This window comes from Panthera leo, chromosome E2, assembly GCF_018350215.1.
Source record: "Panthera leo isolate Ple1 chromosome E2, P.leo_Ple1_pat1.1, whole genome shotgun sequence".
Classification (NCBI taxonomy): Eukaryota; Metazoa; Chordata; class Mammalia; order Carnivora; family Felidae; genus Panthera; species Panthera leo.
In genome coordinates, this window is record NC_056693.1 from 2103751 (window position 1) to 2174060 (window position 70310).

The following is a 70310-nucleotide window of genomic DNA, read 5'->3' on the forward strand; positions in this document are numbered from 1 at the left end:
GTGGACGTGGTGGCTTTGAGTCTGGGAACGCGTTAACATTCTCAGGACTGGACGAGACACAGCCAATGTTTATATAGAGCATCAGACAGACACTGAATATTGCTGTAGGAAACTTAATGACAAGAGCAAATCAATGGTCCTTTGGATATTTTAAATGTGAGGGATGCACAGAAATACATCTGTCCGATAGCACATGAACTGCCCACGCCTGTGGTTCACAGTCTCAACACTGGGTCTCTCTACATCCCTTCCCAGATGTCACATCTCTGCAAGCTGGGTCACCCGTGGCGGCTGTTAAAAACTTCCAGTCAGCACCACGTGAAAGACAGCATGGAACAAGGAACAACAGTGCAATATTGTTCTGATACCCAGGTTGGAGAAGTTGTACAGTGCGCAACCTGCACACACATGCCATTATTAAGTAATTGTCATTGTTTAAGATTGAAGGAAAATCACCCTAAGGACAGGGATGCCTCCAATACCTTGAGTCTTCCTGAGTCTTGACCTTGTCAAGATCTTCCAGTGACCTTGTCCTGTAAACGACTTCAGCCTCTCGTTCCGAGCTCCCCTCCCTACGACATGATCCCAATTCCTCATGCACAGCCTAGGGCCCTATCCCTCCAAACCTCCACTCCCTTGTCTTGAAAGAGTCCACCCTTGCTTCCAAACAGCTCCCTGCCTTCTCCGTGCTCTTGTTCACGCGGCTGAAGGTGGCTGTGCAGACCCCTTCCTCGCCGCTGTGGGTTGAATGATGTCCATCCCCCGAAAGAGAGATGATGAAATCCTAACTCCCAGCCCCTGTGAAGGTGACCTTCTTTAGAAGTAGGGTCTTTGCAGATTATCAAATTAAGTCAAGAGCGTTGGAGTGAACTTCAAGCCCTAATGATGCCCTTAAAAAGGGGGGAATTTGTATGCAGACACCACACAGGGAGAAGCTTATATGCAGATGAAGTGGGGGTCCCGGGGTGCACCTATAAGCCAAGAAAAGCCCAAGAGGGCCAGCAACCCCCAGAAGCTACGGGTGACCCCGCCCTCGGACTGCCGCCCTCCCTGATGAACAGCCTGCCCTCTGTGCAGCCTTCGTGCCATCCTCGCTCTGGACAGGTGATCATGTTTCACTACTCACTGGAAAGAAGCAACCAGAAGGTGATAGACGCAAGCACCCGGCGAGGCTTCCACCCGCGTGCAGCCCCCTGCCTGCCCACCGCTCAGAGCTGTCCACACAACCCCCTCTCCTCCTATACCGAATTCCCACCCCTTCTCCCCAGCCCTCGGACCCAGCGCTGGAAATCCTGTACCGGCTCCCTCCACGGCATCACTCGCCCCAGCAAACAACGTGCCTCGCAGCTTTGTGTTTAGGTTCTAGGTTGAATTTGCCTCCCACCCCCAGATCCCTAGGCTGCAGACCTCACCCCCAGCACCTCCCAATGGGACCTTATTTGGAAGCAGGGTCACTGCAGGTGTGATCAGTTAAGATGAGGTCACCCTGGAGTAGGGCGGGCCCCTAATCCTACGTCACTGGTGTCCTTACAAAAAGGGGAAATCTGGAGGCAGACACACACACAGGGAGAAGCACCAGATCTCCCACCCAGCAACTGCAGAGGAAGCTCAGCCCTGGCGACACCGTGGTCTGGGACTCTGGCCTCCCCAACTGTGGTGATGGGGTTCTTGAACAAACGGCCAAGAAAGAATTCTTGAGACATCTTTGGTGCAAAAACGTGATTTTATTAAAGCGCAGGGACAGGCCCTGTGGGCAGGAAGAGCTGCACTGGGGTTCTGACGGGTGACTGATTATATACTATGAAGGTGGTGGGGGTTAGGGATAGTGTCAGTCTCTAAGGAATTTGGAAGCAAGGCTTTCGGGACCTTGAGGGGCTAGCTGCTGTTAAGACAAGGTTGCTTTGAGTCTTTAATGAAACAAAAGCATTAAGGAAGCAAGGCAGCCGTGAGTTCCTCGAGGAAAGTCACACTGCGTGTTTCAGGTGTCTAGCAGAGGGCTGCGAGCTGGAAGGAGATTTAATTTATGCTACATTTCTGTTGCCCCCCTGAACAACTTTGACCCTTAGATCTTTAAGATGTTGAAGGCAGAAGGTCTCATCTTCTGTAGCTTTTTCCTGCTGAGTAGGGGCGTAAAGATGTCCCTACCCGTGGGTCAGTTGAGAATTTAACAGGAGTTAGGAAAGGCTAAGGCAGCTGCATCTAGAGTTGATAACATGTGGGAGTTTTCCCGAACAGAAAGTGTCATCTGTCGGCTGGAAGCTGGGGCAGTGAAGGAGTATCGTCACCAGGTGGACGGAGATGCAAAATGTAATTAAAGAAACAAAAAGAAGCCCAAATCGGAGTCCTTTGATAGTTGACAAAGATCTTTCTTTAGTCCAGGGATTTAAGGAATTATTAAAGGAAAGAGAGGGATAGTGCAAAGAGTATTTGGAAGTTAGAAACTCAGAAATACCTTTGTGGTAATCTGGAATGTGTACACAGCATTCTGCTTCTGTGAGAGCATGAATTCCGCCCTGTGCAGCACTTAAAGCATCTAGTGCCATTTTATTTTATACAACTGTCTAATGCATTTGGGTTATTTTACTGTTTAATAACACAGTGTTATTTTGAGAGTCATTTAAGGCTTTGTTTGCATAATAGGTGGTGTTAACCATCATACAGACTCGTTTTGTTTAGTAAATAATCCGAGGCATTTTTATAGAAAGAAGACAAATGTAGGTTAACGGTTAGAGCAAAATTATAAAAAAATTTAATGTTTATTTATTTTTGAGGAAGACAGAGAGAGAGAGAGAGAGAGAGAGAGAGAGAGAGAGAGAGACTGTGAGTGGGGGAGGGGCAGAGAGAGAGAGAGAGACAGACAGACAGAATCTGAAGCAGGCTCCAGGCTCTCAGCTGTCAGCACAGAGCCCGACGTGGGGCTCGAACTCATGAACCGTGAGATCATGACCCGAGCCAAAGTTGGGCATTCAACTGACTGAGCCACCCAGGAGCCCCTAGCGCAAAATTATAAGCCAAGTGTCTGAGTCTTGAGCTCAGCCAGTGAGAAGACTTCTAGATGTCAGGCTTGAAGCATTCTCAGATGGAGTGGGGACCGGCAGTGGGAATTAGATGGGTTTTTCTGGTTTGTAACTCAAATGTCTGTGGTGATCCTTTTGAACGGCCCGTAGAGCAACAGGCACAAAGACTGTCTCTACAGGAGTTTTATGACGTTTACCTCCAGTTGTCTAGTTTGGGCAAACACCAAATATTTCTGGTTAAATATCAGAACTAAAACTTAACATCCAGGGGCGCCTGGGTGGCTTGGTCGGTTAAGCGTCCAACTTCGGCTCTGGTCATGATCTCACGGGCCGTGAGTTCGAGCCCCGCGTCGGGCTCTGTGCTGACAGCTCAGAGCCTGGAGCCTGTTTCAGATTCTGTGTCTCCCTCTCTCTCTGCCCCTCCCCCGCTCATGCTCTGTCTCTCTCTGTCTCAAAAATAAATAAACGTTTAAAAAATTAAAAAAAAACCTTAACATCCATAAAGGTGCATTATTGAAACAAAATTTTTTTCCAATAACCCTCATTTCTAGAGATACCTGAATCAAGACTAATGCATTTGTAGAACAAGTCCAGTTTTAACAAACTCGGCCCAATTATTTACATAAGCTCAGCAAGAATAGTGATTGATCATATAGATCTTTTAAATTTTGGGGCACCTGGGTGGCTCGGTCGGTTAAGCGTCCGACTTTGGCTCAGGTCATGATCTCGCGGTCCGTGAGTTCGAGCCCCGCGTCGGGCCCTGTGCTGACAGCTCAGAGCCTGGAGCCTGTTTCAGATTCTGTGTCTCCCTCTCTCTCTCTGACCCTCCCCCGTTCATGCTCTGTCTCTCTCTGTCTCAAAAATAAAAATAAACATTAAAAAAAAATTAAAAAAAACCTTAACATCCATAAAGGTGCATTATTGAAACAAAATTTTTTTCCAATAACCCTCATTTCCAGAGATACCTGAATCAAGACTAATGCATTTGTAGAACAAGTCCAGTTTTAACAAACTCGGCCCAATTATTTACATAAGCTCAGCAAGAATAGTGATTGAGCATATAGGTCTTTTAAATTTTGGGCACCTGGGTGGCTCAGTTGGTTAAGCGTCTGACTTCAGCTCAGGTCATGAACTCACAGTTTGTGAATTCAAGTCTTGGACGGGCTCTGTGCTGACAGCTCAGAGCCTGGAGCCTGTTTCAGATTCTGTGTCTCCCTCTCTCTCTGCCCCTCCCCTGTTCATGCTCTGTCTCTCTCTGTCTCAAAAATAAATAAATGTTTAAAAAAAATAAAAAAAAAACCTTAACATCCATAAAGGTGCATTATTGAAACAAAATTTTTTTCCAATAACCCTCATTTCCAGAGATACCTGAATCAAGACTAATGCATTTGTAGAAGAAGTCCAGGTTTAACAAACTCGGCCCAATTATTTACATAAGCTCAGCAAGAATAGTGATTGATCATATAGATCTTTTAAATTTTGCTTTCCTGGAACTTTTTATAAGGAGTCTAGATTAAACGTTTAGTAGCCTCTCCAGGCCAGAAGCCAAGCCAAGTACTTACCATCAGACATGCCTGCAATATCTATAGATATGGGGAAATGCCTCTTCACGAGGTCCCCAAGATATCCTGAGGTCCCTGCACCTGCCAGGAAAGAACATTCTTTACTCACCTGGTAAGACTGCTGGGAACTCTGTAAGCAAGGTATCCGGGCAACACTTCCAATGGGCTTTATGGCTCCATGTTTCATAAAGCCAACCTTAGTTCCTCAGAGCTGTGAGGTCATATCTGAGTCTATGCATGGCTCTCAAGTAGGACATTTGAGTCAAAACTTTGATAAATTATCCGGTATTTCTAATGATGTCCTGTTACCAGATGAGCAGATTCTTGCTGGATGCATGCAGACAACTGTAACTGCCATGAAAGAAAGAATACTCACTGAGTTTTTGAATTTCAGAGAGCTCAAATGGGAGAAAAGTTAAATGCTTCTGTGTGTTCACCAGTGAATACTCTATCACATTTCTGTATGCCATAGATGTCTTGAGAGAAAGTTTCCTTAATCTGGGAGAGCAAGCATTAGAGACCCAACAATATTTCCAACAAGAGTCACAAAACTATAATCTTCCTCCGTTTATTTAGCCCCATGTTACTAATTCTTGTTCAGTTTGAACGCAGCTTTTTGGTTCTGGAGATTTTTACACATTTGTTTTATGATCTTGAAGATGTCAAATGCCTGTTTGTCCTAAAAGTCATTTTTGTAAATCTCTTTGAAGATGAAACATGTTTTGTGAGAGCATCAGAACAGTAACTATAAATGACAAAAGGCTCAAAAATGGACATGGTAACAGTCTGATAGGAGAGTTCATTATGATGCAATTCGCAAGGAAATTCGGTCATTTCTGTGACACATGACACTTTGATAATCAGAATATCAAGTGAGGACCTTATACCAAACACACGAAATTTTAGGAATTTTATATACATACCCTCTTCCCCACCAGACCCAGAGCAGCGAGGGGCGGGAACATATCACACCCCTCTTCACTCTAACAAAACTGCCCTCCGGAAAACATGTCTGTTTCAGTGTATTCCTTGCCTCCAGGAGCCTGTGGGGAAGGAATTTTCCTAGGGAAAGGGACCTAAAAACTGCATTTCCTGGGCGGATAGGATAGGACCCCAACCCGGTTAGAGCGACTTCTTGGCTTTCCCCACGCTCCACCTGGCTGCCCCCCCCCCCCCCCCCCCCCCCCCCCCCCCCCCCCCCCCCCCCGCCAATCTTCTTGTCCCGTATTGTTTTAGGGAAAGGCTTTGTTTGAGCAGATTTGATCCTTCTGTGAGGAAACAGTGCCCCCAAGTGATCAGTCTTCCGAGGGGACAGAGGAACACGATTAGATTCACCATGGTTTACACTTGCCCTGTTTCCTTTTTTATCTTTTTGGGAATAAGACGTTTTGGTGCTTTCTCCAATTATGCTTAGAGCTAACATGGATCTCTGCACACCACTATTCTAACCCACTTTCCCTGGAGGCCCCTGCAAATGCTGGGTTTCACGTGTGGGCCTGGCCAGCCTCCAGCCCCTGTGATTGAATCACATGCTAATCCAGGTGTTTCTGTCCAGGTGTCCTGTCCTTATGGCTGACACCTGCAATCCGCCCCTTATGTGTGTGCCTGCCTGTGAGGTCAAACTCCCCCCCTCTCCAGGAAGGACACCAGTCATATTGCATTAGGACCCACCCTAGTGACCTCATTTTTACTTAATTACCTCTGTAATGACCCTGTCTCCAAATAAGGTCTTCTGAGATATTGAGGGTTTGGACTCCCACGCAACTTTCTTTTCTTGGGAGTGAGGGGCACAATTCAGCCCCAAACAGGTAAATAAAGCTTTCTAAAGAAAACGGCTTTAAAAAATATGTAGGGGCACCTGGGTGGCTCAGTCGGTTAAGCCTCCGACTTCGGCCCAGGTCATGATCTCACGGTCCGTGAGTTCGAGCCCCGCATCAGGCTCTGCGCTGACAGCTCAGAGCCTGGAGCCTGCTTCAGATTCTGTGTCTCCCTCTCTCTCTCCCTCTCCCCTGCTCATGCTCTCTGTCTCTCAAAAATAAACATTAAAAAATTATTAAAAAAAAAAAAAGAACATAGCATCGACTTCTGCTACGGCCAAGATGCAGTAACAGGGAGCAGATTTTCTCTGTCTAAAACAACCATAAAAGGGGCAAAAACTTAGTTTTTAAGCCATTGGAGCTCAGGCCATGAAGGATGGTGATTCCTGGCACGTGGGAAGAGAATAAGGTAAGCCCTACGATTGCCCCAATTTACTGTCTTAGGAGAGTTTCCAGGTCATGGTCCAGGGCGACAAATCCTGGTAGAGCCCTGTAAACACCCTGAGTTAAAGAGATTGAGCTGGGGGTGCCTGGGGGGCTCAGTCGGTTAAGCATCCGACTCTTGGTTTCATCTCAGGTCGTGATCTCATGGTTCATGAGTTCGAGTCCCATGTTGGGCTCTACACTGCCGGTGTGAAGCCTGCTTGGGATTCTCTCTCTCTGCCTCTCTCTCTCTCTCAACGTAATTAAATAAGCTAAACAGAGAGAGAGAGAGAGAGAGAAATGGAACTGAGTTTCCAGGAAGACCAATGTGGCCAGAGTTTATGGGAAAGAACACTCGATAGGCCGCACAAAGAAGTTGGAAAACCCACAGAGGGTCCCACTTGAGCACTTAGTGGAACAATGACCTGCGATGAGGGCAAGAACCACCAAAAGGATTAGAATGAGTGGTGCCCAGCACTCACACTGGGCAGGGACACATATTATCATAAATGCAGACTCTTCCAGCTTTAAAAGAAGAAAAAACACAACAGTAACTCCCAACTTCTCTCAGGAAATGTTCTTAGTATGGCCCACAAGAAACTGAATCCCTACATCTTCAGCCTCATCTCTTGGCCCTGCCTCTGTCTCAGTCAGCTATGCCACTAAACTGTTGTGTAACAAATAGCCCCCCATTCAGTGGCTTGCTCCTGGATTACTCCTATTGAAGCCCTGAGCCACCATATAAGAATTTCTACTATTCTGTGTCCACCATGCTGTGAGAAGGCCAAGCTAGCCACAGGGGGTGTCTGGTCAGCCCAAAAGACACCACATGGAGAAAAACCCAGGCCCCAGATGGATGTTCCCAAGTGACTCATCCCCAGCAACTGTTCGAGCCACCCCTGGTCCCTTTGTGGAGCAGAAATGAAGCCCTCCCTGCTGTGCCCTGCCTACTTTCTATACCACAAAATAATGAAATGAGCCTAATAAAATGTTGTTCCTCATGATATACATCAGTAGAAAGGTTCTTTTGTATTTGAATAATTCCTGCTTGTTTCTACCCCCCCCCCCCCCGCAGAGAGGATTAAAAAAAATCTTTTTAGTGATTAAGAGAATATGCTGCAGACTTATGAGCTCTCAACATGGTTTATAAAGAATATGTGAGAGGTATTTTTTTTAACATTCAAATATAAAACTAAACCAGAAAAAAAAAAAAAAGCCCACCCTTCATGACTCAAAACCACAATCCTTTATTCTCAAGCTCACAGATCGATGGATTAGGTGGGAAACCCTGCTCCACGAGTCCCCTGCTTTAAAGGACCCTGGGCATGTTCTTACTATGGCAAGGCCAGAAGCTTCCAGAAGGATAAGGGAAAACACAAAATGCCTCTTGAAGTCTACATATAAAATGAAAATTTCAAGCGTGAAGAAAGAGTGTGTGATGGTGTAATAGCAGCCTGGGGGGGCGGGGGGCGGTGTCCATGAAATAATGTGGTGTCTCACAATCCATGGCATGTCAATTTTGGTGAAATCCATTAGTGTTCCCACCCTACGTTCACCCATTTCTTTGCATTCCCAGGTCAGTAAGTTCTGAATGCTAACAGAGTTCCTACATAGGAAGCACTTCACAATCCTGGCTGGCCAGTGCGTGGCTGTACGCGCTCGCGGTTATCATCACTTGCACAGTCGGTAGGTTGTCGACTTCTTTGCTTTGTAGGGGAATTAGATCAAACTCCCGAGAGAAAGAATAGCTTTCCATGACTTCGTGGTGAGCTGTGGGTGGTCAGCGCCAGCTTCCGCCCTCGCTATGCTGTTCGGCCTGCATTAAGTGACTTAACCTCTCTGATCCTCAGTTGGTTTTTGTTCCCCTAAGCCCGAGGACTGTGCCCCTCCCCTGAGGAGGCGGAGTCCCGCCCCCATATCTCTGGCTCCGCCCCCCACCCTGAGTCCCGGCCCCGTCGGGCGGAGCTCGGTCTGAGCACCGACCCCGCACCGATCCCTGAGCATCGACCCCGCAGGCGTCCCCGGGACTGGTTCTTCCAGGACGCCGGCGCAGCGGCGCGGTGCCTTCTGGGAGTTGTAGTTCGCGGGAAACGGCGCGCGGGATGTAGCTGTGCCGGTGCGCAAGCGCAGTCCGCTCGGGCCTGGCGCTCTGGCCCACCCGCGGAGGTCGCCGTGGTCACCTGTGAGGCCTGCTCGTCCGCTCCCCCGTGGGACCTGGGGTTACTGGGGTCCGCCTCGGCCGGGTAGGGTCGGAGACTGAGGAGAACCTGACCCGAACCCACCGAGCTCGCGGGGAGCCTCCGAGGCCTTCGAAGGCGGTGCCGGGAGTCGAGGACACTGGTGCGTGGTTTGCGTGAGCGCGAGTGGGTGTGCGCGCGGGTGTCCGTGTCGCTCTGTCGCTGTGTGTTCGTGACTCCAGCGCTGTGTGTATGCGAATCCCGCCCCGCCTGTGCACTTGCCTTTGCACGTGTGTCGCTACTGAACTTTGTGCCAATGCAGGTGTGTGGCCTTGTGCGTGTCCCTGTGCGTGTGAGTCCCGCCCCGCATGTCCCTGCGTTTGCCCGTGCGCGACTCCACAAGTCTGTGCGCGTGCAGCTGTGCGTGACTCTCCGTGTGAGTCCGCCCCTCATGAAACGTGTTTGTACCTGTGTGCCTAGGCAGGTGTGAGCCGTGCGTGTGAGTCCGGCCCTTGTGTGTTTGCATGTGGGTGACTACATCAGTTTGTGCCCTTGTGAGTATGTAACTGTGCGTGTGACTCCGCAGGTGAGTACGTCCCCCATGTCACCGTGTGTTTGCACGTGACTGAGCCTGCCGGCTGTGCCTGTGCAGGGGCCGCAGCGCGCATAATTGACTGTGTGTCTGCATCTGGAGACCTGTGCCCATGGGTAACTTTAGGCACACGTGGAATGTGTTCTCCTAGGTGCGAAGTGTGTGATTCTACGTGTGTCTCGGTGTGCAGCTGAATGCAGCGTTTCGATGGGTGTGTCTGCCATCCCGGAGCTGGCCATTCTGTGTGCCTGAACATGACTGTGCGTGTGGAGGTCTGTGCAGGTGTCACGGGATGTGTTTAGGAGACACTGGGCAAGCTTGGGGTCACTGCATTTCTGCACGTGGGGGAGACCCAGCACACATGACTTTGGGCACGTGTGATGCTCTGCCCACTTATGACATGCACTTATGACTGTGCATGTGTCTGTGGTGACACACGCCTCGGCCCCAGAATCTTCCTTCATGGTTCCCATTTCTTTCTCTCACAGGTGTGGTCTGGACCCACTGATGCATGGTGGCCAGAGCAGGGGCCACAACTTGAGTGACACACACAGGATCTGATGCTCAGAAGACCACAAGGTGGGTACCACGGCCCTGTGTGGAGGCCTGTCTGGGCCTGACAGCCGCCTGTGGAGACGGTTCTGAAACTGGGCCAGGCCTAGCCCGGCTCCCACCAGCCAAGTTCTCACCGCTGCACACAGACCCTGCTTCATGTGACCCTCAACACTGCCATCCGTAATCCCACCTGCCGGCTGCCTCAGTTGTTTTCCACCCCTCCCCCACTGCCCTGCCCCTCTGCTTTTCCTCTGTCGCCCCAGCCATGGTCTTGCTCGGGACCCTCGCCCCTGCTGCTCTCACAGCCCAGATCACTCACTCCTTCACTTCTGGATCTATTCTCTCTTCTCCACGAGGCCTGGCCTCAGGGGATGAAGGTTCCAGGCAAATGGAACAGCCATTCAGACTCAGCTCCTGAGTCAGGAGCATGCCTGGAATGTTTGAGGAGCAGCGGGGAGGCCTATATTGGAGAGTATGAGCCCAGGGCAGGCAAGGGTGTCGGAGAGGATAAGCCCCGTAGCCAGGTGGCCCAGGCGTGGGCTCTAGCTTTGCCAGTTCTGGGAGCTTTACTGAGGAGCAGGTGAGCTAGTTCGTGGCAAGAGCTTAAAGAAGGCTTGGGGCGCCTGGGTGGCTCAGTCGGTTGGGCGGCCGACTTCGGCTCAGGTCACGATCTCACGGTCCGTGAGTTCGAGCCCTGCGTCGGGCTCTGGGCTGATGGCTCAGGGCCTGGAGCCTGCTTCCAATTCTGTGTCTCCCTCTCTCTCTGCCCCTCCCCCGTTCATGCTCTGTCTCTCTCTGTCTCAAAAATAAATAAACGTTAAAAAAAAAAAAATTTAAAGAAGGCTGGGCATCCGGCTCTGTGCTCAGCGGAGGCTGGTTGTTACTGCTGTAACAGTACTCCCGAGTTGGTGTCAGAGGGGCCAAGACCAGCACCTCTCAGACGTTCCCATGCCCACGAATCACCTGGGGCTCCCATAAAAAGCAGATTTTGAGTCGCTAGGCCTGCAGAGGGGCCTAAGCTCTGAGTCTGTCACCGGCATTGCCGCTGGGCCCCAGGGCCAGGGTGTAGCAATGAACCTTTGCCACGTGTTCATAATCCCTAAAACGTAGATAGCTGTGTTTGCCTGTTTTTCAGCCTAAATAACATCCTACCTGATACAGCCTGTGCATCTTAACTGTTTGCCAACACTGTATTTGAGGTTCTGAGCGTTGGGCAGCTGGCGGTCACTCATGTTTATGCCGTGCGATACTCCGCTGTATGAATATACCCCTGTTCGTTCCCTTGTTAATGGACAGTTGGACTGTTTTCTAGCATTTGGCTGTTACACACAATCTTGGACGGGCTTCCTGGTACACATGTGCACGTTTCTCTTGCTTACGTTCCAGAAAATGTAATTACTGGGGGACCGGGGACATGTGTCTCCAGCTTTCCTAGAAAATGCCAGTGGTTTTTCCAGTGCACGCTCCTACCGGCAGTATATTATGCATAGAGCTTGGGAGCTAGCTGTTCCTTTGTGTACGATTTTTCTCCAGAAAAGAAAAAACCCTCAGCTCAGAGACCCATGACAAAGTACTGCAGACTGGGTGTCTTCAACAGAAATTTATTTCCTCATAGTTCTGGAGGCTGGGAGTCTAGGATTAGGGCATCAGCCTGGCCTGGGTGCTGGTGAGAACCGTCTTCCTGGCTTGCAGATAATCTCCTCCTCACTCTGTCCCCACATGGTGGAGAGAGGGGGCTCTGGTCTCTTCCTCTTATGAGGACACCAATCCCATGGTGGAGGCGGGCATTTAACCTCATTATCTCCCAAAGGCCCAACCTCCAGACATTATCACGTTAGTTAGGGCTCTGATCTATGAATTTGGAGGGGACATGATTTGGTCCAGAGCACCAAGTTGCAAGGCTATGTTTAAGAGCTGTCAGATTCATGTTTTTGCAAAGATCTTTTACAATTGTTTGCAGGGGCGCCTGGGTGGCTCAGGGGGTTAAGCCTCGGACTCTTGATTTCAGTTCAGGTCATGATCTCACAGTTCGTGAGTTCAAGCCCCAGGTCAGGCTCTGTGCTGACCATTTGGAGCCTGCTTGGGATTCTCTCTTTCTCTCTCTGCCCCTCCTGCTTGCGCTCTCTCTCAAAATAAATAAACTTAAAAAAAAATTTTTTTTTTAATACAATTGCTTTCAATTACGTCTGTGATCTTCAGTCAGGGGACACTTGGAAATGCCCAGAGACATTTCTGGTGGTCACACCTTGGGGCAGTGCTACTGGCATCCAGTGGGTAGAGGCCAGGGATGCTGCTAAGTACCCTCCAGTGCATAGGACAGCCCCCCAACAAACCATCAGCAGTGTGGAGGCTGAGACCCTGCACTAAGCCTTGTCCAACCCACCTGGTTGGTTTTTCTCCTCTTTTCCTTCAGATCCTGGGACAAAGACGTGAAAACAAGGCAGTGGCTCAGAAAGCAGCGATGGAAGGACTCTTGACCGTGGCCACCCCTCAGGGCCCCGAGGTGGGGGAAACCCGGGAACAAGAGGGTCGGTTCAGGGACCGGCAGGAGAACCAGAAAAGCTGTTTGAAGCAAGAGGCCACGGCCCCCGGGGAAGAGCCCGCCAAGGACGGTGTGCAGGAGCGGGACGAGCTCGGCGGGTTGCCGGGAACCGGCCGGAGCCCTCCCCTGCCCCAAGCCGGCGGCCGGCCCCGGAGGCGGGGCGCGCCCAGGAAGAACCCGAAGCAGAAGAGGGCGGGCTCCGGCGAGGAGGAGCGAGGAGGGGGCGGCCCCCGGAAGCCGTGGACGTGCGGGGACTGCGGCAAGGCCTTCAGCTACTGCTCGGCCTTCACCCTGCACCAGAGAACCCACACCGGCGAGAGGCCGTTCGCGTGCGCCGATTGCGGCAAGGCCTTCAGCCAGAGCGTCCACCTGACGCTCCACCGGCGCACGCACACGGGCGAGCGGCCGTACGCGTGCCCCGAGTGCGGCAAGGCCTTCAGCCAGGGCTCCTACCTGGCGTCGCACTGGCGCACGCACACGGGCGAGCGGCCGCACCGCTGCGCCGACTGCGGCAAGGCCTTCGCGCGCCCCACGCACCTGGCGCAGCACCGGCGCGTCCACACGGGCGAGCGGCCGTACGCGTGCGGCCAGTGCGCCAAGGCCTTCCGCAACCGCTCGTCCCTGCTGGAGCACCAGCGCGTGCACACGGGCGAGAAGCCGTACGCGTGCGCGCGCTGCCAGAAGGCCTTCCGCTTCTCCTCGGCGCTCATCCGCCACCGGCGCACGCACACGGCCGAGCGGCCGTACGCCTGCGGCCAGTGCGCCAAGGCCTTCACGCAGCTCGCGCACCTGGCGCAGCACCGGCGCGTGCACACGGGCGAGAAGCCGTACGCGTGCCCCGAGTGCGGCGCGCCCTTCAGCCAGAGCGCCTCGCTGGCCGAGCACCGGCGCATCCACACGGGCGAGAAGCCGTACGCGTGCGCGCAGTGCGGCAAGGCCTTCACGCAGGTGTCGCACCTGGCGCAGCACCGGCGCGTGCACACGGGTGAGCGGCCGTACGCGTGCGCCGACTGCGGCCGCGCCTTCGGCAACCGCTCGCACCTGGCGCAGCACCGCCTGGTGCATACGGGCGCGCGGCCCTACCGGTGCCCGGAGTGCGGGGCGGCCTTCGGCCACGTGTCGTCCCTCATCGAGCACCAGAAGATCCACACGGGCGAGAAGCCCTACCGCTGCGGGGACTGCGGCAAGGCCTTCAGCCAGGGCTCGTCGCTGACGCTGCACCGGCGCACGCACACGGGCGAGCGGCCCTACGCGTGCCCCGAGTGCGGCAAGGCTTTCAGCAACCGCTCCTACCTCATCCAGCACCACATCGTGCACACGGGCGAGAAGCCCTACGAGTGCGGCGGCTGCGGCAAGGCCTTCAGCTTCTCCTCCGCGCTCATTCGGCACCAGCGGACGCACGCCGACGGGAGGCCCTGCCCGCGCGTCCGCTGCGGCCACACCGCCACCCCGCTGCCGCACCTGACGGGGCCCCCGGGCTCCCCCCGGGAGGAGGAGCCAGGCAGCGGCAGCGACCCCACACAGAGTGCCACAGACCGGCAGAAGGACGAGTGATGCCTAACGGGGACCTCTGACCAGGCACCGCGCCCGGCACTGTTCCACCCCGCTTCCGACCGATCGGCACCAAGGGGAGGCACCTTCTCCTCCCCGAGTCGTCCGTGAGAAAACCGAGGCTCGGGGAGGCCCGGGAACTTGCCCAAGGTCACACAGGGAGGAGGTCACAGAGCCGGGACTGCTTCTCCCCCCAACACACACACTCTGCCTCCTGGTTCGGAACTATAAATGTGACCCACGAAAGTAGACCCAAAGAAGTGTCTGTGCGTCTCTAGCTAGCCTTTGAATGGTCGAAGATTTGATGATCACGTAGGCATTTGTTCAATAAATTTAATTGGATAAAAGGTTCGGCTCCTTTCAAGTTGCCATATTGACTACGGGAGCGGGGTCTGAAGAAGTATGGATCCCTAGGACTGAAACAGTGGTTCCAAAATTAGAACGAGCCAGAGACATCCAGAGAAGGAAAAGCTCTAGAAGAGACTTGCCTCTCCCCTGACAGACCTGCAAAGGGTGAGTTTCAGAGTGCACCCCAGCCTTTTTTAGGATGAGGAAACACTTTCCCCTGCTCCAGCCTTGTGCCCCCCCCCCCACCCGCTTTCGAAATCCTGACTTTAATGGTTGTGTCAGTTAGCTGTTGCTGTGTAACAAAGCATCCAGACCTCAGTTGTCCATCTAATGTATTTCCCATGGTGGGGGTTTCTGTTGGCCTGGACTAGGCCCAGTTGATCTTGGCTAGATTCAGTGGCGCATCTGTGGTCAGCTGAGGGTTGGATGGGGGTGGCTGTTCAGGACGGCTCAGCTGGGCCATCTCTGCTGCCTTCCTCAAGACTCTAAGGGTGTGCACTCAGGACAGTAGCAGGGATTTGGAGAGAGTGGGCACACACAAGCACAGTTTCAAGCGCCTGATTATGTCAAGTTTGCGTGTAGACCCACTAGCCAAAACAAGAGTTATAGCCAAGCCCATGGGTAGTGTACGAAGGGCCTTTTCAACCATGTGGTTAGAAGTGTGAAATGTGAGAATGATTAACGCAGTCACCTATCACCGTGAAATAAGTTATAGTCCTACAGCATGGTCTTTACGAAATTTTGTTTGGTCCACAGTTAACAAAGTGAAAAAAAATCTTAGCCCTGTCCTCCTCCATGCCCCCTAGCCACCAAGTTCCCCTCCCTAGAGGCAACCATTCTTGAGTTTCTTGGTATCTTTCCAACATAATCTATGCATATATAGCAAATAATATGGGTATTTGTTTACATGTATAAACATGCTATAAAGACGTACAGTATGCCTTTCTACACGGATAGTAGCATACAACCCACAGCTTCTGTCCTTTTATTTATTTTATATTTGGAAGCACCAGATGTTATCATTTCACAAAGTTTGGGTGTAAGATTTCTTAGGTAGAGAATCACGTATGTTTGTTTTGATCTCACTGATTTGTTCAGGTCCAAGAAAAAAAAATGACAAAAATATTTTTCAGTTACGAATGCCTTTTTTACAAGGTTGACCAACAAACGGTCCTGTGTCATGGAACAACATAACTGAACATAACATATCATAACAACATAACAACATAACATAACCCCCCTCTGCATAAAAAGGTACCCCCTACATAAAGAATTTTTATGAGATTTTTTTCAATTATACAAAATGTACAATAAATCCCCACATGCCCATCCACTTTGACTGCCTTAAAAAACAAAAAGAATTTTGGGGTGCCTGGGTGGCTCAGTAGGTTAAATGTCCAACTCTTGATTTTGGCTCAGGGCACGATCTCACGGTTCATGAGTTCGAGCCCCACATAAGGCTCTGTGATGACCGTGCAGAGCCTGCTTGGGATTCTCTCTCTGTTTCTCTTTCTGCCCCTCCCTCTTTCTCAAAACCAGAAAAGAAAAGAAACAATTTTAATAGAACAGGAATGCAATACCTAAAAGTGCTTTCATAACAAAATTTACCATATTTTATGATATATATTTGTTTTTAAAATAGTTCATGAAAATGCCCATTTTTTTCCTGGTCTATTTTAAAGTAAATTACCGACAGGATCTCACTGCTAAATACCTTAGGCTGCATCTCTTAACAACAACAAAAGTACCTTCTATACAACCACAGTATCATTCACACCCAGTGAAACATTAATTTCTTGATATCATCCAGTGTCCAGTCCATATTCAGATTTCCTTGGGCCCTGAAAAAGTGATGTAAATTATCACAAAATAACGCCAAGCCCTGAAAATACCTCAAACATAAATGATCTTTAATGTGTATAACTAAGGAGGAGAGAAATTAAAACAGCCACACGGACGTGTAAAGAGACATCTGTCTCCCTGCCCACCAGCTTCCTCAGCTCTTAGTCCTAGCAAGGAAGCTGGTGAGGGGCCTCGGAGGAGATGCGTGCCTTTCCTTTCGCCCTGGCGTTACCTGCACAGGCCTTGGCACGCAGTAGGTCCTCAGGGAATCTCATGTGAATAAATAAATGAGTGACAAATCCCTGACCTGCCTTGCAGGGTCAAGACTTACCGTGTTTGCGCTTCCTCTGTGCTGCAGACATCACTCAGGCCCCAGCATAGAGTAGGTACTCATGAAAGACTGGGTGACTAGTTGTACATCCCAGCATCAGCCCTGGCATCATTCAGGGTCAGAGGCCACACATTCAGTGCCCCCCTGTCTCCCAGGGTTAGCCAGTTCAAGCACCAGCACACAGTGGGTCTTCGGGAGACCTAAATTAATAGGCCAAGTAAATTAATCAATAAGTAAACATCCTCAGCACCAGTCCTGTATCAGAGAACATGCATACTGGTTCCTTCCTGTGACCCAAACTTTGCCTAGCCCAAGCCTTAGCACACAGTAGGTCCTTAAGACGCTCCAGATGGCTGAATGGTTATATATGGCAGCATCAGGCCAGGAGTTATTCACGGTCAGGAGGGACGACACAGTCGGTTCATGGCTATGCCCCAGACATCTCCTACCTCAGGCCTCAGCGCACAGTAGGTCCTCAGGAAATACTGAGTGACTGAATGAATGGTTGACCATGTCCAGCTGCAACCCTAGAGCCATTCAGGGTCTTGCATGGACTGCACGGTCTGGCTCCTCCTTCTGACCTTCGCCCAGCCCAGGTGCTAGGCACACAGTAGGCGCTCAGGCAGTGCTGCGTGAAGGGATGAATGTGAAATGGGAGCCCAGTTTACAGACATAAGCCTGAGTTCAGTCACCCCAAAGACCGAGGGAAACTGGTCCTCCGCAACGCCAAGGCTGCGGGTGCCCCGGCTCTGCGGGGGGAGAGCGGGGAGGGTGCGGGCGAGGTGTGGGCGGGGTCGGCGTCCCGCCTTTGAGCCCTTCCGCCAAGACTTCAACGAGAGCCGGCTAGGTGCAGTGCGCAGGCGCCGGGCGTAACGCCGCGAGCTGGCCCCGCCCGCGGGCGGTTGGCGGGCTGTGCTGCGGGGCCGACGCAGGAGGGTGGACGCCGGAGGGAGGGCGGGGGCGCGACCAGAGTCGCAGCCGGGAGGACGGGAGCGTCCGCGGTCCCTCCTGTTGCAGTGAGAGTGGCGCGCGCGAGCGGTGCCCTGAGTCCACAGCCGTGGAGGAGCTGAGCCCCGGGAGGGGGAGCTGCCGAAAATACCTGTTCAGAGCTTTCGGAATTACTGGTAAGGCAGAGGGGAAGGAATTGGCATTCGGGAACACGGCAGCGCAGTCAGCCAGCCAGCCCGCCCCAAGCCGCTCCCACGGCTCCCGCAAGCCACGGGCGTGCCGGTGTTTGCCTTAGCGGTTTAGATTTGCCATAGTTGCCGACTTACCCGACATCCTCCGTCCCCCACTATGTTCCCCAGATAGTGTATGCAGATGCTACCCTGGGGCCAGCGTGTCCTGTTCCGGGGGAGAACCCAGCAGCTTCAAGCGCATGGGGGAGGGGGTCGGAAGGGGCCGGGGTGCCACAGGCTGGCGTGCAGGGAATTCCTGAGAAATGCAGGCCGAACTCTGCAGCCCCCCTCCCCCACTCAACCTTCCCAGGACTCAGTTCCTCCAGGGAGACCCGGCAGAGGAGGTGGACAGAGCAGAACCTCAATTAACCATCAATTACCCTGTAATTGTCAGGTGGTGATACAGGCGCCGAAGACCAGGAGGATCACCTGCGGAGGTAAGTGTTCTTTGGGGACGGTGGGGGAAGACGTGCGAGCCGAGCACTGCAGGTGAGGGAGCCACGTGAGCATCTGGGGGAAGAGCATTACAGGCAGAGGTCCATTCCACAGTCCGTGCCAAGGTCCCGAGGCAGGCACGTGGCAGGCACGTGATGGGCTTGTTCAAACAGCAAAGGCCGCGCGCATGGAATGGAGGGTGCGAGCGCGAGCCCTTACTGCAGGGCTGGGCGGCCGCTGTGAGGACTTTGGCTCTTACCTGCTGAAGCGGGTGGATTGTGAATGGTCTTAATTACGGTGTCATGGGATGTACCTGGCTGTCGAATGGAGAAGAGACCATCGGGGGTGCGAGTCGCTATTTCTGTCATCAATGAAATGCGGTTCCTGGCACGTGATAGAACCCAAATGAAGGGCCATTGCTTTTATGGTTTATATTATTATGACTGTTTGCAATATCCCACAAATTTAAGGCACGTGGCACGGTCTGAGCGAATCTCAGCCCACAGCAGCCCCCCCCCCGCCCTCCCCCCCCCCCCCCCCTGTTCGGGACATCTGGCACGGTCCCCACAGGCACCTCCCGGTTTCTGCCTTTGTCCTGCTGCAGTCCATTATGCTCTGCCCATTCCTAGGACAGCTAGTTCCCGCCTCCAGCTGCTGTTCTCTCCCTTATTTCAAGATTCCAGTTCCTGTGGCAGGGAAGGGCTGGGAGGTGAGGGTGTGAGGAGAATCTATCTCGTGTCCTCTGCTTTGCCACGTAGAACAGGGTGGTGGTGGTAGCCATCCTCCCAGCCGAGTGGAGAAAAAGAAGGTCACCCCTGCAAAGGAGTGGAACTCTGAGGTCAGTGGAGAGGAAAGGTCCCAGTGATATTTTTAGGCCCCGGGAACCAGCTATAAATTGAGCCAATTTCATCCCAGGCTTTGGTGTAACATGAATCAGTAATTGATCATTAACAAACTTAAGCTCCTTTGAATCAGCTGCTGTTACTTGCAACTGATAAATCGTAATGAATGTAACAGCTGAGGCTTGTGTCTGTTTGAAGGGACGATTGTTGCTTGTTTTTTGATGCAGTCAGCTGGAGGGAACTATGGGGAGACAGAATCCCATACTTCTACCTGCCCAGATTTTTTTTTTTTTTGGCAAACCTGGAGAGGCCATTGGAAATCCTATCAAAACGACACAAAGGGTCTAAATACACACACGTGTGCACACACACACAAATTTAAAAACAGCAGGATGGAAATACCAACCACTAATAGACAAAGTAAAATTTAAGCCTCGGGATTAAATTGGTTTAAAGACAATCAAAGGATTCAGAATCAGGTTTAAACTAATGTTTATTGCATGGCTACTATTGCCCAGCATTGTGCTTGGTGGTATATGTATACCTTTTAATTGGCAAAGACATAACAGTGCTGTACCTCATATGCATCAAATTACATAGTGACTGAATACATAAAGCAAAGTTTATACAAAATATATTGACAAACGTAGTCATACTAACAGATTTTCACATAACCTTATTGGTTTTTGACAGATAAGGTGAGCCAAAATTAACACATGAACCTACGCAATATCATTGATAAGACTGAATTCATTAACAGACATGTAGAGTTCTGAATTCTACAGACTGAAAATACATATTCGTCTTAAATGTCCGTGAAACATGTACAAACACTGGACACGTTGTAGGCCACAGTAAGAGCTTTTAAAAAGCTTTTGAAAGCATATATATTAGAGGCCACATTCTTTGTTCACAGTGCAGTAAATCAGTGAAACTATTTTTAAATAAACCTGATCAGAGTTTCAAAGCACTCTTTATAAACACTACGATATAACATTTAGACAACAACAAACAGGAACACAAATTATCAAATTAAAATGTGGCCAAGGCTATAATCAGAAGTATATTTATTAAGTATACTATTTTGGCAAATACTTTTGTAAAAAAAGATTATAAATGAATTATTCAACATAAAAACAGACAAGGTATAGAAATAAAAAATGAGCCTAACACATATTAATTAAAAACAAATTACAAACTAGAGAAATATGGATATACATAAATTCTAATGCTGGTTCTTTGGAAAAGCAATAGTAAACTGGATAAAACTTTGACAAATCTAATGGGTAAACCACAAGCAGAAGTTGAAAGGAAGAAAGGAGATAGAACAAAATAAAGAGAAGATTTTCATTTAATTATAGAATGGTATTCATAATCTGAAAAGTTCAATGAAATGGAGAATTTTCTAAGCATAAAAAACACTATAAATCATCAAAATTAATGGAATATAATAAACTGGTAACATGAGAAGAAACTGAGAAAGCCGCCCAAGAATTCAGCTGAAACTTCCTCTCCATACCTCTAGGCCCTGATTGCCTTACTGGTGAATTTCTTCAAAATGTCAAGGAAGTGATACTTAAGTTACAGAAACTATTCTAAAGCTTAGAAGACAATAAAGGTTATGTCCTTCAATGATGCAAGCCTAGCCATGTTACCAAAACTTGACAAAGATAGCACCAATCTTACATGTGAAGATAGAGTGAAGAATTATACATAAAATATCAAGAAATAGATTCAGTATCTGAAAAGACTAGTGTACCACAACCCTAAGAATACAAAGAGGATTTGATATTAAGAAATCTACCAGATTTCATCAATCCTAAATTGCACATTTTTTCATCATCTCTGAAGTCCGGATACATCTTCCAGTTGGTAGCATCTTACAATCAAGAAGCATGTTTTTTCTTTCTCAGTGGTATATAAAGCAATATGTGTTTTACAATCAGTGATGTCTTAAGTTCAATGAAATAATGTAAAACCTCATAACAAAAGGTTAAATACAAAAAAAAATCATCTTGATGGATGTTTAAAAGGCATTTGCTAATATTCAATACTATTCCTGATTTTTAACTATTTCCTTAACAAGAAGCAGGCCATTTATTTCAAAACAATAGCCACCATTATAGTTAAATGTGAAACATCATAGGCATCCCTGTTAAAACCAGGAACAAAAACAGGACACACACTACCAAGACTATGGTCGTTTGTTGTGGAGCTTTTGACCACTCCACAAAGCCCTGAAACAGAAGAAAAAAAAAAAGTATAAATGTTAGAAATGGAGGGGCCACCATTGTTTCTTGCAGGAAAATGTGATTGCATGATTGGGAATGAAATGATATATCAACTGAAAAGCTGAATTCACAACTGTACAATGAAGTGACCAGATATAACATAAATACACAAAAATAAGTAATACACCTATGCTGTATCAGAGGAAAGATCAGAATACATGTGATGAAAAATTTCAAGATGACGTATACAGTTTCACAGTGTTAAGTATCATCTATACACCAGTGACCTCAACTGTGTGTGTGCATGACCCAACCCGTCTCCTAAATTCCTAACTTATAAATCTCACCATCTGCTTGCCATCTCCACTTGGATATCTTTTTTTTTTTTTAATGTTTATTTCTTTTGGGGAGAGTGCAAGCAGGGGAGAGTCAGAAGGGGACAGGATCCAAAACGGGCTCTGTGCTGACAGCAGTGAGCCCACTGTGGGGCTTGAAGTCACAAACTGTGAGATCATGACCTGAGCCGAAATCAGATGCTCAACCGACTGAGCGACCCAGGCGCCCCTCCACTCAGATATCTAATGGACATCTTAAACTTTACATATCCCAAATACCCTAAAATCCCTCCTCCAACTAAAAAGAAAAAATCTCATGCAGTTTTCCCCATATCTCTCCTCCCGGCCCCTCCAGGCCTCTAACTGTGGCCTTCTTGATGCTTCTTTCTTTGTCACCACACACATTCGAGCCATCAACAAATGCTGTTGGCTTTACCCTCAAAATACATCCAGAAGCTGACTGCTTCCACCCTGGTCACAGCCACCATCAGTCTTATCTTGATGCTACCCCAACCCCCAATTTCTTCTCCATGGGGCAGCCAGAGTGCTCCTTCCAAAGCTGAAGTCATTCCGTGCATTACTCGCTCTTCCCCAGCCACTCTTGTCTCCATGCCTTTGCACTTACGGTTTCTTCTTCCTGAAATGCTTTTTCCCCAAGTATCCGTGAGGCTTTCTCTGTCACATCTCCCATCAGTCAGTTTTTGTCACTTCCTTAAAAAACGCTTCTCTCATCACTGTTCAGAACTGTACACCCCAATACCTTCCCACAGAAAACCGCAGAACTACCCTTGCCCAGCTTTTCTTTTGCTCCACGCCCTATAAGGGCAAAGACTTTGGTTTGCTAATGACTGTAGCCCCAATGCCTGAACAGTGCCGGACACAGAATATGAATTCTGTAAATATCTGTCAAATGAATACATGAATAGAAAGACCTACCGTGATGAAGGATGGAAAGACAGAATGGTTAATGGTGACAATTCTTCTTCAAATTAGTGATGGGTTTAGTGCAACCGCTATTAAAAATATCAGAGAAGTTTGGGGAATGGATATGACATAATGAGTTATCTAGAAAGCTAGGCAGTGGTGACATGAAAAAAAAAAAAACCTGAAAAAGAAGAGAAATAGCATATACTATGAAATGTTACAACTTATTAGAAATCATTGATGGAATTCACATCTCTAATCCTTGGAAAAGGACTAACTCTTCCTCTAGCCTGCTGTCCCCTGCTGGATGCCATCACATTTCAAAGCTCCCCTTTACATCCTGGAGAAAATAAACCACAGAAGCAGCTCCCAAGCCTGGCAGAGCATCAGAAAAACTTGGGTGACTTTTTCAAATAACTGGGCTCCACCCTCGGATTCTGTGATTCAGCAGATCTTGGATAGGCCCAGAGAATATGGGTTTTTATGAAGTTCCTCATAACCCATGCTATAGACTAGGAGGACAACTTGACAAATACGTATTATTCAGTGGCGGTGACGACAACCTGATCATTCATCAGTTGAGGAAATGGTCATGACAGAGCATACTACAGAATATTTGGCTGCTGTAAAAAGTAAATTTAAAAAAAAAAACAGCGGCACCTGGGTGGCTCAGTTAAGCATCCGACTTCAGCACAGGTCATGATTTCACGGCTCCTAAGTTCGAGCCCCGTGTCGGGCTGTGTGCTGACAGCTCAGAGCCTGGAGCCTGCTTCAGATTCTGTGTCTCCCTCTCTCTGTCCCTCCCCCCCTCTCAAAAATAAATAAGCATTAAAAAGTAAAATACAAAAGAACAAAGGACATCAATATGTATCCTTATGGAAAGCTATTATATTATGAAAATACCAAATGGTAGGGTAAGCATTTTGCTATAATCTTTTTTGGGTTTTAAGAAATGTATGTGATTTCCTGTAGGATTCTATTTACATGAAGTTTAACCATAGGCAAAACTATATGAGGCAAAATCGGAAATGTGGTTGCCTCAGGGTGGGGGACAGAGGTCAGGAAAGAAGATGAGGGTATCTTCTAAGATAATGGCAGTGCTCATTGGGATGTTACATTGGCATATATATGTGTGCACACTCATCTGTGCATTTTGTTGGAAATACGACAGTTTTTTAAGCAGAGTACAAAGTTAAGAAAATGTAAGTACAGGTCATCTGAAGTGTAAAAATTTTTACACACACACACACACACACCATACTACTGCTAATAGACCCACCAGTGCCTCACCTGGTTCTCTTTTGTTTCTCTTCCAGCTGCTGTGCATATGGGCTGCTAACTTTCTGGTTTATCGCTTAGGTTTATGATCGCCCCCTTCTTAGAAGTGCCCTTTGCTAATGGGATCCACCTCCCTAGAGAATTACACAGGCGGTTACGCTCATCCCCAACAGTCGTGCGCCCAGGGATAGAGTATAATGGACTCCCCACTGGCTCAGGGGAGAACAAGGACTGTTGATGCTCCAGAGCTCCTTGTGGTACCACGCCCAGGCTGGACCCCCAGTCAAACCCAGCTTGCCTCGGAGAGCACACTCCCTCAATAAATCCCTTGCACAAAAATCCCAATTCAGTCTCAGCTTTTTTTTTTTTAATATATTTGTTTTAATTTTTTTTTAATGTTTATTTTTGACAGAGCATGAGCGAGAAAGGGAGACACAGAATCTGAAGCAGGCTCTGAGCTGTCAGCACAGAGCCCGACGCGGGGCTCAAACTCACAGACCGCGAGATCATAACCTGAACCAAAGTTGGACGCCCAACCGACTGAACTACCCAGGTATCCCTGTATGTATTTATTTTTGAGAGGGGGAGAGAGAGAGAGAGACAGAGTGCAAGCAGGGGAGGAGCAGAGAGAGAGGGAGACACAGAATCCGAAGCAGGCTCCAGGCTCTGAGCTGTCAGCACAGAGCCCGATGTGGGGCTTGAATCCACGAACCATGAGATCATGACCTGAGCCAAAGTTGGACACCTGACCAACTGAGCCACCCAGGTGCCCCCAGTCTCAGCTTCTAAGGGGAAGAATGTCTACTAGGATATATGGCAACTTTTAAAAAACATAAAAACCATTTTGCTGAAGTACAATATGCAAAGAGAAAAGTGCACACGTTCTAATGGTACAGCCTGATGAATCCTCGGAAGGTGAGTGGCCCATGTCACCAGCTCCCAGAACAAGAAGCACATCATCCTCTGTGCCCCAAAGTCCTCCCCTCTCATACTCCCTCCCTCCTTCACCTAACCCCTCTCAAAGCTAACACTATTTCGACTTCTGATGGTGCAGACAAGTTCTGTCAGTACAGCAACTTTTACCCACTAGGAGTTATTTCTGGGGTTTGGCATTTCTCCCTTAACCTCACACACTTAGATGAGGTTTGCATTTGTGACAAATGCTTGTATTTTACAGGACAGAGTGATGGGACCATTTTCTCCTCCCTACTTTCCTGTGGGGCCACAGAGGGGGAACTTCTGCCCTCTTGGAAATGTCAGGAAAGTAACTCTTCTCCTTCCTTCCCCTCCTTCACTCACTCCCCGTATGAGAGGTGGAGTGACATCTGATTCGTGGGATGGACACAGGCCCTTATTCCTTATCCCTAGTCTTCCCTTGGGGGAGGACCAAGTCCCAGACAGGTAGAGTACCTTAAAATGGTCAAGAGACATACTGGATTCAAATCCCAGCCCCATCATTTACAAGCTGGGTGACCTAGGGAAAGTTGCTTAACTTCTCTGTGCCTTAGTTTCCCCATATTTAAAACGGGACCATAATAGATCCTCTCTCAAGGAACTGTTAAAAGGTTATCAAACAAAGGGCACCTGGGTGGCTCAGTCGGTTAAGCATCTGACTTCGGCTCAGGTCATGATCTCATGGTTCATGGGTTCAAGCCCCACATCAGGCTCTGTGCTGACAGCTCTGAGCCTGGAGCATCTTCAGATTCTGTGTCTCCCTTTCTCTCTGCCCCTCCCACACTCAAGCTCTGTCTTGCTTTCTCAAAAATGAATAAACGTTAAAAAATAAAACATTATCAAATAAATTGAGGAAGCTGCATGGGGAGGGCTATGGAGCCTGGCTACTGTTATTATTATTAATGGTCTGTGGTCCCACATGGCCTGATCCTCTTTGTTTTTGGGGGGAGGGGGCCACCCACAGGAGGGAGACGGTGTCCATGCAGGACCCACAGCCTGCCAATGAGAGGTGCCCCCCAGCATAATGCTCCATCAGTGCAGGTAAACGGGTCACGGCTCGGTGAATGAATGAATGAACAAACGAATGAATGTTATTGCAGAGGCCTCTAGGCACCTCCCCTGCCCTTACAGTGCCCTCTGAGAGTTTCCTTATCTTAAGGGAGAGGAGCCATTCTAACTACCTCACAGGGCTCGTGACTTAATATCGAGAGAGAGTGAAGGTTGGTGAATAAATGAATTAATAATGAGAAGCACTAAGAATTAAGTCAGGCTCACAACGCAACAAGGTGAATCATTCTCACCCGTTTTGTTTCCTGCCTGGAGGTTCCTGACTGGCTCCCACACCTATCCCTCCACCTCATCCAACCCCCTTCCTTCCACATGGGCTACCAGCGAGACTTCTGTGTATCTGCAAGCCCTTGAATGGCTCCCCACTGCCTGTAAGGCTCACCCAACCCCCGTGGCATGGAGCCTGGCAGCAAGAGGGCTCCTGTTAAAACCTAAGCTGGAACAGTTCCCTCCTGTGTCCAGAGCTCTCCTATAGCTCTCGCTGCACTCAGAGTAAAAACCAAATATAATTCTTACCATGGTCGACAGACACTGCATCATCCGTCACCTCTAGGGCCTTGTGTCCTCCTACTCTCCCACTCTTCTCCGGCCAACTGACCCCTACTGCTGTTCCGCACACGTGCCAGGCACACTCCTACACCAGGGCCTTTGCACTTGCTGTGCCCCTCGGCCTAGAACCTCTTCCCTGGACACCTGCCAGTCTCACTCTCCCACCTCCTTCGTGCCTTTACTCCGGTATCTCCCTCTCAGTGGGGACCTCCCTGGACACCTTTCCTAAAATGGCAACTCCTACCCCACTCCATACTCTTGAACCCCCTTCCTGCCTTATTTTTCTTGGTAGCACTTATTACCACCCAGCACGATTTGTAATTTAGCCACTGATTTTGCTTATTGTCTGTCTACCTCAGTGACTGTAAGTCCAATGAAGGGAGGTGCCATTTCTATCCGATCCACTGTTGTGCCTCAGTGTCTTGAACACTGCCTGGCACATAGTGTGTGCTCAATAAACAGTTGTGGAATGAATGAATGATCTCATTCCAGGCAGATTTTCACCCACATCCCCCACTGCTCTCCCCTCGAGTCCAATACCCCTCACCCCCCGCCCAACTATGCCATGCTACATCATGCCTCTGTGCCTTTGCAAATGCTGTTCCCTCTGCCTGGTCGGAGGAAAATCTGTTTCCTTCCCTGCTCTATAAATTCTTACCCCTAAAACCCGAGGTCTGTTGTTTCCCTATCTCCAGAATATTCTAGAATAAGCCTCTAGGCCCACATCGTTAACTTCTTCCCTTGAGCCGCTCCACTGTAGCCAGTATTTGTTTCTGCACTTTCACGGTTTCCTCCCTCCCCTCAGTGTGAGTCCGTAAATCGCTTTCCTGGCTTAAACCAATCTCAGTCGGATTTCTGACAGATGATTGGGAGATGGGACCCTCGTGTTGCTGACAGTGGTTATATGATTTTCCTAATGCATAAAATGAATGAATAAATAAAAGAACCACTGTTCATATTTAACATATTGATGTCTTATGTTCCCCAAAGAAAACATTAGGTGTTTCAATGAAGGAATGTGCTTGATAAATCTGCTTGGCTTCACGCATATTATTGGGATTAAAACCCAGGGAGTGGTTAGTGGATGGACGGGTATACGGACGGAGGGATGGCTGAGTGGATCGGTGAGTGGACAAGCGGATGGGCAGAGATGAACAGACGGATGGGTAGGCATGTGGGTGGGTGAGCAGGAACCAAATCCTGACCACGGCCAGGGGACGGAAACAGTGGGTCCGTGAATCAATGGATGGGTGGCTGGACAGGTGGGAATGTGAATGGATACGAGGATCAGGGAGTGGATAGAGAAGTGGACAGACAGATGAGGTAGATGAATGGACGGGCGGACGGAGGCATGGGTGGAGCGGGCAGATGTATGAGCGGGCAAATGAAAGGTTGGGTGGGTGAATGAGGGGACGGATGAATGAACGGTTACTTTGGGTTTATGAGTGAAGGTTTTGGGGTGTGTGTGGATGGAGGTACACATCACGTGGAGACCCCCCGTGCCACGTCTGACTACCACAGGGATATGTCCTGTTTCCAGGGGGAGGCTTCTTGGGGGCTCCCATTCCCCAAACGGACTTTCGGGAGGCGGGGGAATTCTGAGGCAAGGAACTGACGACCCACTGAGAGCTGCAGGGCGGGGGTTTGCGAAAGAGGAAGGAACCGTCCCGCATACCTGCGAGTCCTCTGACCCGTCATCTACGTCCGCCGAGGTCCACTCCTGGGCCAGCCCGGTCTCTTGAGAGGACAGACCTGAGGACAGCAGAAAGGAGCCAGGAGTGAGTGACCAGGCTGGCTGGGGTGGGCTCTGTTTGCTCGCCCCACCTGGCGTCCTGTCCCTTTTCTCCTGATTTCCCACGGCACGTGGCGCACGCACACACATTCTGGCCCACGTGGTTCAGGTAGGGCAGAGAGAACAGGAGACCTGAATTCCGGTCCTGTTTCTGTAATTACCTGGAAGATTTCAAGCGGGTCACCTGATGTGATCTGCCACCGGAACCTCTGTTCCTTCACCTGTCAAATGGGTAAAACGGTCCCTTCTCTCCAGGCCTCCCGCAAAACCCAGTGAGGTTTGATCCACGGAATGAAACCGGGATGAAGCAGGCTTCCCCAGCTTCCAGCCCCTGGTGGAGCAAACTCCCCACATGAGGACATCAACGTCCTTCTCACTCCTTAGCTGGTGAGAACTGGGGGTCAGGCCAAAGATCGGCATTTTCCAGTCTTCCTGCCCCCAGGCCCTGCTCGGAGCCCCCAACCCCCTCCCCACTACCAGGACGGACACCCATAGCATCCACGCCTCTGCCCGGCGGCTGTTCCTCCCCTCTGGGAGAAGGGAAGACCCTGCTCCCGTAGAAGGTCCAGTCCCCGTTCTGCTGCGGGGCTGCCTTTCGGGGGTCCGTGTCTCAGCAAATGGCACCACCCCTTGTCCGCAGTTTGAGCCCAAACCCCAGGCATTATCCTTGGTGTCTCTCTAGTCCACCCCTCCTCACCTCCATCAGCAAGAACTCACGTTCTCCCTGTGGTCACCATAACCTCCTGGAACACAGCAAGCTTGTCGCCACGGAGGGTCACTGCATGTGTGGCCCTGGCTTCTTATTTCAAAACTTGTTCGTTTTCGGTTTCTCCACTAAAATCTGAGCTCTACTGCGGCCATCTTGTTTGCCACTAGATCCTGGCACACAGTGGGCATGCTTGTGGTAGATTTTCGTCCCCAAGGGCCTTCAACTTGTTCATTGATCCCCACATCCACACCCCTGGGCGGTCCCCTCCCTCAGTGATGCTGAACTTGACCGAGTAGCTTATTTTGAGCAACGGCCCCTAAGCAAGTGGGTTGCCAGCACAGCTTAAAAAACTGCTTGTGAATGGAGGCCCTTCCCTCTCTCGCCCGCAATCAAGAGAAAACTCTCCTGAGACTGACCCCGAGCTGGCCCGGGCGACTCTCCTGAGAACCAGCCCGGGCTGGCCTGCGGGAAACAAGTGGCCTAAAGTCAGCACCGTCAAGCCAGCCAGACGTGCGGGGTCGACCAGCTGCCTCGCCAGCTCGCTGTGGCCGCAGGCGCAGATGCAGGCGAGGGAAGCCAGCCAGCGGTCCCCTGAGCCCACATCATCCTGTTGACCTGCAGAAGCGTGAGCGGAGAAATGACTGTTGCCTTAAGCCACTGAGTTTTGGGGCGACTCGCTCCACAGCAAAAGCTGACGGACACAAGGTCCATAAACATTTGTTGAATGAATGTTAATGAATGTTGCGTCTTCCCCACCCCACCCCCAACCTCCCATGGGACCCCCGCTCCTCACCTTTCTCGTCACCGTCACAGCCGGTGGCCCCGACCTCCACAGCCACCCAGTCTTTGGTGGGGGTGGCGCGCTTCTCCCAGGCCCTGCTCTCCCGAGGCAGCAGCGTCTTGGCCCTCTCGGGCTCCAGCAGCCCCCGAATCTGCTCAGGCCTGAGGCTCTGCATCTTCCCGGGAGGCGGGGCGAGCTCGTCTTTCTCCTCCGGTTCCCGTTGGGTTCCCGGGCACGGGACTCAGAACCTGAGGACCGACAAACATTTAGTCATTCAGCAAACACTTACAGTGTCACCTGTGTGCCAGGCACTCTTTCTAGGTGCCAGAGACAGTGCAGTGATGGAAGCAAAGCCCACTGCTCTTGTGGGGCTCACATTCCAGCAGGGGTGGGGGTGGGGAGAGCCAGACAGCGCACCACACGATGGTACGTGCTCTAGAGACCAATGAAGCAAGAAAGGGAATAGCAGTTTCAAGGGGGGGGGGGGGGGGGGCAGAGCGTGGTGCCTAAGTGGCCCAGGGGGTTAAGCCTCTGACCCTTGATTTCAGCTCAGGTCATGATCTCAAAGTTCCTGAGATCGAGCCCCATGTAGGGCTCTGCGCTGACATCTCGGAGCCAGCTTGGGATTCTCTCTCTCCCTGTCTGTCCCTTCCCTGTGCATGTGTGCTCACTCTCTCTCTCAAAATAAATAAACATTTAAAAATAAAATACTCCTTAAGATTCCTATTGTATATACTTTGTCAACCCAAAATTCAGAAGGTTGTTTGCAAGAAGCCGCCTGAACTACGTGGTGTAACCCTTTGAGACTCTAATGCTGGTTTACGTTCTTATTCTAGGAAACTGCATGTGTCATCAACCTTGTGTTATATTAACCTACTGAATGCCCTCGTGAATAGTAATTTTCTTTTTATGTTTTATTTATTTTTGAGACAGAGAGAGACAGAGCACAAGCAGGGGGAGGGGCAGAGAGAGGAGACACAGAATCAGAAGCAGACTCCGGGCTCTGAGCTGTCAGCACAGAGCCTGACGCGGGGCTCAAACCCACAAATCGTGAGATCATGACCTGAGCCGAAGTTGGACGTTCAACCAACTGAGCCACCCAGGTGCTCCGAATAGTAATTAAAAATAAAAAAATAAGTTCTCTTGGTGTGGAGGGAAAAAAAAAAGCCTTTCAAAGCATTTTCTTCTTTGATCAGGTTTATACAAATAAAACTTGTTACATCAAATTTTAAAACCACAGGGAATACAGCCTAGATTCAAAGAGATATTAGCATCTCCACAATCAAATGCATATGGGAACCATGTTTGGAGTCAGAATCAAAGACACCTGGTGTGAAAAAAAATTTTTTTAAGAAAATGGATTATGGACTGGGAGGTCAAGGCATTCTCATTGCTTCCGTTAGGTGTGGACACGGCCTTACGGACAGTTAAGAAAATGTCCATCTTAATTTTTTAGAGATGTTTTTGTAATATGTAAGAGTAAACTGACGTGATGGCTGAGATTTGCTCTAAAATACTTCTTAGGGGCGCCTGGCTGGCTCAGTGGGTAGAGCATGTGACTCTCAATCTCAGGGTCATGAGTTCAAGCCTCACGTTGGGCATTGGGTGTGGAGTCTACTTAAAAGTTGGGATGGGATGGGATGGGATGATAAGGTACTTCTGCAGTGAAGTCAAAAGAAGTAGACAACAGGGGGTCAGAACAAACAAATGATGATTTCTCAACCTGGAAAGTGGAAGATGGGGGCTCTCAGACCCATCCTTGGACCCGTGAGTAGATGTGAAATGTTTTCATAACAGAAACTAACATATGCTTGTGGATATGCAGACTATGTCCTTTGCTTCAACGTCACTAATCATCACGTAGGTCTTCCTTACGGACATGGGTGACTCACAGACCCTCGAAACCCAAATTCAAATGCATTTCCCCAGACACCTGTGCCCTCTCTCCCCCACCTCCTGCACATCCTGCCTCCTGGGTCCCCTGCTCTTGACCACGGCTCCACCATCCATCTTCCCCGCCACTGTCCACAAGCATCACTGTCCACTTGCCTCCTCACCCGCACATCCAAAGGACCGCTAAGCCCACCTGCTCTTGTCTTACAGAATGCTACCCCTGCTCTGCTCTAGGCCTGTCCAGTCCACTCCACCAATGACCCCACCAATCCTGTTCCCTAACCCCTCTCCCCAGTCCATCCCACCAGCTGCATGCACCTCAAGATCTCTGGTCACATGGGTGGAGGCAGGTTCCTAACGTGGCCTCAAAGCCTCCATCACCACATTCCCTACATTTTCCCTCCTTCAGGACAGTCCGGGAGGTGGTCTTAGACATACCTGAATAGCACTGAACCCCAAAGAGGCAAGGTTCCCCACCTCTTCAGCACCCTCTTTTATTGCTATTTAAAAATTGAGTTAAAATAGGAGCACCTGGGTGGTTCAGTGGGTTGAGCATCCAATTCTTGATTTTGGCTCAGGTGATGATCTCATGGTCGTGAGTTCGAGCCCCATGTCAGGCTCTGTGCTGACAGCTCACAGCCTAGAGCCTGCTTCAGATTGTGTGTCTCCCTCTCTGTGCCCCTCCCCTGACCACATTAAAAAGAACTCTTTAGACACCGTGTTAGTTTCTTATGGCTGCTGCAGCAAATTACCACAAATTGGGTGGCTTAAGACAACGCAAATTTATCATCTTACAGTCCTGCAGCTCAGAAGTCTGAAATGGGTCTCAGTGGAATAAAATCAAGGCGTCTCAGGGCCGTGCTCCTTCTGGAGGTTCTGGGGGAGAATCAGTCTCCTTGCCTTCTCAAGTATCTTAGGCCGCCTGCATTGCTTGGCCCCGTGGCCCCTTCCTCCATCTTTAAAGCCAGCATCGGCCATTTGAGCGTTTTCACACTGCGTGTGAGACTCTCCCTCACCTCCCTCTTCCACTTTTAAGGGTCCTTATGATTGCACTACCCCCACACAAATAATCCAGGATCATGCCCCCATCCCAAATCTCAGTTGATTAGCAACCTTAATGTCATCTGCAGCCTTAATCTTCCCTCACCCTGTGACCAACGTATTCACACCATCTGGGGGTGAGGGCGTGGACATCTTTCTGCCCACCACAGGTGTCAAATAAAAATGCTAGAAGGGAAAAAAAAAGGTGGGGGGGGGGATTTAAAGGATAAAGAGTAGGTGAAAGCTGGGTGAATGTTAGGGTGTTGCTGGAGGAGAGAACAGTCGCAAAGGTAGGAAAAGAATGCATGGCACTAATGAGATAGTCACTGCTGCTAGCAGGGCAAGGCACGGGCGTGACGGCGTGGGGTGAATTTCAGCTCTGCCACACATTAGCGGCGTGACCTTAGGCAGGTCGCTTAAGATTCCCCACATTTTGGGGCGCCTGGGTGACTCAGTCAGTTAAGGGTCCGACTCTTGATTTCGGCTCAGGGCACGATCTCCCAGTTCGTGGGTTCGAACCCCAAGTCGGGCTCTGCACCGACAGTGCGGAGCCTACTTGGGATTCTTTCCCTCCCTCTCCCCCTCCTCTGCACCCCCCCAAATAAACAAACTTGAAAAAAATTGTCCCCATCTCAATGTGCTCATCTGTCAAATGGGGGTGTGTATAGTGGCATCAGCTATCTCACAGACTTGTGGTGCGTTTTCTTCTGAAACTGAAGGAGATTAATGCCCAGGAGTGCCTGATGAGTGGGGGAACCAATTGGTTCTCCCTCTACCTGACTTGTCCTTGCCCTTCTGTGTCGGCTTCTAGAAACTGTGCCCACACCTCAAGGCTGAGCCGAGACATCACTTCCTGTGGGACCCTGTTAACACCTGCCACCCACGAGTGCTGGAATGGAAATGACTTTTTCAAAGCATTTCTCAGCCAGAACTTTGTGCAAGGCCTGTACTGGGCACCTGAGGATGCACCGGACACCTTCAGTAGCTCCCATTCTCACGCGGGAGAAGGAGAAGTGAGCAGAGAGGAGCAAGGAGAGCAGCAGACCCGGTGTTGCAGCAGAGGGGAACCCTGGGGGTAAGGCTCCACCTCCAGGAGTTTGGCGTAAAACACAAATGGGATGGATCCAGAAAGCTAAATAAAGGGTCCCTCCCCACCCACACCTCCCGCTTTTACTTTCATTGTTTTTTTTTTTTTTTTTTTTTAGTGTTTTTTATTCATTTTTGAGAGGCAGAGACAGAGCACGAGCAGGAGAGGGGCAGAGAGAGAGGGAGACACAGAATCGGAAGCAGCCTCCAGGCTCTGAGCTGTCAGCGCTGAGCCCGACGCAGGGCTCAAACTCACAGACTGTGAGATCATGACCTGAGCTGAAGCCAGACACTTAACCGACTGAGCCACCCAGGTGCCCCTACTTTCACTGTTTGAAAGTGAAAATTAACTATGAGGCTAGAGAAACACTTCTCTGTTGTAAGGGAAACAGGGGCAAATGCCAACACGAGCAGTGCATGATATGGGCAGAGGTGATAGAGAGTAGTAGGGACTGTGGCAAAGGAGACTGTGTCTAGGAAGCAGCCCCATTCCGCCCTACCCATATTTGCAGAGTGAAAATGTGGGCCCAGTGTCTCCTAGCTTCTGATTTCTCAAGAGAACACTGGAAGTCTATAGGTTCAGATGACATCTCCCACATTTTAAAATGCCAATACTTTCAAACGTTTAAAAGGAAGACACCAGGCCAGTGAGCCAAAGAGCACAGGTCGTGGGGCTGTGAGTTTGCAATCAAGGTGTGCGCTGGGGATAGGGAGAGGAGGCCGTGAGCACAAACATTTTCCAAGGGAAAAGAAAATACTGGCCTTCATGGAAAAGTTAGTGAAACAGCACGAGTGGGGGGGTCCCGTTTGGTTCTTCTTTCCTTTTCCTTTCTCTCTCTGTCTACCTTTTTCGTTTTTAATATGAATATATAATCCTGTGTTCAGGCTAATGGGAAGGAAGGCCCAGGAAGAGGGGTGGCCAATGGAGAAGACAGGAGCCCTGGGATCCAGGTCAGAAGAGGCTGGATCTGGTTGGATGGAGACGGGAGGAGGGGAGGGACAGAGCGAAATCTGCGGGGCTGACAAGGGTGTGTGTGTGGAATTCACACCGCACAGCCTCCCTGTCCTCCGAGAAATAGCAAACAGGTCATCCGCGAAGAAGAAACCAGGGGGATGCGGTAACAACAGTAACAGTATCAGCAACACGGGCAGCCACCTTTTCCAGGAGCGCTCCGGTGTGCCAGGCCTGGGGCGCACGCCCCACCCTCTTCCTAACGGATTCCTCTCCATAATTCTCCGCAGCAGATACTGACACGCCCATTTTGCAGACGGAGAAGGCCCTCGATCAAAGCCACACAGCTAATCGGAGCTGGGCGGGGATGCAAACGTGTCCGATTCCCGCGCCTGTGCGCAGCGCCACTGTAGGGCGGTACACGCGCGCCCAGACACACAACGCACACTCGCGCAAGTGCACACGCGGGCGGGCACAGGGACACGGCGTGATGCACGCATTGGGGGGGACCGACCGAGATGCCAAGACCCCCGCGAGACCTGGGCGCACGTGCATGCGGCAACCCACGAGGCTGCGCAACGCGGGGTCATTCCCCTCCTCGCACGGGGCCAGGCGCACAGGCTCGGACAAACAGACCCGACCCAGCCCCAGCCCGGTCACTCTTCCAGTAGAGGGGCTTGGAGACCCCCTCCCCGGGCCTACACCTCTGCTTCCACCCCCAGACACAGACAACTCGCACACATTCACACGCGCGCTCCTGAGGTCGCCGCCCGCGTCCCCCTTCCCTCCCCCGCCCAGCCCAGTTTCCCAGCCCCACTTCCCGCCCGCGGGGGTCCCTCGGAGGACTCACCCTCCCCAACCAGACCCAGTCCGGGCACTGCAGAGCGGGCGCAGCAGCTACCGCGGCTGCGCAGACGTGGAGGCAGCAGGGGAGGGGGGAAGGTGGAAGAGGCGGATGGCCTTCTCGCCTCCTCCCCTCTCCGCTCGGCTCCGGGGAGCAGCGCCTGCAGTAGCGTAGGGAACCGAGCGGAGGGGCCCCAGGTTCCCTACCCAACCGAGTCGGCTGCGGTGCGGTTGCGGGGCTTGTGCCGATAGGCCACAGTGGGATGAGCCGCCCATCCTCCGCTGTTGGGAACCGAGGTTCTGTCCTACTTCCCCTGCTGCAGCTGCGTGCCAAGCCCACCAACTTTCTTGGCTCGTGGTAGTTCTCTACTCCACAACCCTGGGTCAGGGTAGGAGGGAGGAGGAAGGACTTGGAGCAGAGGTGTGGCAGCCCCTGGGACCCGGAGGCCAGGCTGCCTAGGGTCAGAGGCTGGCGCTACCATTTGCTCCTAGGGTGTTTTTGGGTGTGTCACTTAGCATGTCTGGGCCCCGGTTTCCCATTCTGTTAAGTGGGAATGATTATACTTACCACCTCCCAGGTAAAAAAAAAAAAAAAAAAAATACATATGGTGCTTGTATGGTGTTTAGAACAGTGCCTAACAGTTGCTACTATTATCACCGTTGTTCGAGTTTTACAATGTAATCGCTACCTGACAAATTGCTCTCGGGGAAGCTACATCAAATTTTTAGATTTTTGATAACGCCATGGGTGGGGGGGAGAAAGTGGTTTTCTTTTTGGTCTTCTTTTCATTTCATTACGTGTTTGTTGATCAGTTATCTTCTGTTTGTGAATTGGTTGTTCATACCTTCCCTGCCTTACTCTGTGTAGCGTTTACTTCTTGATTTATAGGCATTCTTTATATATTCTGAATACTGATCCTTTGCCTGTTACTTTACCTGTGGCAGATATCTTCTCCTGGCCTGTCACTTGTCTTTTCACTTTGCTTACACAGTACCTCAAATTTTGGGTTTTGATAAAGTAAAAGCTATCTGTTTTTCCTACTTTCATAAACACACTTTCTTCTACAGTCTCATACTTTACAGTCTTGTTTTACGTTTAGTTTGTTGTACTGCTGGAACTTTTTGGAATAGTGTAAAGTAAAAACTTAACTTTATATTCCAAATGGATAGACAGTTGAATAATTCTGGTTTCCCAGAAAAGCAGTCAAAATAACTGTCATTTATCCAACCAATTTGATGAGCAAAGGCATCAAATGTCCATTATTTCATTTCATTCAAAGGCCCCAAGTGGTAGGTATTATTATCCCCATTTAACAGAGAAGGGAACTAAGGCATGAAGGAATTAAAGGATTTGTCCAGAGGACACATGGCAAGAATATGGGAGGATAGAGATTGGTTTCCTTAGGCATTTCCGTATTTGCCACATAATTCGGAGGGGAAGCTTTCTTTGTTTAGAAGTTTAGGAAATGATGGGGCACCTGTGTGGCTCAGTCACTTGGGTGTCCAACTTTGGCTCAAATCATGATCTTGCAATTCGTGGGTTTGAGCCCCGCCTTGGGCTCTGTGTTGATAGCTCAGAGCCTAAAGCCTGCTTCAGATTCTGTGTCTCCCTCTCTCTCTGCCACTCCCCAGCTCAGGCTGTCTGTCTGTCTGTCTCTCTCTCTTAAAAGTAAACAAACACTTAAAAAATAATTTAAAAAAGAAGTTTAAGAGATGAACTTCCAGCCATTCCCAGCATAGTTCGGTGTGAAGAAGGGATAGGCGGGGGGAGGTGGATTTAGATAAAGGCCCTTCATTCACCCCTTCACCACTTCCTTTGATAGCAAAACGTCCTGTGCAGGACACTAGGGGAGCTGCCCAGCCCATGGAGCCTTTGATGGGCTTGAGAGGTTGGCTTCCAGACCTAGATCCACTGTGCACCAGCTGTGTAACTGTGGGAGGTGAATTAACTGGGTCTCCGTTTCCTTATCTATAAAATAAGGACAATAACAGTTCCTAACTCATAGGGTTATCATCAACATCAAAGGACTTAATACATGCACACTGCATACAGATTGAGCCATTGTTATTGATCACCAGATCCTCAACTTGGGGGAAAATTCCAGGTGTGATCCTGATAGTTCAGATGATTAAAGGTTGCTCTTGGGGCACCTGGGTGGCTCACTTCAGCTCAGGTCATGATCTCACATATTGTGGGTTCAAGCCCTGCACTGGGCTCTGTGCTGATAGCTCAGAGCCTGGAGCCTGCTTCAGATTCTGTGTCTCCCTCTCTCTCTGTCCCCCACTTGCCCACACACTCTGTCTCTCTCTCTCAAAAATAAACATTAAAAACTTAAAAATAAATAAAAATAAAAAGCTGTTATGTTGCAGATGTCGTTCTGAGTGCCACGACAGTTGAGGCCTGTGTCTTAATGGAGTTTATAGTCTAGTGAAATGAAGCAGACAAACCAATAAATACAGGAAAAAATGTAGTTTGTGTTAATTCAATGAATTACATGAAATAGATCGACATGATAGTAACTGTGAGGCCACTTTAGACGAGAGTGGTCAGGAGAGGTCTTTTTGAAAAGGTGGCATTTTGGGATCAGACCTGAAGGGGGAAAAGGAGCCAGTTATGCAAGAATTCATGGCAGAAAGGACAGCAGGGCCTGAGGAACAACAAGGAGGCCAATGTAACCAGAGTGGTCAGAGAAGGGAGAGAGTAACAGGATATAGGATCAGTCATCCAGGGTCTTGAAAGCCACAGTGACATCTTTGAATGTTATTGTAAGTGCACCGGGAAGTTACCGAAGGGCATTGAGGAAGGCTGTGATATAATCCAGTTTACATTTTCAAGGCATGACTGGAACTGTTGTGTGGGGAAAACTCTAGAAGGGGCAATGGGTAAAATGGGAGTATCAGTTAAGAGGCTGCTGCAATCAACCAGGTAAAACATGATGGTAGTCTGGCAGCAGGGGGGAGGGCAGTGGACAGATGCAGGATACACTTTAGAGATGGGGCTGAGAGGACTCACTAATGGATGGCATGTGAAAGGTAGGAAAAAGGAAGGAATCAAGGCAGACTTTTGGACATTGAGCCTAAGCAACTACGTGCTCTATGGTGAATGAAGAGAGTAGACCAACTTTGTGTGTGTGTGTGTGTGTGTGTGTGTGTGTGTGTGTGTGTGTGTGTGAGAGAGAGAGAGAGAGAGAGAGAGAGAGAGAGAGAGAGAGAGATCCAGAATTCCCTCTTTGGGGCATGTTAAATACCCGATGCCTGTGTTTCTGAGGTTAATACTAGGAGAGCTTAGGATACCCAGATACCAGCATTCGGAAACTCTGGGGGTGACAGTTGGGTCCAGGAATCTGCTCACAAGGGTTCAGGTATCTAGCAGAGGCAGGGGCAAAATTATGGTCCCGGAACTGTCCGCGGTGCTGAACCGGCAGGGCCTGAGCTGTCCGAGGTGCTGAATCTGCAGCAGACTAGCTGGAAAGGTCTCTCCTCTCTCTCCTCTCCCTCTCTCCCTCCCTCTCTCTCCGCCCGCCCTGTTGCCTCCCTCATCCTCTCTCCCTCTCCCCTTTTCAAAGACCCTATCTGCATCTGCCTGGGAAAAGCCCTGTCATTGCCTGGAAACAAAACTCTCTGGCTGTGGGGAGCGCAGATGAAAGCAAATGAGGGCAAAAACACAGAGTCATTTATATATAAGAAGCAGCTTTGGCTCTTAGGACAGCAGACCCTTGGCTACATCTGACTAGAATTATTAACACGGAGTTTCCAAAGCATCTGAGGGGTAGGGGTGGATGTACAAAAAGCAGGAAAGGTTCCCAGGGTTAGAGCTAATGGTTACCTTGGGCTGGGGGGAAACAGAGGAGTTACTATATAGGTATATGTGAATTTTTGGAAAGGCCCTAGTTTTTATGTTGTGAGATGGGGTCACAAGAAGGATATATACTTTAATACAAATACATCATGGCTATATTTTATGCTAACCTGAATTATAAACATTTGAAATCATGAGCATGGGGGTAGGGGGGGGTGGCATTTTTTTTAAATGAGATGAGAAGAAGCCTCACAATTCAAAACTTCCTCAAAAGTCCATACTTTTGAATATGACCAATTATGTACATTGTAAGCTATGCTTGTTATTATAATATCACTCTACCTGGTAAAGAGACATACCAACCACCTTCTGTTAGGATTAGTCTTAAATTAGGTGGGTTTTGAACTGTCCAAGTTTTGGGGCAGGTGGGTGGCTCAGTCAGTTAAGCATCCGACTTCAGCTTAGGTCAGGTCATGGTCTCACAGTTTGTGAGTTCAAGCCCCGCATCTGGTTCTGTGTTGACAGCTCAGAGCCTGGAGCCTCCTTCGGATTCTGTGTCTCCCTCGCTCTCTGCCCCTCCCCCACTCATGCTGTCTCTATCTCTAATAAATTAAAAAAAAATGAACTGTCCAAGTTCTTCAAGAAAGAGTCCCTGGCATAAACTCCAACCACTGTGGGATTAATGAATGAACAAATGAATAAATTTGTTCTTCCCAAAGATCTGGTCACCAGGAAAGCCACAGCTGCTCCTCTCAAGAGACAGACATTCATAAAGCACCCACTATGCACTGGCTATTGCAGGGGACAACCAGGATGCCTGAGGCATATCCCCTTCCCCTAAGTGGATGGTTTCCACACCCTTTCAAGAGGCAGGAAGCTTTAAGCCTCTGATATGAGCTCTTTGATCACCTCAAAGTCACTGAAGTATGGCTTTTATCCATTTTTTTTTTTAAGTTTATCTTATTTGAGAAAGGGAGAGTGTGAGTGCAGGAGGGTCAGAGAGAAGGGGAGATTGAGAATCCCAAGTAGGATCCACGCTGACAGCACAGAGCCTGATGTGGGACTTGAGCCCATGACCCCATGAGATCATGAGCTGAGCCAAAATCAAGAGTCGGGTGCTTAACTGACTGAGCCACCCAGGTGCCCCTGGCTCTTAGTTACTTTTCTATCTTCTCATGGAGTTGTTGGTGGGTATTGACATTCCAAATTCCCTAAAGAAGTGGAGCTCATTACATTATAGCTTTTTTTTTTTTTCTTGATTATCTGCCTCACCTTCTAGAATGTAGACTCCATGACGGAAGGAACTCTGTGTTTCTAGTTCATTCCTCAGCCTCTAGCACTTCAAACATTGCTTGGCACATACCAGATATTCTATGAATGTTTTTTATTTTTGAAGGATTAAATGAATGAAAGTCCTATCTGTAAACACAAATTATCCCAATATCTTTTATTTTTTAATGTTTATTTTTGATAGAGTACAAGTGGGGGAGGAGCAGAGAAAGGGGGACGGGATCCGAAGTGGGCTGTGCACCGACAGCAGCTCTCAAACCAGGAGATCATGACCTGAGCCAAAGTTGGACACTCAACTGACTGAACCACCAGAATCTTTATTTTTTTTTTAATTACTATTTTTAAGTAATCTGTACACCCACCATGGGGTTCAAACACATGACCCCAAGATCAAGAGTCAGATGCTCCAGTGACTGAACCAGCTTGGGGCCCCAAAATATCCCAATACTTCAACTTTTTTAATGTTTATTTATTTTTGAGAGAGAGAAAGAGAGAGAGAGGGAGGGAGGGCAGGGAAGGGGCAGAGAGAGAGGAAGACACAGAATCCGAAGCAGGCTCCAGGCTCCGAGCTGTCAGCACAGCCCGACTGGGGCTCGAACTCATGAACCGCGACATCATGATCTGAGCCAAAGTCAGAGGTTTAACCAACTGAGCCACCCAGGTGCCCCTCCCACTATTTTAATGATGACAACTCAGTAAATTAAAAAGAAGATGAGTGAACCAACACATCAGTTGGCTGGATGCAGCCCATGGTCTGACCAGCTGAGTCATCTAATCATCAATTCTTACTGAGCAAAATTCTGCATGAGAACACTCGATGGGCAGGTGATCTGTTGTTTCCCACCCTGGTCCTTTGGCTGTGACCCAAAGACAGGGGTGTGTGGCATCAGACAAGGAATCCTATCAACAAGGATTATCTCACAAAGAAGAGAATCTACTTCATTTTTTTTAACAACTCCAGGGCATTAATCCCACTATGTGGCTGCATCTAGTTATGTGGCCCTTCCCCCAGCTGGCAGACATTAAGGTTATTTCCAGAGTGATTATTTGGGACCCTCACACTTCTTGGGAAAGGCCCAAATTCAACTTGTAAATAGCCAGGATTTAACCCAGGGCAACCTGTCGCCAAAGACCTTTCTGTTTCACTACTACTGAGGATTGTTCAGTTTACTTTACAGGGGAAAAGATGGATGATCGAAGTGAGAAAATTCCCCTAGTTGCCTAAAACCTTGAAGTAGCTAGTCACCTGGGGCGGGGGGCGGGGGCGGGTAGGTCTGGGGTGAAATAGTAACAAGGCAGATTTGCCCTTAGAGAAATACGTGCCCTCCTCCGTGCTGTCAGTTGGGTAATCTTACGACCCTCACTTCACAGAATAAAATAGATCTTTGTGGACTGATATGGAAAGGTCTTGAACACACACCACTGCACGGAAATATCGCGTGGAAAAAAGCAGGTTGCAAAACCACAGACGCAGTCTGACATCACTCATATGAAAACCCAACAACATAAAACAATGCTGGATATTTTCTATGCACGCATAGATGTGTACATAAAGGCTTGCCAAATTCAAGACACAACAGGCATTTAAGAGAAAGGGCTCACAGGATTACCAAGTTTATCAAGGCTATGTTTGTTCACTCGTGATGAAGAACCAGTAATTTTGTTAAATGATTACCCAGCCAGAACATGTATCTTCAAATCTCAGCATGGCTAGCCTCAGGGATTAAGTTTTTGGCCATGGATTACAGGTTTACATGAAGTGTTTTATTTTTTGAGGATCAGGACTAGACAGAGTGGCTCTGTTATACTTGGTTAATTTCAGGGTGCAAACTAATTTTTCTTCCTGACGGTGGTATGCTGTGAATAGCATGGTTTTGCTTAAAAAATTAAAATCCTCAAATCCAAAGATATTGACAATATTAAGGCGTATTTCAGTGTTAGAGATGTTAGAATGTAAAAAACTAAAAAATGCACCTTAGCATCAAAGAAATAAGATACATAGATTTAATTACTGAAATGTATTCAATAATAATAGCATATATATCATAGTTATATATGTACACATAACTATGATATATATGCTATTATATATATATATATATATATATATTTATTTTTTTTTTTTTTTTGGATTTGTTATTATGGGATGGGCAATATTGGCCAGGCTTGTTCTATGGATAAGGAGAGTGAATCAATGCATTTCCAGATATTCTCACAAAAATTACATCTATTTCTATGGGTACAGACATGTACGTCCATGAGAAGGAAACGCATCCTTCCCAGAGCACCCCAAACCCGCAAGGTACTCACCTCCAGAGCAAGAGGGCTGGAGTTGATGAAGCGAGATCAGCAGGAAGTCTTGCTTTATCAATATGTTTTGACCTTTGACAAAGAAAATGTATTTACTTATTAACTGTCAAAAAACAAAATAAAACAATACTCATTAAACAGGGATTTGGAGAAGGTGAGTCCCCCTCTAAGAGTTCAGATAAAAACGGCCCTGCTCCCCCGATTCCCAACGCCTTCTGACAGCTCTCAAACCGAGTCACCTGGCTCACACCTCCAGTAAACAGCAGAGTTGGGATTCGGATCTGAGAGACTGACTCTAAAGCCCGCCCCTGTCCTGCTCCCTGGGGCAGACTACTTCTGGAGGTTCTTTGGCACCAGGAGGGACACCTCCCCTCCCCAGTCTCACCCCCAGGAATGCACATTCCCAAAGGGAAGGGGGCTGGGCCATGGCTGCCTGTATCAACTTTGTTCGGTCTCTGCATTGGGTCTCCTCGGGGGTCCTCTTCTCCCAGCGAGGATCCTGGATCCATTCTTGGGCAGCCAACCTGTCTTTTCTTTCCATCTGTGAGAGATTGATTGCCATGGAAACCCTCCCTCAGGTGTTAGAGGGAAAGAGGGTCCTACCATTCGATTCCCTTGTTTGCTGGCCCTGTCAGGATCAGAGGAGATGGGGTGTGTGTGTGTGTGTGTGTGTGTGTATGTACATGTACGACATCTCTTAAAGGCTCCCGAGAGAGAGAGAGAGAGAGAGAGAGAGCAAGCGGCAGAGGTGGGGGAGAGAGAGGGAGACACAGAACCCAAAGCAGGCTCCAGGCTCTGAGCTGTCAGCACAGAACCCGATGTGGGACTCGAAGCCATGAACAGTGAGATCATGACCTGAGCCTAAGTCGGACGCGTAACCAATTGAACCACCCAGGCGCCCCTAAAACTACTTTTTAAAATCAAAGTCACGTACCTGCATAATTAAAAAAAAATTTGAGTGGCAAATACATGAAAGACACGCTGTCTTATTTCAATACTACCCTGTAGGCTTGTAACATTTCATCATTAGTTTTTCTGAAAGGCACAGGAGGGTCCCGGTTTCAGATAAGATAGGGTAAGTAAGCTCTCTTCTGCCTCTGCCACTGGAGCATTTCAATAAATTAGCAACCTAGAAATAGCAGTGTTTCTTCTCCTACTGTGTGTATTGCTAATCAGGGCCCTGCTCAAAGGTCACCTTCTGCGAGAGAGCCTCCCTGACTGCCAAAGCTGAAGCCGCCTCCCCCACCCCCACTCTCCACCTCATTGCCTCTGATCCCACTCAGAAATTAGCATTAGGGGCTTCAGTTTGCTCACTGCGGGATTCCCAGGTCCTAGAGCTGTGTCTGGCGCAGAGGAGGTGCTCAGATATTTATTGAGGAAAAGACTCCCCGCTCACCCCAAGCCTCTTGTCCCCTGAAGTCCCTGCTTATCAAAGGATGCAGGAAATATAAGTATTCATCCACTTTATTTCTTAGTCTCTCCCCCACTACTAAAGGGGAAAGAAGAAGAAAAAAACTCAGTCTCCTTCTTAACCCAATTATCTCCTCCCCCTTCCCACCCCCTTCGCTCACACCTCCCTGTGCCACATTAAATTCAGCAGTGAGAAAAACGCCAGCGTCACACCTGCCTCTCCTTCTCCTCCACTTCTTTCCCACCTCGCACCTTCTCTGGAAAGCAGGTGATCACTTATAAATAAACATCCACATCTCCATAGGCAGTTTTTAAAGAAACTTGAGCAAAAGAAAGATCCCGCCTATGAATCGGGAAATATTTACTGGGCAAACATCTATGATGAAGGACATGGAAAAATCTATCGAACTTCCTTTAGCGGTGCCGGTGAGGGGTGGGTGAGAGTAGACGGATGGATATAATTCCCCCCTAATATCTCTCCCTGGTCTTGGGAGACCAATAAGCACTAGGGAAACTTGTTCTGATACTAGGCATGGAGCAGAGTTGCACTTAAACCTCACACCAACCTTAGGAAGTGATAACAACGTTATTATGATGCTAATGGCCACACATAATAGAACCTATGTGCCAAGAAGTGCTCTGTGTGCTCTGTTGTATGACTCCATTTGTCCTTTGCAACAGCACTGTAAGTTATACCATCCCTATCCCCACCGTACAGATGAGGAAACTGAGGTGTAGAGAAATTAAGTCTCTTTCCCTAAGTTCCTTTTATTTTTAATATTTATTTTTGAGAGACAAAGACAGAGAGAGAGAGAGAGAGACAGAGCATGAGTGGGGAAGGGGCAGAGAGAGAGGGAGACACAGAATCCGAAGCAGGGCTCCAGACTCTGAGCTGTCAGCATCAGCACAGAGCCTGACGTGGGGCTCGAACTCACGAGCAATGAGACCATGACCTGACCTGAAGTCAGACGCTTAACCCACTGAGCCACCCAGGAGCCCACCCCCAACCCCTGCAAGGTTCCTTAACAGGGGAGTGGCAAAACCAGAATCTGAACGCAGCAGGGCTCTGCCTGGAAGCTCTCACCTGATGCCCCCAGAGGCACCTCATTCGTCAGAACCTAGTCGCTCGGCCACACCTAAAACCTAGGAGTTCCAGCATTGTGGAAGAAGTGGAGACAAGATATTGTGGGGCAATGCATGGTCTCCACCCCCCACCCCCACACTTTGATCCTCCATCCAAAAATCCAGGAGCTCAAGGCCACTGCCTCTGATGGGGTTGGGGGGGGGCAGTAATTAAGACAGGCATTCTCATACACTGGTGGCGGGAGTGCCAATAGGGCAATCACTTTGGGAAGGTGTATCTTTCAGTTATTTCAAACTGATACTATCTCTGGGTAGATGGGGTCTCCAACACCCAGCTAGGGTCAGAGAATTGCTTGGTGGCATGCGGGGGTGGAAGGGGGGGTGGGGGGGGGGACACAGAATGACAGAATCAGAATCAGAAGATCTAACTTCCACAATCCTACACCATCATTTCCGCCATATTCTATTGGCCAAAGCAAGCCACAGGGACAGCACAGATTCAAGGAATGTGAAATGAGACAGCAGGGGTGGCAACAAATGTGTGGCCATTTTTAATATCCGAAACGAGAAAGTTTTACAAGGAAAAAGGAAAGGCAGGCTGGGGGCAGAGAACAGCAAGGAGCAATGACGTAAAAAAACAAAACAAAAAACTAAGCAGAATTCTGCTCTACCCACCCCTTCTCTGTGAGTTCCAGAATTTTCTAGCTTCTATCCAAGTAGAGTGAAAAACACAACTACATGCTCCCCCCCCCATCTTGCTGACCCTTTCCTGCCACCTTTCCCAAATTCATTACCCTGAAGCCTCCTCCCCCTGCAGTTAAATGACATTACATGTGTCAAGAGTTTCTCAGGGCACCTGGCACATAGTACACACTCAATAAGTGATAGCAGTAGTGAGAGCTATACTGTGGGCACACCCCATGGATACGCAGTGAGGACCCAATGGGTTAATCCATGTCACGTGCTTAAAACAGTCCCTGGCACTTAATGAAGACCCAGTAAGTGGTAAGTGCGGTATTGCTGTTGTTACTGTTGTTGCTGCAGGGTTTTCAAGAGGACCCATCAAACTGTTACAAAACACAAGACGAGCTTAGCATATACAATAAAAATAGCTAACTAAGGCTCTAGAGCTGCACCCTTGAACACAGCAGCCAGGAGCCACATGTAACTGTGACAAATTATATGAATTAAAATTAAATGCAGCGAAGGAGCAGCCAAGATGGCGGAATAGCATGGAAGTTTTTTGTCTTGCATCCGCGAAATACAGCCAGACCAACACTAAACCATCCTGCACACCTAGAAAACGGATCTGAGGATTCACACGACAATCTGCACAACCTGAACCACAGAATTCCGTAGGTACGAGGCGCGGAGAGGTGAAGTGGGGGAGAGAGAAGCCGCAGAGGGCAGGGAGCCATTTGTGCTTGTGGAGAGAGGCCGGAGCCGGGGGGAGAGTTCGGGGAAAAGCACCTCCCCCACCAAAAGCAGCTGGAGAGAAAGTAGAAAAGTGGAAACAGCCGCAGGGACTGAACTAAAAAGGGAGAAAGGAGAAAGAAGAGGGTTTAAATTCCATTAAGACTCTAAAAGCAGGGGGAGTGCAGAGTCTGAAACTCTGCAGCTCGATACCTGTTGGTGCTCTGGTGGGAAAGGCAAATCCCCAGGAGCAGAGTGAAGTCCAGGCGGTCCTTGGGCCACACGGGGAGAGGCGGTTCCCCTGCTGGGAGGACACCTGGTAGAGGCTGTGTCGGTTCCCCAAAGGCAAAGGGGCCAGTGGACCCAGGAGAACAACCACACTCGCTGGTGCTGGGACAAGGCCGTTGGGGGTGAAGCCTGGCGCCAGATGTGAGTTGTGATTTTGCAGAATCCCTGAAACGCTGCGTGAACTTTTTCTGGGGCGGGCTGGCACCTGTCCGCAGTCTCTGGGTGTCGGCAGCAGCACGGTCTGGAGAACGTTCCTGGGGGCGGCCGGCACCAGCCATTGCTCGGTGAGACCCTCCTGCAGAAGGTCTGAGTGGGGACAAAGCCGCAGTCCCTCAGAAGTGACGGGCCGGAAACAGCCGCGTCTGAGATAAAATTCAGGAGGGAGGTGCCGCCTGGCAACCTAATGGCTTGGTCACGGGCGGTGTAGAAACGGGGGGGCGGTGGATGGAAGCCGGACACAAAGGACCAGTGGCAATAGCCGGTCAGAGAGCAGAGCTCCGATACTAGAGACCGGGTAGCCGGGTGACGCCATTTTCACTGCTCTGGCGCATGCGCATACGCACCTACCTGTACAACAACAATCCACCCCAGTAAGCTGAGCAGCGCCATCTAGTGGAGAACAGAGCCATTACACTAAGCCTCACCCACCTGGGCCAACCATGGCGTCAGGAACACAAGTCTTTCCACCTGCTAGTTAACGGATGATAAAGTGCTTCATAGTTTGACTTCCAGGGGAAAATGAAGTAATTGCAGTCGTATTTCAGTCTGTTTGCCAGTTCATCTATTCATTTTTTTCTTTCTTTCCCCCCCCCTTTTTCATTTCTTTTCTTTTTCTTGAATACAGAAAAAGAAAAAAATTCATTTTTATTTTCAATTTTTATTAAAAATATTTTTAATTTTTTTCTACTATATTTTTTTACTGTTGTGTAAATTTTTTCAAATTCTATTTCACTTCCATCATTTCATTTTATTCTACTTTAGTGTTCATTTTTTCAAATTTTCAAACGATTTCCTTTTTTTTTCTTTTCCCTTTTTTCTCTAATCTATCAAGCCCCTTTCAACACTCAGATCAAAACACACCAAGGATCTAGCATCATTTACTTGATTTTTTGTGTGTGTGTGTCTTTTCAATTTTTAAATTTTAGTATTTTTTAATTTTAATTTTTTTATCTCATTAATTCCTTTTCTCCCTTCAAAATGACGAAATGAAGGAATTCACCCCAAAAGAAAGAGCGGAAGAAATGACAGCCAGGGACTTAACCAACACAAGCAAGATGTCTGAACCAGCATTTAGAATCATGATAGTAAGAATACTAGCTGGAGTCGAAAATAGATCAGAATCCCTTTCTGTGGAGACAAAAGAAATAAAAGCTAGTCAGGATGAAATAAAAAAATGCTATAACTGAGTTGCAATCTTGAATGGGTGCCTCAGCGGCAAGGATGGATGAGGCAGAACAGAGAATCAGTGATATAGAGGACAAACTTATAGAGAATAACAAAGCAGAGAAAAAGAAGGAGATTAAGGCAAAAAAGCACAATTTAAAAATTGGAGAAATCAGTGACTCATTAAAAAGGAACAACATCAGGGACACCTGGGTGGCTTAGTCGGTTGAGCGTCCGACTTCAGCTCAGGTCATGATCTCACAGTCTGTGGGTTCGAGGCCCGCGTCAGGCTCTGTGCTGACAGGTCAGAGCCTGGAGCCTGTTTCCAATCCTGTGTCTCCCTCTCTCTCTGCCCCTCCCCCAGTCTCACTTTGTCTCACTCTGTCTCTCAAAAATAAATAAATATTTAAAAAATTTTTTAAAAAAAGGAACAACATCAGAATCATAGGGGTCTCAGAAGAGGAAGAGAGAGGAACAGGGGTAGAAGGGTTATGTGAAAAAATCATAGTGGAAAACTTTCCTAACCTGGGGAAAGACACAGACATCAAAATCCAGGAAGCACAGAGGACTCCCATTAGATTCAACAAAAACCAACCATCAACACGGCATATCATAGTCAAATTCACAAAATACTCAGGCAAGGAAAGAGTCATGAAAGCAGCAAGGGAAAAAAAGTCCTTAATCTACAAGGGTGTCATAGACTCTAAGTCTAAAGTTCTCTTTTGTCTAGCAAAAGAGCAGACACAGGATTAAAATAAGAGATGGCTAATGTCTGGGAAAGACAAGAGCCCCGAATAAGGGTCCTTGCCTCGTATTTATTCAGATCAGAAGGCTTACAAACGTGATGGGCATGCACAAAGAGACAAAGAAACTGTGACCATTAACTTGAGGACGTGAGGGGGAAAAGGGGGTCTTGAAAATACACAGTGTCTGGGGTTTGGGTCAATATAAAACAAAATCCATGGGAATGCAAGCTGGTGCAGTCACTCTGGAAAACAGTATGGAGGTACCTCAAAAACTAAAAATAGAACTACCCTACGACCCAGAAATTGCACTACTAGGCACTTATCCACGGGATACAGGTGTGCTGTTTCGAAGGGACACATGCACCCCAATGTTTATAGCAGCACTATCAACAATAGCCAAAGTATGGAAAGAGCCCAAATGTCCATCGATGGATGAATGGATAAAGAATATGTGGTGTGTATATACACACACACACACACAATGGAATATTACTCGGCAATCAAAAGAATGAAATCTTGTCATTTGCAACTACGTGGATGGAACTGGAGGGTATTATGCTAAGCACAATTAGAGAAAGACAAATACCATATGACTTCACTCATATAAGGACTTTAAGAAAACAAAACAGTTGAACATAAGGGAAAGGAACAAAAAATAATATAAAAACAGGGAGGGGGACAAAACATAAGACAGTCTTAAAAATGGGGAACTGAGGGTTACTGAAGGGGTTGTGAGAGGGGGATGGGCTAATGGGTAAGGGGAATTAAGGAATCTACTGAAATCATTGTTGCACTATATGCTAACTAATTTGGATGTAAATTTAAAAATTTGAAAAAGTCAAATGCAGCTAAAAGTTCAGCTCCATGGCCCGCAGCAGCCGCCACACAGGGCAGTGCAGACACAGAGCATTTGCACTTGTGCATGAGACCTGAGGACAGCGCGGCTTTATGGGGTCCCCTTAGAGGTCCTCGGGTAAGGAGGCTGCGTGAATTAACCCCTGCAACCCACAGAGCAGCCCTACAGGGTAGGTTTCCCTACAGGGAACCTCTCTGCAGGTGAGGAAACTCAGGCTCAGAAAACGACATTAGTCCAAAGATGCACAGCTGGGATCTGAGCCCAGGCATACCTGGTGCCAGAGACCCTGCTCCCCCCAGTTTCTGACGTGTCACCTTCTTACTGTTCCTTTTTTTCCCCTTCCTTCCCCCTCCCCCCTCCTCCTCAGCTTCACTGTCTACCTGGCCTCCTCCCCTCCCCAGCTCCTCCCCAACCCCCTTTCCGTCTCCCCTTCCTTCACTTCCTCCCCTGCCATTCTTCTCCAGCCCTCCAACTTCCTCCCCCTCGCCCCTCCTCCCTCTGACTCTACCTCCCTTCCTCTCTTCGTTCCTACAGCTGAGCTCCTACCCGGTCCTTTCCAGCTGCCCCTCTTTCTTCATCCTCCTTCTTCCAACCCTCCCTTCCCTCCTCTCCCGTTCCCTCTTTTTCACTCCTTTCTCTGCACCGCCCTCCTCCCCACTCCTCCCTCTCAGCCCCTCCCTGCCTACCCTCCCTTTCCCGCTCCTTCTGCCCTCTTCCCGCTCTAAGTCCCACCCCTTCCCTCCTCCCTCCAAGCCCCTTCCCCCCTCCCCACTCCCTCCAAGCTCTCCTTTTTTTCCTCCCTCCTGCCCTCAGCTCTTCCCCTTCCCTTCTCCTTCCTCTTCCTTCCCTCTCCTCCTCGTCCTCCGTTCTCCCCCACCCTCTGGAATCCTCGCCCCCCCCAACCTTCTGGAATTGGGGAGGGGGGCGTGGTCCCGCGAGGCCGGAGCGGGAGCTGCGAGGTGCGCAGGCGCAGTTCGTGTTCTCCCGGGACGCACCAAAGCCCGGCTCCAGGTTTTCGTGGTGGGGTGGATCCCGCACCCGGGATCGGAGGAGGGACCCGGAAGAGGCTGCAAATCCCCCGCCTCTCCCTGCCTCAGTTTCCCCGCCCGGACAGTGGGTCCAAGGACAGCACCTGTGCGGGGGTGGTGCGCGAGGCTCCCTCCGTCTGAGCTGCTCTGGTTACCGCTGTTTAGGTAATAGTAACTGCAGCGCCGCGCCGCCGGCAGTTTCGGAGCGTGCACTTGCCGCGCCTGGGTCAGCACCCCACCGAGCGGGGTCCCCTCACCCGCAGCGCCGGAGCTCCTCCGGGGTGCAGACCCCGACCCCGCCCGGCAAGGCCGGCCCGGAGTCGCGGGGGGCGGGGCCCGGGGCTTCTCGAGCTCCCGCGAGATGCTGCCGCGCAGGCCTGCGGAAAACGGAGAGATACACCTGTTATCTCCCTAAACTCCACGGGAGCCCCCGCACTAGGATTCCACCCCCCCCCGTTTGCAGATGTGGAAACTGAGGCACAAAAATGAAAAGCCCCTCCCCGCCCCCTCCGGTGGTGGAAGAGTTAGTGCGATTTAATAACCACATATACGAGGCCTTTGCCCGGCACGGCCTTACATCGACCCTGTAAGGTAGGGTAGTAGGTCCCTCACCTTACCGATGAGAAAACAGGTTTATATGCCCATGTATAACAATGACATATATATGATCAGTTTACATATATCTTACATGTATACACAGTATTTAGTATGCCTGTTTACATGCCAAATACAGGTATGTAAGGTATTTGGCACCATAGCACACATATATAGAGGTATCATTTATCATATGGAGGTATATGTGGTATTTAGTGTATGACTGGACCACATATATATATATTAGTATGTATAAGTCTCATATACACATCATGTATATTAGTTCATATATATCTTATGTATGTGTATATATGGTATTTAGGGTGATTACATCTCATATACACACAGGGCAATATGGTATTTATGTGTGCAGGGCATTTAGTGGGAAGGAAGACCGGTTAAAAATGCAGGTTCTGATCACTTCTCGGCCTTTTGGCTAAGATCAAGTGTAGTATCTGTTCTTATCAGTTTAAAACGCAGGTTCTGAGACCCTGTGGCCCCAGATGACCTAAAAGACCCTGGTCTCCACTTTTGTATTTCCAGAGTTTCTTATAATTTAAAAGGACCTGTTGTTGCTGTGGAAACAGCAGTTCACTTTGGTGATTCCTTGGTAAGTTGAACACAGAATTAGCACACGACCCAGCAGTTCCACTCAGGTATGTGTATACCTCAAAGAATTGAAAACAGGGACTCAAACCCTTGGCCGTGCGTATTCACAGCACTATTACTCACAATCGCCAAAAGGCGGAATGGAAACTTCATGCTCAGTGAAAGAAGCCAGACAGGAGGGCCATGAACCATGTGATTCTGTTTACATGAAATGTCCACAGCAGGTAAATCCGTGGAGACACAAAGCGGATTGGTGGTCACCAGGGGCTGGGGGAAGGAGGGAGTGGGGAGAGACTGCGTCGTGTGTATAAGGTCTCCTTTTGGGGGTGGAGATGTTTTGGTTCAGAAGTGGACAGCAATGATCAGGACACAGCACTGTGAATGTACTAAATGCTGCTGAATTGTACCCTTTAAATTTGGTAAAATGGTAAATTTTATGTTATGTGTATTTGACTATAATAAACCAGGGGGAGGCTTGTTGTAGACCCAATCCTATGTAGAGTCCTGGGATAAAGGCTAATAAAAGGAATCCCCCCCCCAGTTTGGGGGTGGGGGGGATGTTCTATATACAGATGGTAATAATAAAATAAAATAGGGGCACCTGGCTGGTTCAGTCAGTAGAATATACAACTCTTGGTCTCAGGGATGTGAGTTCAAGGCCACATTGGGCATGGAGCTTACTTAAAAAAAATTAAAACATTTCCATTCTCTTACCATATGGCACATGCTTTTTTACTCACTTGTTGAAATCTCATAATGACTCTGTGTGATGGGCACCTTATCCTCATTTTCCAGAAGAGGAAACTGAGGCACGTGGAGGGTAAGTTACTTGCCCAAAGACACACAGCAGGTAAGTGGCAGTGCTGGGAGTTGAACCCAGGTTTCAGGCTCCTGTGGCCTCACAGCTCACCAGCCCAGGGTGACATCTGTCAGAGGAGAGCTGTGAACAAGGTCCGGGTCGGCACAAAGGAAACAGGCTCTGCTTGTCTCCAGAGCCCTGTGAGCTGGGTCCAGGATGGTGGGGGTGCCAGGCAGGGTGGGCCTGGGTCTGATCCTGCCTCGGAGAGATGTCTCCACTGTCCACCTCCCCAGCCACACTGGGGGTGTCTGGGCAGTGGGAGCCCATGTGGTGTGGCTGCTGTGTCTGTTTCTGTGGATGAGAAGGAACGGGGTGTGCAGCCCCCTTGGGATTCTCTCTCTACTCGCTCACTTTCTCTCAAATAAATAAACATTAAAAAAAAAATACTGGGGTGCCTGGGTGGCTCAGTCGGTTGAGCGTCCAACTTCTGCCCAGGTCATGATCTCGCGATTTGTGAGTTCAAGCCCCGTGTCAGGCTCTGTGCTGACAGCTCAGAGCCTGGAGCCTGCTTCGGATTCTGTGTCTCCCTCTCTCTGCCCCTCCCTGGCACGCACTCTCTCTCAACAATAAACACTAAAAAAAATTAAAAAATTTTTAACCATCTAGGCCTTCACAGAAAGTTTGCCAACACTTGGCCATCAGCCAACTGTAATCTGCGAGAATTACAGACTCTTTTTCACCACGATGTGCCGAGGTCTCCACTTGGTCTCATGGTCTTTGGTGGCTCTCTCTGGGTGGGCTCCTCCACATCAGGTGGCGGGATGCTGACATGGGATGGCTCCATTCTTTCAGCTCTAGGCCTCCCTGTGGGCAAGACCGGCCACTGTCCTTGGTGCTGAACGCCGCCAGCTGTCTGTGTACCTGGCACTTCAAGAAGGGAATGCATGTGATTCTCTGTTCAGTGGCTGCTTGTTTGCAGCAGGATCTGGGGACTCTCCTGCAAGGAAAGTTTGCTGGATGGGAGGTTTGTGTGGCTCCCTCTATTCACTGTATTAGTTTACACTGGCAGCAATGGAAATCTATTTTCCCCCGGTTCCAGAAGCTGGAAATCTGAGATCGAGGTGTCCGCAGGGTTGGTTCCTCCTGAGGCTCCTCTCCTTGGCTTGCAGACAGCAGCCCCCTCGCTGCTTCTTCACGTTACTCCGCTGTGCCTGTGTGAGCCCCTGCTGTCTGTCTCCTTATAAGGACACCAGCCATTGGATTAGGATAATGGTCCCACTAAGGCCCTATCTCCAAACACAGTCACATTTTGAAATTACCAGGCATTAGTATTCCAACATAGAAATTTGGGGGGAAACTGTGCAATCTGTGACATCCCCAAAGGGTAGACATTTGACCTCTGATATCTGTGGCTGATGTCTACGTGGTATTGGCAAGCTGGGCACTCACCTTGGGCTCACTCTCCTTTCTTCCTTCCTTCCTTCCTTCATGGTGTGCAGTTGGTCTGGGGACACAGCAGTCCTGTCGGAGACCACCTTTCCCACTTGCATCCAGGAGGGGACAGGGACCACCCCTCACCTGTGGATAGCGAGGAGAGGGATGTGTTCACACTGCCACTTCCCCTTCCCCGATCCATCCCCTGGGTGCCGTACCCCACGTGTCTCCAGGCATGGCGTTGCAAGATAGCGGAGGGAGCCGCCAAGAAGCAGAGCCCCCTTGTAATTGGCTTGTGAGGAATAACGTCCCAGGCCTTTGGGGCTTCTGGCTGCATTTAGTCCACGCTGACCCGGGTCTGTGACCCCACCCATTGCCTGCACCCTCTGTGGGCGGTCAGGCACCATTCCTGCTTAACGGACAAGGAGGCCCCAAGGATGCTCACTGATCACCACCTAGTAAGTGTCGGGACCAGAAACTTAACCCAGGATCCGCTGACCCCAGAGCTGACTCGATCACCCTGCAACACCACACAGGCTACAGGCCAGGGGTCTGGCCTGCTTCTTCCCCACCCCCAGATGTAGCTTGTGTGGCCTGTCCCGTTCTGGTCCAAATAGCATTTCTTTTTTTCAACGTTTTTTTTTTTTGTTTTTTTTTGGGGGGGACAGAGAGAGACAGAGCATGAACGGGGGAGGGTCAGAGAGAGAGGGAGACACAGAATCGGAAACAGGCTCCAGGCTCCGAGCCATCAGCCCAGAGCCTGACGCGGGGCTCGAACTCACGGACCGCGAGATCGTGACCTGGCTGAAGTCGGACGCTTAACCGACTGCACCACCCAGGCACCACGTAAATAGCATTTCTTAAGTATGGAAACTGAGTGCCATTTAGAAAACAAACATTGCAAATAAAAAGTCTGTCTTTTCGGCTCCCAGATCCCAATACTCCCGAAGTATTAGTGCTTTGAGCCTCAGTTTCCTCCGCTGGAAAACTGGGATAAGAATAGTACTCTAGATAGGAATTATTTATTTATTAATAAATATTTTATTATTGATAATAGAGCACTATTATGTTTATTTACTATTTATTGTTGACAATAATAGAGCACAATCATCATTAATAAAATAATAGAATTTTATTAAGGCTGTGGATGACGTAGGTATTGGATAACCATGTGCTTAACTCAAAAGGCTTCATGGTGACAAGAATTCCATCCAGCGTGTTAGGGCTGGCGGAGAGAGTAGTGGTTAGTCTGCGATTTGAGAGAGGATTGTTCTTCTCCCGTACTTCCAAAACTTCCAAGAGATTCCCGGCTTTGCCTGTGAAGGCTCGCCGCCACCACCCCCCCACTGGGTTTCTGCAGAATGAGCCTCTTTCTACCCCATCTCTGATGTGGTGGCTTGGGGCCCAGTCTCCTGGTCTGACCATTCCCAGGCCAGGAATCCGGGGCGGTGAGGGGCAGTCGGCTCATCCAGCAGACCCCTTCCTCAGATTCTGGGGCACGTGTGCTGGGTTCCTGAGGTTCTGACAGGGTTCCCAACAGCAGGGCAGTGTCTAGGCACGTGAGGGCAGAGGGGCCACCCCCACTCTGGCCTGATTGTCCTGGGGCTGCAGCTTGGCCAGAGGCCAGCAGGGAGCCCTGTCCAGTCACCATGGTGAGGCTGAGTGACCGTGGCTTTTATTTCCTGACGCTTTGACATCTTGGGGCCTTGATGACGCTGGAGAGACTGCCCCCTCCCAGACCTAGCTAATTCCTAGAGACAGGAAACGACTCATCCGTAAATAGGCTTTCCAAACACCAATCAACCCATCCAGAGCCCCCACCCCAGGAAGCTTCTCCATCAGGCTCTCACGCTCCAGCCGCCATCGGCCTGCCCTCCTTCCCCAGGCAGGTACCAGACAGTTCTGCAGCACCCACATGCCCCGCAGCCATGACATGATTCAAACCAGGAGATCCTAAACCTGCTCACCCTGCCTCCTTCCTTCCTGTGGGACTAAGGGACACAAGCCACATCCAGGTCTCCAGGAGCCACGTCAGGTCTGGAATGGAATGGGCTGGGGCCTGAGAAGACTAACTCGCTTATCCACAGTCCAGCTGGCTAGCGTTTATTGCGTGCCATCCCTGGCTCATTCATACAGCAAACATTTATGGAGTGCCCACTGTGTACCAGGCACTGTTATAAGTCCTGGGGAAACAACAGTGAGCAAAACAGACGAAGTCAAAGCTCTGCCCTCATTCCTGTGAAGACAGATGACCAATAAAATCACTACTCAGACAGACTGTGGTCTGTGCAATGGAGGAGCACGAGGCCACGGACGGAGCTACGATTTCAAAGAGGGAAGTCAGGAAGGTGATGTTTCAGCAGGGACCTCGTGTCATTCAGGCTCCTCCAGAAAAACAAGCCCTATCTTATTATACATGTATATCATATTATATATACACGTATATCATATTATATACACACATGTATATCATATTATATATAAACGCATATCATATATATATACACATGTATATCATATTATATATACACACGTATATCATATTATATATATACACGTATATCATATATATACACATGTATATCATATTATATATAAACGCATATCATATATATACACATGTATATCATATTATATATACACACGTATATCATATTATATATATACATGTATATCATATATATATACACGTTTAACATATTATATATACATGTATATCGTATGATACATATCTTTATATATCATGTATTTTATTACATATCATATATATCCTATCATATCTCATTGTATATGTATCTTATATATACTTCTAAAAGTATCTTATTTTAGGGGAGCCTGGGTGGCTCAGTCAGTTAAGCTTACGACTTCGGCTCAGGTCATGATCTCACAGTTCATCAGTTCGAGCCCCACATTGGGCTCTGTGCTGAAAACTCAGAGCCTGGAGCCTGCTTCAGATTCTGTCTCCCTCTCTCTCTCTCTGCCTCCCCCACTCTCTCTCTCTCAAAAATTAAAAAAAAAATTAAAAATAATCTTATTTTATAACTATTATACATATATTACAAAAATATATAATGTACATTATATAGTATATAGTTATAGTAATTATAGTATAATTATATAATGTATATATTATATATATGTTCCATGTGTGTAATATTTAAGTATAAATTTATATATTAAATATGAGTATAAGAACATCCACTTCTCCTGGGTACCAGATGAGTGGGGATTTGCCTGACACCAAAACAATGTTTCCTACAATTTGACTCAACTGTCTACCCAGAGGCAACATCAGATCCCACAGGTTAAGGGCTCAGCCCACAAGACAGCCCCCCCGCCCCACGGTTTCAGATGCCATTCACATGTCCAGACTGTCACCTGCCCTTCTGACTGGGTGACTCAGTCAGTTCAGCGTCTGACTCTTGACTCAGTCAGTTCAGCGTCTGACTCTTGACTTCCACTCGGGTCACGATCTCATGGTGGATGGGTTCGAGATCCATCAGCACAGAGCCTGTTGGGGATTCTCTCTGCCCCTCCCCTGCATTCTCTCTCTCTCTCTCTCTCTCTCTCTCAAAATAAATAAATAAACTTAAAAAAAAAGTTCCACATCCCTATCCTTGGGTTTGGTTAATGTGTTAGAGGGGCTCACGGAACTCAGGAGCATTTCACTCACTAGGTTACGGGTTTATTCTAAAAGGATGTGATACAGGACGCAGATGAAAAGCCACATGAAGACGTACACAGGGCGGGGTCTGGGAGGGTCCTGGGGAGTTGGGGTGTCACCTCCTGGTATGTGGATGTGGCCACCGACCTGGCAGCTCTGTGAATGCTGTGTTTTGGGATTTTATGGAGGCTTCCTCACGTAGGCATGGTCAATCATTAACTTCATTTCCAGCCCTCTCCCCTCGCTAGAGAATGGGTTGGGGGAGGGGTGGTGCTGAAAATCCCAACCTTCTTTAAAAAATTTTTTTTTAATGTTTATTTCTGAGACAGAGAGATAGAGCATGAGTGGGGGAGGGGCAGGGAGAGAGGGAGACACAGGATCCAAGGCAGGCTCCAGGCTCTGGGCTGTCAGCACAGAGCCCGACGTGGGGCTCGAACTCACAAACCATGAGATCATGACCCGAGCCGAAGTCGGTCGCTCAACTGACTGAGCCACCCAGACGCCCCTCAAAATCCCAACCGTCTAATCATGGCCTGGTCTTTCCGTGACCAACCCTCCAGGGGCCCACCCAGAGTCACCGCATTAGAACAGGAGACACTGCTATCAACCAGGAAATTCGAATCGATTTAGGGGCTCTGTGCCAGGAACCAGGGGCAGAGACAAATATATACAAAATGTTTCTACTATCTCTCCAGGGGGCACAAACCATTCAGTCTACAGCACTGTTTTCCGTCACGTAGTTTACGAATGAGGAAAATGAGGCGCAGAGAGGTTAAGAAACTTGCCCAAAGTCACACAGCAAGGTCAGAGCCTGGATCTGAACCCAGGCAGGCAGCCTGGCTTCAGAGCCTCTGTCGCTATTGGCTCCAGTCTTCTGCCCCCTCCCTTCATTCGTGGAGTGAGGGCCTCGTGTCTCGCTGCAGGGGTGGCAGTGACACCAGGTACTTGCTACATTATGGAGTCCTACCTGCCAGGTGCCGTTCTTAATTTTTACAGGTATTAACTCATTTTCACTGACTCAGGAAATTTGTGTAAAATGATACAAAAGATTCTACTTGTCTTCCTGTTGGGGGTCGGTGAAGGCCGCAGGAGTGGGGGTCCTGCCTGAGACAGCCCCACGCCCACCCAGCCCCTCACGCCCAGGCGGTGTGATCTCACTGCAGCCTCTGAGCGTCTCTGAGCCTCGGCGCCCCCAACTGCCGCCTGGACAGCGTGGGGAGGACACCAGCGTGGTGTCGGGCCCGGGGTGCGCGTGCTAAGCGCTCCATAAACACTAGCCGTCATAGCGTGTCCCCTCGCCCCTCTCGCAAAAACGGTGTTGAACTTCCCATCCGTCTTCTGGGCCCTTCACGGGGAGTCTTCACCTGTCTGCTTAAACCTCTCCTGAGCAGCCTGGCTGGCCACCCGGTCTGGGCCGGCCTCAGCCCCGGCTGGCTCTCCTGCTCTGCACTCCTCTGCTCCTCTACCTCACCCCTGCTGCCCCCGTGGCTCTTGAATGTAAGCTCCACCACGCACGAGCCTTATCCGGGCTCAGCGTGGCCCCCGTCCCACGCCCAGGGGACGTAGAATGAGTGCCCACCGGGGCCTGACAGCCCCCATGGGGCCTGTCTCTGTCCCCGGCCTCAGTGTCCCCCATCCCGTCCCGGTTTCACGGACCAGGTGGCAGTGAGTGAAATGGGAGCCACCGCCCCTTCTCGCCTCACCCCTCCACTCCCTGACGTTCTGGGAGAACTGGGGGCATGGAGCAGGGAGACTTGGATGGCCTCATCTCAGCAGTACAGTGAAGGTGCCAACGGAGTGTGGACCCGGGGCGGTGCCGGCGGCGGAAGGGAAGGAGGCACAGGGGCGTGGGGACGACCGCTGCTGGCTCCGGCCGCCAGATACCCAGTCCCTCCGCACCCAGCAGGACAGGCTTCCGTGTGCCCCTTCCTGACACACTGAGAGGCCACCGCCCAGCCGGCACGCAGCTGGGAGGGGAGCCAGCCACCAGCACAATCCCAGCGGGAGCCACGTGGGCCATGTCTGGTCCCCCTCCGAAGGGCAGACCTGCCTCAGAGCGGCGTCTCCCGGGCTGCTGGCTGGAACACGTGTCCCCAGACGGACCTAGCTGACCACTTGGGGTGGGACCCGGTTCGTTTTCTTTGTAGGAGAGAGAGACAGAGATAGAGGGGGGCTTTGTTCTCGGAGGCCCTGTGTTGTGGGGTCCACTTGTGATGCCTGAACGGCAGCCCCGGAGGCCTCACTGCCCCGTTTCAGGCTGCGGCAGCTGCAGTCAGGGCTCGGTCCCCATCCAGCCACCGTTCACGCTTGTCATCGCTCACCACAGGGCCTCTGCACGCGCTGCTGTGGATTTCAGTCACCAGGGACAGCTGTGCCCCACGCCTCCAGCCACCGCCATGCAGATGCCAGGCATGAAGTGTGAGGATAGGACCAAGCAGACGTGAGGCTGAGTCTCAGCTATGGGGGGAGGGGGGGCCCCTCCGACAGGCCCCATGCTGCCCTGCGTCAGGGTTAATGGGAGGATGGGAGATGGAGGCGACTGAGGGCCCTCCTGGTGACCACGGCAGGGACAGCACTTCCTGAAGGAAATGACCCCTGCTGCAGCGCGGCCTCACTCTGAGTGCCAGGGAGGCCATGAGATTGTAAGCCCCGTGACCCCCCAGGGCTAACGACATGGGGCCGCCTTCTCTGCTCACCTCCCCACTTACCCCAGAGTGAGGTCTGGATGGGAGGACGCCATGTCCACATCAAAGACACACAGCGCTCAGGCCCATCTGGGCTCCTTGCTGCCACTAGGACGAGGGCAAGACCCAGACCCAGGCCAAGCAGCATATGCCATTTCTCTGGTCACGGGAGTCAGTTTGTGGGGGAGTCTGACAGAACGGAGCTCAGGGTGTGTGTCACTGATTGCCAGAGCCCTGTCTCCACCCAGACGGCCGGCACAGGAAGGGCGAGCCAGACAACCAGAGCTGCGGTTCCAATGCCGCACCTGGAACAAACCCACCCTGATGCCCACCCGGCTGCCAGACACCCGAAAACCTGTCCGCCTTGATTACGTGCTCCCGAGCAGTTAGCTGCGTTTCCTACTCACAACACAAAGTGCGTACTGATAGAAACTCATCTCTCAAAGTGAGTTGTTTATTCTTTGCGGACATCGTCAAGAAGCGTAGGACGTTCGGAAACACCAGGACGTTTGGGGCAAGTGGCATCGAATGTTAAAAGGAAAAAGGGCAGCATCAAAGTCCCCCGAGAAAGGAGACCCTGGGGGAGCTCTTCACGTAAACAAAGCACCGGGTCAGCCTTCGGAGACTCACTTCGGAGACTACCTTCAAATTCGACTGCAAAAAACAGCTCTAAAAACAGGCAGTCCGTGTTCAGAAATGCGTACTGACTAAACCCAGTTAAGTATTTAAACCTGAATCACCTGCCCTCCCCCCTCTCCCCACAAGCAGGAGACTGACTTTGATGGCGGAACTGGTTCCTGTATCTTCTGAACCCGACGACTGTTTAAAATGACACTGGTCTCTCAGGGCACCTGGGTGGCTCAGCCAGTTGAGCATCCGACTTGATTTGGGCTCAGGTCATGACCTCACGTTGATGAGATCCAGGCCTGTGTTCGGCTCTTTGTTGACAGCGTGGAGCCTGCTTGGGATGCTCTCTGTGCCCCTCCCCCACTCTCTCCCTCTCTCTCTCTCAATAAATAAACATTTTTTAAAAATTACACTTTTAAAAGTTTTATTGTAAAAAAACCTAAATGACCACTATGAGAAACTTCGGCATCCCAAGTGCTTACTATTATTTGCTGACTCTGAAAACCACCTCCTTCCTCCCTGTCACACAGCTTGTCAGCTTCTGCGGCGCTTGGGGACAGACAGAGGGATGGAGGGGAGCGGGGCTCTGGCTTCCACCCCAGGAGGAAACTCAGGAGGGTGCCCACCTGGCATCTGCACTAGATCTAGGGTCCCAAAATGTCCACATTCACTTATGGGGTCCACCTCCCCCTCTCAGCCCCCCTCCTCCGGAGTGTCCCCCCCGGGACCCTAAGTGCTCTGTCCCAGCCCTTACAGTCCACTCCCACGGCCTAGAACCCTGATGCCCCGGTTTCTGGGGCTCCCGTGAGTGTCCAGCCACAGCGCCCCTGACCATGTTCCTAAGCACATTAGACACGGAGGGACCGGCTTCCTCCTTCGGCCCTGCGGGTGCCCCGTAGCAAGAGGACCTGTGCACAAGTCCCCATTCGGAAGGCCCGCCTGGGGCGCGCTACCCGGGGGCTCCCGCGTCTGCACCTCCCGTGCTGGGGGCTCAGCCCCCCCCCCCCCCCAAGGCAGGTCCCGGGACCAGGCGCCCCCCGCGCCTCCCCCTAGGTGTGGATCCTCAGGTGGCGCGTGAGGTTGGTGTTCCGGCTGAAGGTTTTCCCGCACTCGCCGCACCTGTAGGGCTTCTCGCCGGTGTGGATGCGCTGGTGGACGGTGAGCGAGGAGTTCTTGATGAAGGCCTTGCCGCACTGGGCGCAGCGGTACGGCTTCTCGCCCGTGTGGATGCGCTGGTGCTCGATGAGGTACGCGCTCTGGCTGAAGGCCTTGCCGCACTCGCCACACGCGTACGGCTTCTCGCCGGTGTGGCCCGTCTGGTGCACGAGCAGGGACGAGCGGCCCGTGAAGTGCTTCCTGCACACGGAGCACTCGTACGGCTTCTCGCCCGTGTGCACCCGCCGGTGCTGCGTGAGCGACGAGTTCTTGCTGAAGGCCTTGCCACACGCGTTGCACTCGAAGGGCTTGACCCCGATGTGGAAGCGCTGGTGCTGGATCAGGTAGGAACTCTGGCTGAAGGCCTTGCCGCACTCGCCGCACACGTACGGCTTCTCGCCTGTGTGGTTCCGCCGGTGCAGCGTCAGCGACGAGCTCTTGTTGAAGGCCTTGCCGCAGTCCCCGCAGCGGAACGGCTTCTCGCCCGTGTGCGTGCGCCGGTGCTCGGTCAGGTGCATGTTCTGGCTGAAGGCGCGCCCGCACTCGGCGCACGCGTACGGCTTCTCGCCCGTGTGCGTGCGCCGATGCACCGTCAGGTGCATGTTCTGGCTGAAGGCCTTGCCGCAGTCCCCGCACGCGTACGGCCGCTCGCCCGTGTGCACGCGCTCGTGCTGCGCCAGGGACGAGGTCTTGCGAAAGGCCTTCCCGCACGCGGCGCACGCGTACGGCTTCTCGCCCGTGTGCGTGCGCTGGTGCACGGTCAGGTTCATGCGCTGGCTGAAAGCCTTGCCGCAGTCCCCGCACCGGTACGGCTTCTCCCCGGTGTGGACCCTGCGGTGGATGGTGAGGGACGAGCGCTCGATGAAGTGCTTCCCGCACTCGTCACACTCGAAGGGCCTCTCCCCGGTGTGGGTCCTCCGATGCTTCACGAGGGACGAGCTGCGGCTGAAGGCCTTGCCGCACGTGGCGCACGCGTAAGGCTTCTCCTCTGCGTCCAGTCTGGAGGGCTGGCTGAGGTCTGCGCCGAGCACCACACGCGGCTGGGACCCTGCTTCCCCCGGACCCGCCGATGGTGGCGGGCGCAGGCTGGAGCTTTGTGGGGTGAGGACCTGAGGTTCCCGACGACACTCGGGGGCGAACTCCTGAGAAACCTCCGACCGCCCCAGGCAGGTCCTGGCGCCCCGCTGCTGCCTCCTCTCCACCCAGTCACCCCGGGTCCACGCGCCTTCAAAGGCCAGGCCGCAGGCACCATTTCTCGTGGGTCCCTCAGCCACCGCCCCGACGGATGGCCTGTGTTCCGCAATGTCCTCCTTTGGACCCGATTCCTTCATTTCAGGTCTAGACTCCAAGTCTGGGGGAGGGGAGAGAGAAGACGAGACACATGGAGTTAACAAGGCTGGGAGCAAGGACCTTCCAGAGCGCGGGATGGGCAGGTGACATCGGAGACCGCCCTGCCGAGCGCAAGGGCAGCGATGAGCGGGCCGCAAAGGTGGTCTGAAGAAGCAGAGCCCACATGAGGCGGAGGGGGGTGGAGGGGACAGGACCTGTCCCTTCGGGGGAGCGGAGACAAGGGCAGCCCAGCCCGCACAGAGGAGCTCAGAGGAGAGCCGCCTGTACAGAAACAACAGGAGGTACCGGGCTTGGACCGAGCGGATCAGCTCGAGGAAACCCGAGCAAGGAGTTCTGCAATGGGCTCCTTGCTTCCAGGGACCACCCCGAACACCCCCAACCGCGGAGGCTTCTCAAAGCATCAGGCGTTGTTAGAAACGCTAAGGTGACAGCTGACATTTATGGGGATGTGCTGCTTGTCCTCTATCCCCCCACCTGCCAGCCAAGCTCCGCCCTTCCCTGCCCCTCCCCCTCTCCTCCGCTGCCCAGACCCTCGCGCGCCACTGCACATCCTCCCAGGAATCACAGCCCCGCTGCGGCTCGAGTGCCCGCCTACATGTACCCTGTTGGTTTGTAAATCTCTATTTCCAGTCCAGGGGACTCTCCTGAGTTCCAGACTCTGTATCACGGGTCCAACGGCTTCATTCCCAACATACAGAAGCTGTGAGATCTTCACACAACAATCTCCACGTGGAGCCCTCCTTCCCAGGAGGCAGCAAGACCCAGCAGGGGAGGAGCAGCTGATCCCGCTCTCCCACTTGAACCCCCACCTAGCCCGCAACCCCTGGAGTCTGAGACCCCTCCCCTAAATCGTGCGGCTGTGCCACACGGCAGTCTGGAATTCAGGGTCTTCTATATGCTGATGCCTCCCCCATTTACCCGTCCAGCCCACACTCTGAGCTCTGCTGGAATATTCGAAAGCCTACCTGGTGTCCCCCGGGGTTACTGCAAACCTAGTGCATCTGATTGGGGCCCCTGCCCCTCCAAGCACAATGATAAAAAGAAAGGCTCATCAAAGAGACTTAGCAAGTAAATGAGACACAGAAGAATCAGTACTGTAGGCATCCAGTGACGTGAGGTTCCCGGGGGCATCACGTCCACAGAGACAGAAAGCAGACGGCGCCAGGGGCTGGGGGAGGGAGAGGGGGAGGGGGAGGGGGAGTTGGCGCTTAAAGGGCAGAGTTCAGTTCTGCCCGGAGAAAAGGGTTCTATGGATGGATGATGGCGGCAGCACATCAGTGTGAATGTACCTAATACCACCAAACTGTACGCCTAAAAACTGTTACAACGGTAAATTTTATGTATGTCTTACCACAACAGAAAATAAAATAAAATAAAGTAAAATAAAATGGAATTGAATGAAACAAAAAATGAAATGAAATTAAAAAATAAAAAAAAATGAAATAAAATAACATAAAATAACATGAAATAACAAGAAATGAAATAACATGAAATGAAATAAAATCAAGTAAAGTAAAATGGAATGGAATGAAATAAAACGAAATAAAAAATAAAATAACATGAAATAAAATAACAAAATGAAATAAAAAATGAAATAAAATAAAATAATGAAATGAAATTTAATAAAATAAAATAAAATAAAATAAAATAAAATAAAATAAATAAAATAAAATAAAATAAAATAGATGTGGCAGTCATCCTTGATTCGCTCCTTCCCTCCCACCCTCCAGACTGTTAACAAGAGCCACTGGACGTGCACAACAGACTAGACCGGATCCAATCTCGCGTCGCCCCTGCCCGTGATCCAGTTAGGCACCCTGGATTTCTTGCCTGAATGTGGCAAGACCCGCCACCCTCAGCCCTCTGCAATGCATTCTCCGCTCAGCAGCAAGAGGATGTTCTTAGGAGTCAGACCACACCGTCCAGCGCCTTCCTGGTATGCTGACACGTGAAGCCAACGCCTTCCTCGGCCTACAGGGTCCTTGGGACGGAGCCAGGGCCCCCTCTCCTGAGCCGTCCCCCACTCTCCATCCCCTGCTCACTTGCTGGCAGCCACACTTGCCCTCTGGTTCCCGTTTTACTCCCTGCCAAGTTCTTCCTGCCTCAGGGCCTTTACATGTGCCGCTGCCCCACCCTTCCCACTGGTGCTCGTCCTTCAGCCCTCAGCGAACACTTCTCCACAGGGAGGTCTTTCCTGTCCATCCTGCGGTGGAAAGGAAGACTCCTCCTGCTAGTCTCTTTCCGGTTTGGTTGTGGGCACTCATCATGGTCTATGGCAACTTTTGTCTGTCCCTGGACCTGCTGATTGCCAGTGCCCCCCGCCCTGCCCCAACCCCACTGTGGAAAGTGAGCTTGTCTGGCCCAGCTCCTGCGGCAGTGCCTGGCACACAGAAGGTATCAGATGCACATTCACTGGGCACCTGCAGTGCTAAGCAATTGGCTTGTATCGTTCCACGTGACCCTGACCACCACATGCGACTTAGGTACTCTTAAGACTGTGCCCATTTTACAGAAGAGGACACGGAGGCTCTGAGAAGGAAGTCACATACTCAAGGCCACAGAGCACTAGAGGCAGAGCTGGGATCCAAGTGGTCTGCTCCCAGAGCGGTGGCCCCCAACGAATCACTGTTTTGCTGTGAGTTGTTTTCCTCTCCCAGCGGGAAAGATTTGAGAAATACTTAAGGTAGAGGAATGATTGTGGTTTAGTCACCTTGGGGTGTGGCGTGATGCTGAGATGTTTGGGCAGAGTGTGGCACGGGATGTGACGACCGTGGTGGGGGCGGGGGGAGGGTAATGGTGGATTTCGGGGGCAGGGGGGGCGATGGGGTCTGAGACATGCTGGGACAGAAGCTGGCTGTGGCTACAAGCTCACAGCGGGCAGAGGGTCAGCTGTGAGAATAGCTGAAAGTCTTCTGCAGCCAATACTCCGCTCTGAGCCATGACAAGCTGTGAATACACAGCTCGACGGCAACCAGATGAACCCACCCGCCACTGGGCATTTCACGAAAGAGACTGGCAGGGAGCAAAGTGCTGATGATGTGTGGCTGGTGGACACAGGCATTCTTGCCTACCGTCGAGGAAATGCTAACAACGTCTGCTGAGGTCACTCTGGCAAACAGCTGCTAATGTGCAAAATGCTATTTGTTCCTTTTGGTCTAAATATGGATGTACTGTTTTTTGGTTTTTTTTCGTGTGGTACTCGATTTCTCGTCCTTCAGTTTGTTTTCCTGTATTCTGGATTTCTACGATTGTTTCTGATCACAAAGTAATCCACACTTGTCAGTAAAACACCAAACATCAAAAAATAACATAAAACGGAAACCTCCTGCGATCTCCTCTGTGTTAACTGTTTGGTGTGTACTTTTAAATAACTTTTTTCCCCAGTGCCTACCTTTTTATTATATTTTATTTTTTAATGTTTATGTATTTATTTTGAGAGAGGGAAAGCACAAGAAGGGGAGGGGCAGAGTTTGAGATGGAGAGAATCCCAAGCAGGCTCCGCACGATCGGCGGAGAACTCACGAACCATGAGATCATGGCCTGAACTGAAATCAAGAGTCGGATGCTCAGCTGACTGAGCCACCCAGGTGGTCCTACGATCACCCAGTTTACTCACGGGAAAGGCTGCAGGCTGCAGCACCGAGGAGTAAACTGAGGGAGAGCCCAGCAGACCCCCTGAGCAGAGAGAGTGCTTTGGAGATCTGCAAGGTCCTCCCTGCAGCATCAGATTACAGGTCACAACATGCATACATGGAAACTACCCACACTCGCGGAAGAACCCAAAAGGATTTGAAAGCAGTACCCAGAGCCCGTCAGGGCTGGGCACAGAGCCTTCTCACACCAGCCAGCCAGGTCACCCACACCATCGAATTCTCGGGCAGCGGGCAGGGCACTCAGGGGGTTGTGGGGACAGCAAGCCATCTAGACTGAGCACAGGTCATAACGGCAGAAAGTGAGAGCAGGTCAAATGACACGGGCTTGGTGTCAAAACAGATACAGATGAAGGACACAGAACAGAGCCGGGAGTTCGACCCACACACGCGCACACAGACAGCTGATTTTTGACAAACATGCAAAGGCAATTCAGTGGAGAAAATTCAGTGGAAATGTTTCCAGTGGAACAGTTCGGCCTTTTTAACAAAGCCCGTGTAACAAGTGGATACTCTCAACGACCAAATTGAGCTTCAATGAACACTTTGCATCATTACAAAAATTAACTCTCTAGGGATCCCAGGAGAAAACACAAAACCTAAAAACCCTACGACTTATGGAAGAGAACCTTTGTGGCCTGTGACAGGCAAAGATTTCGTAGATATGGTCCCAAAAGCATGATCCTCGAGGAAAATGATTGATAAACTGGACTTCGTCGAGTTGAAAACGTCTGCTCTTCAACAATTAGTTGACTGTGGGGCACTTGGACACCTGCATTGAACAGTGACGTCAGGCCCCTTTTCTACACGGTTCACAAAAACTCACTCAAAATGGACCAACAACCTAAACAAAGAGCCGAAACTATAAAAGTCTTAGAAGAAAACACAGGAAGGAATCTTAGCGGCTTGGGTTGGGCAATGGTCTCTTAGGACACCAAAAGCATGAAAGATCCCCAAGAAAGGCTAAAAGAACAAAGACTGCACATCCAAAATTTTGACAGATCGCAGAGTAGCCGGAACTCCTAAGCACGGAAATGTGAAATGCCACCAACTGCTTTGCAAAGAACGTCTGGCAGTTTCCTGAAAGGTCGGGACACATCATTGCGTGGTTCAACTGTTCTCCTGGTGTTGGCTCAAGAGAAAGGAAAACACAGGTCCTCGGTGAAAGCTGTCCGCACGGGTTCACAGCAGCTCTACTTCTATCAGCCCAGAATCGGAGACAGCGCAGATGTTCGCCAACAAGCGAAGGGACACGCAGACTGTGGTCCATCCATGAAGTAGACTATTACTCGGCAATTAAGAGGAGTGAACTACTTGTACACGCAACATGGGGAACCTCAAAATACTTCTGCCGAGTGCAAGGAATCAGACCAAAAAGACTACTTGCTGTATCAGTGCATCTATATAAAGTTGCAGAACGCGCAGATTAAACCAAAATGCCGTAAGGCTGCCCAAGGAACAGAGGTGCGTGAGGGAAGCACTGGCAGGTGCTGGAAATGGGTAATGGATATGTTCGTCATCTGGACCGTGGTCATGGCTTCCCCCCGGGTGTAGACGGGTGTCAGGATGCATCCAACTGTTCGCTTTAAAAAAGGGCAGTTAACTGTAGGTCAATTATACTTCACAAAAGCCATAAAAGAAGTGAGAACATATTCTAGTTCTGAAAATTAGTGGTTTTTTTTTAACCTAACACTATTATCAAGGGACATCTTTCCACGTCAGCGTCTACAGAGAGCCCTCATCTTTGAAGAGCTGTGTGGTCTCCATCTCACTGGTATAATGGGATATGTTTAGCCAGTCTTGTGTAGGTAGGCATTTAGGCCTTTTATCCTTTTCCTCCTATGTAAAACTTTGCACACTTACAGGGAGATATCTTACAGGGAGATCGCCAAAGACAGAACCGTTAGAAATTTGGTTGATAACGCCAAACCGTCCTCCAAAAGAGCTGTCCCAACTTTATGCTCCTAAAACGAGAAAGTCCTTTTCCCTACACTCTCATAATACAGGCTATTTTCATTCTTTTTCATCTCTGTGTACCTCATGGGCAAAAACTAGATTTCTTTGACTTGATTTGTATTTATTTCTCTGACTATTGGTAAGCTTTAAAATTTTTTTATGAAGTGTAATTTTGTATATTTCTACATTCATGAACTGCCAGCCCTTAGGTTTGGTCTACCTTCCTATCATCCTTTTTCTTGTTTTATTCTTGTTTACTCCTAGGAGCTCTTTATATAATTATAATCCTTTGACCATTATACAGGTGGCAAATATTATTCCCCCATTACCTGTCAACTTTATTTTTATCTTTGAGTCATTTAAACTTCCTACATAGTCAAATCTGTCCATCTTTTTTCTTATTTCTTTGCAGGCCGGCGGTGAGAAATTCAGCAAAGCTGCCCCCTTACCCAGAGAAACCAGGTTCCTGTAGTTCTCCAGCATCACATCTCTGTACAGGTCCTTCTGGGCAGGCTCCAGCTGCTGCCACTCCTC

At 50.0% G+C, this 70310-nt stretch overlaps 3 protein-coding genes, 1 long non-coding RNA gene, 1 other non-coding gene and 1 pseudogene across 9 annotated transcripts in view; 3 read left to right on the forward strand and 3 right to left on the reverse strand.

Moving 5' to 3' along the window:
• Nucleotides 1-8925: 8925 nt before the first annotated feature.
• ZNF835 (zinc finger protein 835) lies at nt 8926-24429 on the forward strand. 5 transcript variants are annotated; one of them, XM_042917735.1, is made up of 5 exons: nt 8926-9159; nt 10077-10167; nt 12557-14749; nt 18330-18372; nt 24393-24429. In XM_042917735.1, the coding sequence occupies exon 3, from the start codon at nt 12605-12607 to the stop codon at nt 14237-14239; it is 1635 nt and encodes a 544-aa protein (XP_042773669.1). In that variant the 5' UTR covers nt 8926-9159; nt 10077-10167; nt 12557-12604; the 3' UTR covers nt 14240-14749; nt 18330-18372; nt 24393-24429. The 5 variants fall into 5 exon arrangements, 4 of the variants coding, with proteins under 4 accessions (XP_042773669.1, XP_042773668.1, XP_042773670.1 ...); XM_042917734.1 differs by lacking the exon at nt 24393-24429 and adding an exon at nt 24019-24325; XM_042917736.1 differs by lacking the exon at nt 24393-24429 and adding an exon at nt 19129-19264.
• On the reverse strand, nt 16247-18484 carry LOC122207655. Its single transcript, XR_006196952.1, has 3 exons — nt 18316-18484; nt 16758-16957; nt 16247-16425 (listed from the first exon to the last, which is right to left on the reverse strand). It is a non-coding gene; the product is annotated as an uncharacterized LOC122207655 (long non-coding RNA).
• Nucleotides 20368-51404, reverse strand: SMIM17 (small integral membrane protein 17). Its single transcript, XM_042917774.1, has 5 exons — nt 51359-51404; nt 43048-43119; nt 29846-30081; nt 28227-28303; nt 20368-21449 (listed from the first exon to the last, which is right to left on the reverse strand). The coding sequence occupies exons 3-5, from the start codon at nt 30006-30008 to the stop codon at nt 21339-21341; spliced, it is 351 nt and encodes a 116-aa protein (XP_042773708.1). The 5' UTR covers nt 30009-30081; nt 43048-43119; nt 51359-51404; the 3' UTR covers nt 20368-21338.
• Nucleotides 31362-31434, forward strand: TRNAE-CUC. The gene has a single exon. It is a non-coding gene; the product is annotated as a tRNA-Glu (tRNA).
• An 860-nt stretch (nt 51405-52264) lies between the features above and the next one.
• LOC122209246 lies at nt 52265-52445 on the forward strand (annotated as a pseudogene).
• Nucleotides 52446-62688: 10243 nt separating this feature from the next.
• ZNF71 (zinc finger protein 71) overlaps nt 62689-70310 on the reverse strand; it is a 20910-nt gene continuing 13288 nt past the window's right edge. Inside the window, exons 3-4 of the mRNA XM_042917738.1 lie at nt 70226-70310; nt 62689-64171 (exon numbers count right to left, since the gene is read on the reverse strand). The exon at nt 70226-70310 is cut by the window's right edge and continues 42 nt beyond it. Coding sequence (XP_042773672.1) covers nt 62715-64171; nt 70226-70310 — 1542 coding nt within the window. The 3' untranslated portion in view covers nt 62689-62714. The remainder of the gene's footprint in view (nt 64172-70225) is intronic.

Coding starts and splice junctions, on each gene's coding strand:
- SMIM17 (XM_042917774.1), bottom strand. CDS start 30,008: ATGCAGAGCCTCAGGCCTGAGCAGATTCGGGGGCTGCTGGAGCCCGAG. Junction 28,304..29,845: donor CTGTGACGGTGACGAGAAAG/GTGAGGAGCGGG, acceptor TGCTGTCCTCAG/GTCTGTCCTCTCAAGAGACC. Junction 21,450..28,226: donor ACGGGTCAGAGGACTCGCAG/GTATGCGGGACG, acceptor CTTCTGTTTCAG/GGCTTTGTGGAGTGGTCAAA.
- ZNF835 (XM_042917735.1), top strand. CDS start 12,605: ATGGAAGGACTCTTGACCGTGGCCACCCCTCAGGGCCCCGAGGTGGGG.